Consider the following 60948-nt stretch of genomic DNA (forward strand, 5'->3'; position numbering starts at 1 on the left):
CCTAGTCGGTGTAGATACCAATAATTCAACATCTAATGACTGTGTTTCTGCCCCACATAATTTAACACATTTCGAAGACACGAACGAGTGTGTAGCTCCTGAATCAAATAATGCTATAACTTTAAAAGAAAGCATAATCACCATATCTATCACCACATCACCTGACGTCTCAGCCTCACCCGGCGTTAGAGTAAACACCTTGGCTGGAGCCATATTCCTCTGCTGGCCCCCACGTGACACCTGATAACCTCCCTGATATGGTCTAGGAGCTAGAACTGTATCTGGTGGTGTAGGGCAGTCTCGTACCATATGCCCCGGTTTACCATAGCGATAACACACTGGAACTGTATCTGGTGGGGTAAGACAATCTTGCACCACATGCCCTGATCTACCACAGCGGTAGCACACTATACCACTAGCTCGACACTCCCCCCAGTGCCTCCTCCCACAACTCTGACAGACTGGAGGACCCTGCCCTGTCTGCACCTCATGTCATCCCGTCTCCTGTCTCCGTCCTCTGCCATGATTTCCTCTCCTCCACTGGCCTAGTCTATGACCCTTCTGGTAGCCCGTAGATGCAGATCTCTTCCTCTGTCCCTACTCCTCTGCATCAAGATGCTCACCAATCTCTGCCAAAGCCGCCCTATCGACTAACTCAGTAAAGTCCTAGATCCGCAGCACCACCACCCACTTAAATATACTCCGCCTCAAGCCTCTCTCAAACTGTCTCGCCTTCCTCACCTCATCAGGAACAATATACGGGGCAAAACGAGAGAGCTCGATGAAATGTGCTGCGTACTTCCGGACGGATAGTTGTCCCTATTCCAGACTCAGGAACTCTTCTACCTTAACCTTCCTAACTATAGCTGGAAAATATCTGTCAAAGAACAACTCTTTAAATCGGTCTCATGTCATGGCTATCGGAGTCACTCTCTGCTGCTCCAGTAGTCTCACCGCAGTCCACCACCTCTCAGCCTCTCCTGTCAGTCTATAGGTGGCAAAGAGGACCCTTTATTCCTCACTACACTGTAGTACAACCAAGATCTTCTCAATCTCCTGCATCTAGTTCTCGGTAGCTACAGGATCAACTCCACCTCAGAACGAGAGAGGATTCATCTTCGTGAACTTCTCTATGGTGCACCCATGGCCTGTAGATGGACCACTTTGCTCCCTCGAACTCCTAGCGATCTCAGCCATAACCTGCTAATCCACATTACGTAATACTGCATCAGAGTCGGTCCCAGCTGTGCCTGATGGTCCTACTCCATCACTGCCACTGGCATGGGCACTATTTCCTTCCGATCCATCCTGAAAACAATAAACGCAACTCAAAAATCCTATCCTTACAATTTACCCACCTATCCTCACCACTTATCTCAACACTTCCTTTCTAATTTCCAGTCCTAGATTCTAGGAACACAACCCAACAATAGCTTACTATGGTTTTCCTGAAATCGTCACCTCACGAAAAGCACAGAAACTACCACGGAAGTCCTACTTCCCTTAAATCCTTTCCTAAACTCTGGTATTATTTCTGCTGCACTCTAAAGTCTATAGAACCTAACAACCTAGGCTCTGATACCAAGCTGTCACGACCTGCTCATTTTCCACATACATTTTTTTTTTATAATAATATCATCATAAAATTAATACCACACATCTCACATTCCAACTCAGCAGGTCACAATCCACCTGGACCCGCAGGTAGCAGGGATACATCAAAACATACAGCAGAAGCCTACACAGCAGAGAATGTACAATCATTTACATACCATCATATCATATATCACAATGTACCAGAGTTACTACAATCATTGTACTTCCATATATGCATCCCAAAAATGAAATCTTGGGACAAATCCCACAAAACCTAACTATCCCTACCAAAAACTTACCCTTCGCAGAGGGCAGATAAACAACACTAATTTTGCAGGGCTTTTCCGGCTTTCGTATCTGGGGCTCCTGAAAAGTTAATAAGATTTAGGGGTAAGACACCTCTCAGTAAGGGAAATAAACTAATACCAGTGTGTGGCAACATGAGTATTCTGTGCTCTACATATACCATACATAACATATTTAATATTGTTCATTAAATCTGGGAAAAACATATGTACATCAAAACATGACAGAACATACTGCATTTTCATAAACACTTCTCATCTCATATCATAATAATAATAATAACATAAAACAATCCTGGTAGGTTAGCTGACTGTTGTCATGTATTACCCCCACATGACTGGGTTGTGTGGCCCGAAGGTGGGACCTGACAATGGTTGGCCGACCACTGTCAAGTCAATAGTCTAGTCCGTAGGTCCAATGGGTCTACCCAGACTGGTCCGTACACCAGGGGCGATAATAGCACACTTCTTGAAAATAACCACATCGACCATCCAATCTCACACCACTCCGTACAGCGGCGTTAACACAGATATCATGATCACGAAAATTATGGACACATAGCAACAGTACCGTGCAAGTGCTAGCCCAAACCAAGCCAACCGGGTTCTGATATCATATACATATACTAAAATCATGATACATAAATATCTCATATCATTTATTTTCACATCAATCATGTCATTTTGCATATATATTCGTGTATCATAAAATCATCGGCCCGTACGCTGGTATTACACCTTTTATCATAGCTCAGCCCGCACGCCGGCAAATCACATAGCACAGCTCGTACACTGGAAAATCACATAGCTCAGCCCGTATGCTGGCAAATCACGTAGCACAGCTCGTACGTTGGCAAGTCACATAACTCGGCCCATACACCGACAAATCACATAGCACAGCCCATACGCTGGTAAATCAAATCCATATAGCACGACTTATACGTCGGCAAATCATGTATATATAAAAATATCTCGGCCCGTACGCCGATTTTTCCATTATAAAACCCATGTCATAATCACATTCCCAAAAAACAGTTTCTCATACATTTTATACTCATGACACACTAGCGGATTTTCCCATATTCAACATATGATCATTTTCGCAGTATTTTCCCAAATATGAAACATATATATAAATATAATTACTTCTCTTAAAATCAGATGTTATATATATATACATGCATTTTCTCAAAACGAAACTAGCTTAGTTTATGCCCTTACCTGATTTCTAGAAAGCCCCTAATAAAACTGCCCCGCACTCGCAGGGTTCCTAACTCAACACCCTAAAAATGAAAAATCGCAGAATTAAAGTTCAGTATTTTTAAGCATACAATACTTTCCTCAACTGTCAAAAACCTCTAATATTGAGTAGAAAGTTTTTACCCAAAAGCATTCAAGTTTAACACCTGAGGGGTTTTTAACCAATACCCTGAAACTGAAAATCTCCAGTATTAAATTTCAGTATTTTCATGCTCACAACATTTCTTATAACTAGCACAAGACCAAATATGGCTTAAAAAGTCTTACCTCAACTCTGAGATGATTTCCAACTAGCTTTCTTTCACGATCCACTCCAACAGATTTGAAGAGACCTCCGCCAGGAGCGTCGTGGTGACTTTGGATTGTTGACCCGACGTATATCTGGCCCAAAAATGATGAGAGAGAGAGAGAGAGAGCCGAAGGGGAGAAAGAGAGAGAGAAGGGAGATGGCTTCCTTAATAAGATAAAAATTCGGATTTTTGTATATATAAAACAAGGGATTTCGTCAACGAGCCCGTTCTTCGTCGACGAGTCCTTCACAAATTTCATCGACAAGACCCTGTATTCGTCGACAAAATTCGGGCTGCCTCAGAACCCCTCTCGGTATTTTCTCGTTGGCGAAGCCCTGTGTTCGTCGACGAATTCTTTTAAGCCTTCGTCGACGAAATCGTGTGTTCATCGATGAAGTTTGGTAGCTTCCCTTCTTTCCCCACTTCCATTTCCCTTTTCTTTTATTGTTTAAAGACCATTTTTATTTGGGTCGTTACAAGTTTGATGTTATATTTGGCATGAATTGGCTAGCAGCTAATTTTGCCAGCATAGATTGCCAAGCACGAGAGGTGATATTCAGATCTCTGGGGGAAGTAGAATTCAAGTTCGTAGGGTCGCGAGTGCAATCCCCTCCTCAGCTAATTTAAGCTATTCAGGTCAGAAGACTATTGCTGAATGGTTATTAGGGGTTTGTGGCTGTTGTGAAGGAGATGTCAAAGAATGAATTAAAACTTGCTACAACGCCTGTAATAAAGGTGTAATAACCCTAAAAAGGGTTATAGAAGATTAGTAGAGTGATTCTCCAAAATAATAATAATAATAATAATAATTATTATTATTATTATTATTATAATTAATTAATTAATTAATCGAATTTATAAAAAAAAGAAAAAAATAATAAATAAAATTTATTTTTATTTTTATTAATAAAATATATTATTATTATTATTATTATTATTATTATATCATATCCTAAAGCTAGAAGCTTCAAGATATCTTTCCTTCTTCTTCTTCTTTTCTTTTCTTTTCTTTATTCTTCCTACAGCGCAGCTTCTGAACTCTCTCTCTCTCTCTCTCCTCTCATTCTCTCTCCCTCTCTCCTCGATTTCGTGGCGAATTTTCGTTCGATCGAAAATCCGAAGATACCACTGGACTCCATTCTTCGATGCTGTCATTTCTACCGGAACGGATCGATGGTAGGAGCGGCGTAGGCATATTCTCTGGGGTAAGCCATTTCCCAATTTTTCTTTAATTTCTTGCAAAATATAAGATCAATCGACGAACGGACACCACCACGAGAATCTATGGATGATTCTCTACAAGTCTAGCATGACGAAATTCTTATGGAGGTGTCGGGCCAAAACCCTAAATTTGGGGTACAGGGATTATTAAGGGGCTTATTTTTAATTAGTTAGAATTAATTTAGAAATGCTAAAATATTGAGCATCTGGGGCTGAAGTAGGATTTCTGGAATTTAGGGCCCAAGTGAGCACCGCGGGTATAATTTTGGGACCCACAGGCAAAATTCAGAAAATTAAGTGGGGATGTTAAATAATAGTTTAAATATTAATTTAAGGTATATGGAGCCTAGGGAAGGCTAGATGGGTATTATTTTGGAGAAATATATTAATTAATTTGGAAAAAATGCAAATTACAAGAGTTGAATTTCGGGCGCCAAGGGCATAGGATTTGGGATTCTAGCGAGGCTCTCAGTAAGTCAGGTAAGGGGAATAAATTATAACAGTTTTTTTTTTTTATAAAAATTATGGGTTGAGAAATATATAAAAATGGTGTATGTTATTTTACCTGAAATTTATTATGATATAAATATCAGATGAAATTTGTGTGGCATATGATTTATATTGAGAAATGTTTAAACTGAGTTAGATGATTTACCCTATGAAATATATGATACTGAAATGTGTTTTAAGATGAGAATTGAAATGTGGGAAAATGATGAAAGTGAAATGTGCAAAAAATGTATTCTTTGAGAAAATGAAGAAAGGTGAAATATGGAAATGTGTTTTGAGAAATACTGAGTAATTGTGAAATAAGATATGTATATGATAGTATGAGATGAGATGAATTATGAACTGAGAAAATATCATTTAAATGATGAAATGTGTTGAAAATACTGATGTTGAAATGTGAATATATGAAATGAAAATATCGTAATGTTAATTCTGCAATATGAAAATGAGAAATGTGGAAATACGTGAAATATGAATGATAAAATGCCAATACCGCATAATGATTGCTGGTATGTGGTGGTAAACCCTGTTGGATGGTTATGATACTGAGCACGGTACCATTGCAAGTGGTGTTAATGCAACCACACGGGCTTTTGGAACGTGTGGCGTGATAGTCGACTGTGCCATTTTGTAGGGTTGTTGGACCCCCTGAGTCTGGATCAGGGTTATAGGTCGGGCAGTCGTACTACAAACGCGATATGTGATTTGATCTAACTGGGTCGGCCAACCGTTGTTAGATCCAGCCTTCGGGCCGCACAACCTTGACCATGGAGGGAAGCATGGCGTGTATAGAAAGATTCTCAAGGTGGCCATGAGTTATAGACGCGATGTTGGTATTTGATACCGAGGATACTCATGAGCCGGAAAGAAAAATGGAAACCAAAAGTAAAAGAATGATAACATTGGCTAAAATGAGAAATGAAAGAAAGAATGTTAAATATGAGAAATGAACAGTGTGAGTTAATGACATATATAATTAAGGCGAAGTGAAACTCTCCGCCTGAGGGCTTACTGAGTAAGGTGAGTGCCCTGATAGGTATCAAATGTGTCCATACTCGGCTGTATAACGTGTTAGAGCAGAGGGAAACTACTTGTATGGGCGGGTAATCTTCCTTATTCTCAGGAACTTCGCGGATAATTATGTATTGGATATCATTGAATTGATAAATGGTTTTAAAGCTTATAAAAGCTTGTGTTGTATATCTATATGATTATGAGGATGTGTTTATCAGTGTATTTTCTCAGATAAAACGATGATTTGAAAAGTAAAGTGTATTATAATTGAACTCATATGGCCACACACTGTAAATAATTTATTCCTTTTTACTGAGATGTGTCTCACCCAATTTATTTAAATTTTTCAAGGAACGGAGACTAACCGGGTGATAGAGCTCTGTGATAGTAGGGAGCTGGAACCCTGGTATACAGGGTGAGTTTGGACTAGGGAGGTGTGATTCCCTAGGGTTGTATTGTTTTTGGGTATGAGATAGTATTGTGTATATGTGTATATGGATACTCTGGGTATTGTATTCCGACTAATATGTGTATATTGTCTTTCGCTGTTAGGTTGTATAATAAAATAACTTTTTACCAGATACCTAATGCGGGTCGGGTCGTATGAATGATAGTAGGATTGTTGACGTGGCCAATTTATGGATTTATGATGTGATTATTTATTTATTATTGATATTGAGAAAAAAAAAATTTGTATGAAAAATCGAGCGTCACAAAAGGAGTTTACAGATGTTTTTCCAAACGAGTTACTAGACTTGCCACCTGATTGTGAGGTAGATTTCCTTATTGATCTACCTTCCAGTACAACACCGATTTCTAAAGTACCTTATCGGATGGCGCAAAGAAAATTGAAGAATTAGTTGCAAGATCTGCTTGATAAGGGTTTTATACGACCCAGTGTATCTCTGTAGGGAACTCCAGTTTTATTTGTGAAGAAGAAAAAGGGACTATGAGGATGTGTATAGACTATAAGGAGATTAATAAAGTGACAATCAAGAACAAGTATCCTCTACCCTGTATCGACGATTTGTTTGACCAGCTCCAGGGTACACGGGTGTATTCGAAGATTGACCTCAGATCCGGCTACCATTAGGTAAAAGTGAAAGCAGAAGACGTCTTGAAGACGGCTTTCAGGATCAAGTACAGGCATTATGAGTTCCTCGTTATGTCATTTGGTCTGACGAATGCTCCTACGGTATTTATGGACTTGATGAACAGAGTCTTCCACCAATACCTAGACTAGTTTGTTGTTGTTTTTATTGATGATGTACTGGTCTATTCGAGGAGCTATGAGGAGCATAAAACGCACTTAAGGCAGGTTTTGCAGACACTTCGGGAAAAGAAGTTGTACGCCAAGTTCAATAAATGTGAATTCTGGCTTGAGAAGGTCGTGTTCTTGGGGCATGTTGTATCTGAAGGCGGTATTTATGTAGATCCTAGCAAGATTGAGATGGTAGTGAATTAGGCTAGACCGAAAAATGTCCAGGAGATCAAGAGTTTCTTGGGGCTGGATGGCTATTACCGCCGTTTTGTTGAGGGATTCTCAGCTTTGTCAGGACTTTTGACACGACTGACGAGGAAGAATGACATATTTGAGTGGGACGACAACTGTGAGCAAAGTTTTCAAAAACTAAATCAAAGATTAGTCACAACACTAGTATTGGTTATCCCATCAGGGGGTGAGGGGTATGTCATTTACAGTGATGCGTCCTTGAAGGGACTTGGCTGTGTATTGATGCAGCATGGCAGGGTAGTGGCGTATAAGTCTAGGCAATTGAAAGAATATGAAAAGAACTACCCTACACATGATCTTGAATTGGTTACAGTGGTACATGCATTGAAAATTTGGAGGCATTACCTGTACGGCGAGCAGTGTGAGATTTTCTCCGACCACAAGAATTTAAAGTATTTCTTCACGTAGAAAAAACTGAATATGAGGCAGAGAAGGTGGTTGGAGCTGATTAAAGATTTTGATTGTACCATTAGTTATCACCTAGAGAAAGCAAACGTGGTAGCTGATGTATTGAGCAGGAAATCCAGGGAACCAGTGTTGGCGGCTATGGAGATCCAATATTCGATCATGATGGATCTGGAGAGACTCAACATAGTATTGGTAGAGGGTGATCCTTCAGTGTGTATTGCCAGCCTAGTAGTACAGCCTACTCTGCAAGAAAGAATTAAAGCCGCTCAAAAGTAAGACTCAGAATTAGCAGAGGTGATGGATAGAGTGCAAAATGGTCAGGGGGAGGAATTCAGTATTGCAAATGACGGAGTTTTGCTGTTCTGTTCTAGATTATGCGTTCCTGCCGATACTGAGATCAGGAAGACTATTTTAGAGGAGGCTGACATATCTTTATATACAGTTCATCCCAGTAGTACGGAGATGTACAGGGATCTGCGAAAGTCGTACTGGTGGAGTGGTATGAAGAGAGAGATCATCGAGTATGTAGCCCAGTGTTTGATGTGCCAGCAGGTAAAGGCTGAGCACCAGAGGCCAGCAGGGCAATTGCAACCGTTATTTATCCTAGAGTGCAAGTGGGATCATATATCTATGGACTTCGTGTCAGGACTGCCGACCGCATTACATGGCCAGAATGCCATATGGGTGATTGTTGGCCGTTTGACTAAGACCGCCCACTTTATACCTATTAAGATCAGCTATCCCTTCAGTCGTTTAGCGGAGATTTACATTCAGGAGATAGTTCGTTCTCATGGGGTGCCAGTATCGATTGTGTCAGATCGAAACCCGCGTTTTACGTCTCATTTTTGGAGAAGCTTGCAGGAAGCTCTAGGGTCTCAATTCTCGTTTAGCACAGCATTCCATCTGCAGTCAGATGGGCAGACTGAGAGGACGATACAGACATTAGAAGATATGCTCCGAGCGTGTTTTAGACTTTGGGGGTAGTTGAACTCAGTTCATGCTACTGGTAGAGTTCGCGTATAATAATAGTTACCAATCTAGTATTGGCATGACACCGTTTGAGGCTTTGTACGGTAGGAGATGTCAATCTCCTTTGTTCTGGGATGAAGTAGGTAAGCGGCGAGTAGTGGGGTCAGAGCTTATGCAGCAAGCGTGTGATAAGGTTCGGCTTATTAGGGACAGGATTAGTACAGCTCAGAGCCGACATAAAAGTTATGCTGATAACCGCCGCAGGAATCTGAAATTTGAGGTGGGTAATCATGTTTTTTGAAGATAGCTCCGATGAAAGGGGTTATGCGATTTGGGAAGAAGGGTAAACTTTGTCCTAGGTTTATCGGTCCATTTGAGATTCTAGATAAAGTGGGACTGGTAGCTTATAGGCTAGCTTTGCCACCTGTGTTGTCCAGGATCCACGATGTATTCCATATTACTATGTTGAGGAAATACGTTTCAGATCCTTCTCATATCATCAGTTATGATGAATTAGAGCTTAGTGATTCACTGGTGTATGAGGAGGTACCAATACAGATTCTGGATAGGAAAGTACAGGAGTTACATAACAAGAATATTCCTCAAGTAAAATTTTTGTGGAGGAATCATGCAATTGAAAAGGCTTCTTGGGAATCTGAGGAGCAGATGAGGCAGAGGTATCCACATTTATTCCAAGAAGTTTGATTGGGTAAAATGTAAGTAGTTAGGTAGTATTTCTTTTGCAGGTACATGTAATGGTTTAATTAGTGTAGCATTTTAGTTTTGGGAGAAGTTTTCTTTTGTATATGTAATCTCCCAGGACTCGGAATGTAACCACGGTATTCCTCCGCCATAAGTGAAGGTAAGTAATAAAATAAGTAGACCCTTTTCTTGTTAAGGGATGACGAGTTACGTGAACAGTAAATTTTGAGGACAAAATTTTATAAGGAGGGGAGAATGTAACAACCCGAAGAATAATGATATTTAAATAATAAAAGAAAGGGAAATGGAAACCGGAAACAGAAGAAGGCATTCGACTTCAGCGTTTGTCGACGACATTGCATTTTAGAAAGGATAAATCCCGAGGATATAACAGGAGCTCGTCGATGAGGATGGGATTAGTTGACGAAAATATAATTGGGCTCGTCGACGAGGTGACATAGCTCATCGACGAGGAAATATCGAGAGGATGATTTTGGGGTTTCTGAATTTCATCGACAAATGGGAGAGTTGGTCGACGAGTTTTGTATTGACCTCGTCGACGAGGTAACGTGGCTTGTCGATGAAGGTCACAGTTTAAATAGGCCTAAAGTTCATTTTCAATTGAAACTTTTGGCGATCCTTTCTCTCTCCTATCCTTCGGTCCCTCCTCCTTCTCTTTTCGATTTTGGGCCGATTTTCTCCGGTTCGACGATCTGAAGCCACCACGATGCTCCTGGGAAAGTTTTCTGTAAGTCTGCTAGAGCGGATCGTCGGTGGGCTAAAGTGGAAACCATCTCAAATCCAGGGTAAGACTTTCTACTCAATATTTGGATTTTTGACAGTTGTAGAAAGTGTTATACATGTAGAAATACTGAACTTTAGTTCTGAGGAATGTTGTTTCCAGGGTGTTGAGTTGGGAATCCTGCAGGTGTGAGACAAAATTTCTTAGGGGCTTTTCAGGAATCAGGTAAGGGGATAAACTAAGTTAGTTCTTTTTAAGAAATGTATGTATATATAGCATTTGATTTCAGGAAAGTAAACATGTTTATATATATGATTTACATTTGAGAAAACACTGTTGAAAATTATGTTATGTTGAATATATGAAAAATTTGTTAGTATGACATGAGTATAAAATGTTATGAAATACTGTTTTCTAGAAATGTGATTATGATACAGATTTTTATAATGGAAAACCGACGTACAGGCTGAGTTATGTGTATGATTTGCCAGCGTACAGGCTGAGCTATGGATATATTTTGCCGACGTACGGGTCGTGCTATGGATGTGATTTGCCAGCATATGGGCTGTGCTATGATATGATTTGCAGGCGTACGGGCCGAGCTATGATAAAATGTGTAATACTGGCGTATGGGCCGATGATTTTTCATGATATACGTATATATGCAAAATGATATGATTGATATGATAATTAATGATATGAAATATCCATGTATCACAGTTTCAGTATATGTTATATGGTATCAGAATCTGGTTGGTTTGGTTTAGGCTAGCACTTGCATGGTACCATTGCTATGTGTCCATGGTCTTCGTGATCATGATATTTGTGTTAACGCCGCTGTACGGAGTGGTGTGAGATTGGATGGTCAATGTGATTTTTAAGAAGTGTGTGAGCACCCCTGGTGTACGAACCAGGTTTGGCAGACCCATCAGACTTGCAGACTGTACTTGTGACTTGACAATGGTCAGCCAACCATTGTCAGGTCCCACCTTTGAGCCACACAATTCAGTCATGTGGGGGTAATACATGACAACAGCCAGCTAACCTACCAAGAATGTTTTTGTGTTATTATTATTATCATATGAGATGAAATATGTTTATGAAAATGCAGTATGTTCTGCCATGTTTTGATGATATATATGTTTTCTCAGATTTGACAAAACAGTTGTTGAATATGTTCTATATGGTATATGTATAATATAGAATACTCATGTTGTCACACACTGGTATTAGTTTATTTCATTTACTGAGAGGTGTCTCACCCCAAATTTTATAAACTTTTCAGGAGCCCCTAATAGGAGAGCGGGTAAAGTCCCACTAATCTAGTACGGTAGATCTGCCCTTCCAGAAGGGTGAGTATTTTGATAGGGTCAGATGTACTTTGTGGAAATGGCCCTAAGACTTCTTTTTGGGTTGAGTGATGTGTATATATTTATACAATGATAGTAACTCTTGTATTATGATGTATGGTATAATGAGGTATTTATGATTTACGTTTCTTGCTGCATAGGCTTTCGTGATGTGTTTCTGATGTATTCCTAGCACCCACGGGTCCAGGTGAATTATGATCTGTTGAGATTTGTGATATTGATTTTTATTGTATTATATAAATAAAAATAAAAATTAAGTAGGTCGTCACAAACTTGGTTTTTGAGGGGTAGCTTGATCTTTAGGAGCAAACTTGGTTCTTTGGTTGTGACCTTTAGAATGTTATTTTTTAGCCGAAGTCATACAAATCTAAATCCAAATACTGAATTTCATACTCCCAAACTTAAGATCAAGGAATTCTAAAATTTGTGCCTAGCACCTTTTTCCATGTTTGAGTGCATTGAATTTGACTTTTAAGATTTGAAATTGAGTGGAATTTAATAAAATATGTATAAATTCTATTGACTTCTATTCAAATATACAAAAATTCAAATCTAACTTGAAATCAATGCTTGCAACTACTTTTAAAAATTGAGAACATGGATTTTGGGTTTTAATTTAATTATTCATACCTGAATTTGGATAAATGTTGATTTCAAATTGTATTTTGTTTCATTCTAATTTATATGAATGATTGCTTGAAATCAATGCTCTTAAATATAACTTTTGTCAATTTCTCTTGGTTAGTGTGCTTATCTTTTGGTACCTTTTACAGTTTTCAAACTATCTTATGCTTTGTAACTATAAGTTTAAGTTAAAATCCAAAACCAAAAGAAAAATTTTAATTATCTTATGTTTGGATAGCTTTAGAATTTTGATTTGAATTGGATTTTGATAAAAGGTAATACAAAACTGTATTGAAACTTGTTCAAATATACTTAAATCCAAATCTAAGATTCGAAATCCATGTACCTAAATGCAACCTTACTCTATGTTTGGAGAAGTCTTAAATTTGGATTTGTTTTAGATTTGAATAATACGTAAAACAAAATTGTATTATAATTTGTCCAAACCATTCAAATCCAAATCTAAGATCCGAAATCCATACTCTCAAATGCAACACTAGTTTATTTATATTCACAACTTTCAAATTTAAAAGATATTTATTTGAAGTATAATGGAGGCCTTGAATATAGCTACCTAAATAATTAAAATTTAAACTTAATTAACTTTGAATTAATTTTAATTCTCATATTTCAAACCATTTGTTAAAAGTTAGACACATAACCTTTCATCAAAGTTTCAAAGTTCAAACAAGCACTAAAAACTCTATATTTGGGACGGTCTTGAATTTGGATTATATTGAATTTAAATAAAATGTAATATAATATTTTATTAAAATTTGTCTAAATCTACTCAAATCCAATTCTAAGGTCTAAAATCTATGATCTCAAATACAACATCAAAGTATATAATTTAAGATTAAATTTAGCGAACTACTTTCAAATTTCTCATTTCAACATGTCGTCTAATGCTCCATTTGGAATTCATAAAATACTAGGGAAAGGAAAATGAAAATATCAAAGAATCCACGTTTTTATGTTTGGTGTGTCAAGGAAAATAAGAGAGAAAATGAAAAATATACCAAATTTATGAACAAAATTTTAATTTTACACATTATTAATATTTAATTTTTTTTAATTTTTAGTCATATACAATAAACTTTCATTTTAATAGAATTTACTATAGAAGAAAAATATAATAGAAAATAAGTTTCCTTCTTATTTTCCATTCACTCCCTTTCATTTTCTCAGATAAAATCATTGATCCAAGCAGACCATAAAAAAAAAAAAAGCAAACACTTAAACAAATTCTTAAACAATGTGAAAATAGTTATTAAGTGAAAAATATACGTTTAAAAATTTTATTTATACTTTATTAGAAAATTTAGGACCTATGTGGTTGCAAAAATAAAATTTTTTTTTATTTTCAAAGATTTGTAAAAATTGCTATTTATTTTTTCTATTTTTCAAGATTTGTACAAAAAATATAGAAAATAAAATGTTCATTTAGTTACCAAAAATATATTTTAATTAAATAATCTCAAACAATTCAACTTATTTTCAATTTTAAAAAAAATCTTTATATATCTATACTATAAATTAAAATTAAACCTTGATGGGACACATGCGGCCTCTAAGTTTTTTCACCTGATTTTGCTTTATTTTTTTTTTCTTTTGATTTTTTCTTTTCCTTTTCCTTTTCCTTCTTTCTCTTTTCTCTCTCTTAATTTTTAAATATTGAAAGTCAACCCAACACTAACACGCGGCACTAATTAACTTCTTTTTTGGGTTCTGTCTTTTACCGTAGAGGGGACCCCACTTTTTAAAAAATTATTTTTTTTCTAAACCTAGCATCGACACATGGCGCTAGATTTTTTTTTTTTCCTCACTTGTGTCATTGTAGTAGAGGGGACCCAAATAGGTCCCACTATTTTTTAAAAAACCTTTTTCTCGTAGATGCAAGGCCCACATGGGTCCCATAATTTTTTTAATCTTCTTATTTCTTCTCCTTACATTTCTCCATATAGGCCGCACTAATTTTTTAATAGTTTTTAAATTTAGTTTTTAAACTTTTCTCTCTTCTTTGATCCACCCCACTAAATTCTTCTCTTTATATTGATTTCATTAATTTTTTTAAAAAAGTATTTTCAAAAATGTTTTTACTTTTTATAAACAAAATTTAAAAATTTTAACATTAATGAATTTCACAGTATATATATATATATATATATATATTAAAAAATAATTCAAACTCAATAACTTTCCATCACTTTCTTTTTCAATACTTTTACATTATAAAATTTATTCAAATTATTAGTTTCTACTTTTTTTATTTCTTTATATTTACATCTACTAAAAGAATAAAATTAATTTTAATTATTCCATGTTTCAACATAATGTTTAGATTCCATGCTAAAATGATATATTGTTGTGATTTAATATTTTCCAAGTTCTCTGTTGACCGAGAAAGTTAGGTTGATATGTTTCTATTATGATTTAATTGACAATTAATCTCACTAAAAATATACAAAAAATAATACTTAAAGATTTTTTTGTTATATATGTTTTAAAGGTACTATTTAACGAAATTATTTATTCTAAATATTCTTTTCCTATACAATTTTACTAATAGTAAGATTATATTTATATTTAAGCTCCCAGCTATAATTATATATTGTTGCAATTTTGTGTTATTAACATTATTCTTAATATTTAGATTTATTTTTTAAACTTATTTCATATGTATTTTTTTCTTTTATATCATCTCGCCGCAAAAATTTATGTATTGCTAACGTTGGTCTTAATATTTAGATTTATCTTTTAACTTATTTCATATATATATATATATATTCTTTTATATTATCTCGTTACGAAACACCGACAGTTTTTTAGCATATATGATTTTTGGATCTCAATGATCAATTTAGCGATGACATGTAGCATGAAGTTCTTTTTTTTTTGCTTGTCTTTTAAAATTGAGGAGGCTCATGTAGGCCCCACTTTTTTTAAAAATAATTATTTTTGGCAAGCACAGGGCCATGCGGGCAAATATATATATGTTTTAACATCCTTATTTCGTTTCTCATTATTTCTCTTTGAGCAAGCGCCCAAACCCACTTAACTTTTAAATAGTTATTTCATTTATTTATTTTTTAATTTTCCCCCTTTTCTTTGATCACATGGGCCCCACCAAATCCCACTCTATATTAATTTCATTATTTTTTTTTAAATTACTTTTAAAAATAATTTTTTTCTTGGACAAAATTTAAAAATTTCAACATTAATAAATTTCACTAAATAATTTATTAAAACATAATCTAAACTCAACAACTTTCCATCACTTCCCTTTTCAATACTTTTATATTATAAAATTGTTTGAAATTATTAGATTCTACATTCTTTATTATTTATATTTATATCTATTAAAAGTATACAATATTTAATTTATTGTTCAAAATATAAGAGTATATATGCTTTCTGTTTACATATATTATAAACGCCAAATTAGCGTAAATGATTGGAAATATTTTTAGAATATTCAAAATAATATGTACAGTGCAATATAATTTTTCTCTATTAATTTTATAAAATTAATTTTAATTAATATTATTCATATATATATATATGTCGTATTATATTTCTGTTTACGTATATTATATACATTAAAATTAGAAAGAGTGATTGTTTTCTTTCTTTAAGTTCTACAAAAAAGTTATAATATTAAAAAATTACAATTATATATAAATATATATATATATATATATATATATATATAAATGCATAAACACATGTAATTTAATAAGTATTTAACTTTCCATATATTATAAAATAAAATATTTAAAATTTACTCAAATTTTACTTTTTAAATCCTCATTCAATATTATTAAGATTTACATCTGTATTTTATTTTTCTCAATTAATTTTACATTTAAACTGAATTTATATGTATATATATGTTCATAATATTTTTAAAGTGTTACATATTACATACAATTTTTATAAATATTATATGATTCATATGAATTTATCAATATTTATCAATTATGTTGAACAAATAATATAAAATATATGTTAAATTATGATATTTTTGTCAAAATTAATTATTAAAATACATATATATGACAATTAATCTCATTAAAAATACACAAAAAAGTTATATCTAAATATTATTTATATTATGTGTTTTAAAGATAATGTTTAATAATTAATAAGAAAATGGTATTCTTAAGCTTTTATCATAGTACAAGGAAAGTTTAAACGATTGACAAGCAAAAGGACATAAGCATCATAAATAGTATGATGAAATTGAAAGCAGTTCTTCTCAGATTTCAAGGATGACTAACGAGTTCTTGTGAACCTGCTATTACTTTGGAATCAGACACGAATATCCGACCCAAAAACCTTGGAGCAATCTTGAGAATATGAGTAATTTTAAAGCAGCAGTTTTTCTGATGCACAAGATCGGTCAAGGCCGCAAGTGCAGAGCATACTTATTTGAATGAAAGTAAAATGATTGAATAAATATCACAAATTTTATTAATTTTTGTTAAGAAGGACTTACAGAAAGGAGAGGGATGGGAGAAGAGAGAAGTTGAGTGGAGCTCGAAGACTCAGGCTTTCTCTAAGAGAAATTAAACCCTCAACTTGGTGCGAGGAACAACCTAGACTGAACCCCTTATTTATAGAAAGACAGGCTCGGACTTCACACAATTTGGAATCCGGGGAAATGAGTGCGGGTGCTCATTGGGCCCCATCGACCACTCAAAAATCACGCGGAAACCTTACAGACTGTCGAGCCGACACAAGACGACGAAAATTTTAAATAAAGGTGATAGCACATGGACGGCTGCATTTGTGTGGGAGACCCACCACCTTTAAATAAAATATCGTAAAATAATTACAACGCTGGCCGAAAGGTGGACAGGTGTAAAAACACTCCTCACTCATAATTTACAATAGTAAAATGGCAGACTGTTCTGCCACGCATGCCAAGATGATAACTGATTTGATAAGCATCTCAAGAAGGGTGACAGGATGGCCTGTCCTTCAAAAATCTTGATAATTATTTGGAACAGTCTTCATCTGGATCGTTCATGAACTTGTACCAAGATTCAATGTCGGATCCAAGCAAATTGAAGTTTGGAGCCTGAGGTGAGTCGGGTTCGGATCCGGACTCGTCAGATGCAAGCTGGGCTATAATCTTGAGTAACTTTGCTTTTGCTGAAGACTTTGACTTTCTTGAAGAAAGTGATACTGTTGACATAGTATCGTCTTCTTCATCAATGATAATCTTCTTTTTCTGACTTTGAGTAACTGGTTCTGGGCTTGAAGATTTTGAAAGCCAGGCGCGAACCTTTCCTTCTGGCATAATAAATTTGTCCCACCAACGAATTTTAAAAATTCTTCGTAAAGTTCTTGAATGCCCGAATGAACTATCTTCTGGAGAGACAATAACATAGTCCCAGCAAAAGATCCAAGTGATCATGAATAATGAGCAGAAGAACATGAGGCTGGCAGCTTCTTCACAGCGACCCTTTGAATAGTCAAGAGGAAGCTTAAAATTTTTTCTGAATAAATCAAAATCATTTTTAATTTCTTTTGGGAAAATACCAGCTTCGGCACCAAAATAAGAGAACCAGGTTAAAAACCATTTTGGGAAGGTTTTGATAATTTTTTGGTCAAAATGCACAAACCAAGAGTGAGTAAAATTTCTAATATAAAAAACATAGTACCAGGCATTTTGATAATCTCGATAGTCATAAGTTTGAGGAATAAAGACTCCTTTAAATTCTTTTGACGCTCGAGGATATTGTCCCCAAACTCCTGGAGTAATGACCTTCAAAATTTTGATTTTTGAAAAATTTATTTTTTGAGGTTCTTGAAGATCATAAGTATGATCAATGATAACAGAGTTGGTTTCAATAAGGATTAATTCATAAAATCTTCTGTCTTTGATAATATCAGGAGTGTCAAAATGACATCATCTGAAGAAACATTTTTTGATAACTTCAAAAGGTTGAATGGCATCCCACTCAGGTTCAACCGGAAATAAATCTTCATAAATATTTTTGGTAAAATATCCTTTTGGAGGACCTTTTGATGAAGTGGATGATCGGGAAGTAGCTTTTCCCTCAATAACATCTTTGAAGCTTGGGTTTGAAGGTTTTGGGAGACTCTCCAGTGGGGAGAATCTATTTGTTAAAGCAATGTCTGAGGCTTTTGAAGAAGAGGTTTTTGAATAAAAGTCACTAGCAACTTGCCTTCTTGCCATAATTACCCTGTAAAAATTCTCTTGTTAAAAAATCTGGAATTGAATTTGAAGTTCCTTTAATAAAATCAATTTTAAAGTCAAAGACTGAGAGGATAGCTTGCCATCTTGCAAAAATTTGTTTTGAAACAAGATTTTTAACATCTTTTTCAATAATATTTTTTGCACTAGCACAATCAATTCGTAGTAAAAATTCTTTATTGATAAGATCATCTTGAAACTTTTGAATGCATAAAACAATTGAAAGCATTTCCTTTTTAATTGTGGAGTAATTGACTTGAGGACCTGACCAGGCTCCTGAATGGAATCTAACTAAAGTTTCTTTTGAATTAATTCTTTGCTTAAGTATACCTCCAAATCCTTCGTTAGAGGCGTCTGTTTCAATGATCATAAATGCTTCTGGGTTTGGTAGACTAAGACATGGTAAGTTTTTGACAAGGGTTTTGACTTTTATAATAATTTGAGTACATTCTTCATTCCAACTTGGGGGGTTTTTCTTAAGTCTCTTAAATAAAGGTTTAATTAGAATTCTAAGATTTGGAATAAAGTCTGAGACGTAATTGAGACATCCTAAAAATCTTTGTAATTGATTCTTATTAGTAATTTCATTTGGAAATCTTTCAGCAAATTCCAATGATCTTTGAATAGGAGTAATTTTATTTTGGTAAATTTGATGTCCAAGAAACCTAATATTGGTTTGGAATAATTTAATCTTTGGTTTAGAGACAACTAAACCATTTTTCTTAACAATATTATAAAATATATTAAGATGTTTGAAGTGTTGACTAATTGACTCTGAGTATACAAGGACGTCGTCAATGTATACAATAGTAAAATTTGTATATTTGTTAAAAATTTCATTCATAATATTTTGGAATTCTGAAGGAGCATTTTTAAGACCGAATGGCATTACATTCCATTCGTAGTGTCCGAATGGTACTGTGAATGCAGTCTTATACTTGTCTTCTTCAACAATTTGTATTTGCCAAAATCCCGATTTCATGTCAAACTTTGAATAAATAACAGCAGTATTAAGTCTGTTGAGTAAATCTCTTTTATTAGGTATAGGATACCTAATCCATTGTAAGGCTTTGTTTAAGGGCTTGTAATTGATGACAAGTCTTGGAGCACCTCTTTCTATTTCAGCTTGATTCTGAACATAGAAGGCTGCGCAACTCCAGGGAGATTTACTTTTTCTAATAAGTTTTTTGTTAAGTAATTCTTGTATTTCTTTCTTACAATACTCAAGTAATTCTTTATTCATTTGAATTGGTCTAGCTTTTGTAGGTATTTTTTCGTCATTAAAATCTTTTGTATAAGGTAATTTGACAGAATGATTTTTTCTGTTCCAAAAGGCATTTGGTAAATCTGAACAAACTTCTTTTTCAAGTTTTTCTTGTAATAAACTTATTTGCCTTTTGACTTCTGGAGTTTGGATTTGTTCTTCAATCTTTTTATGATAAATTTCTCTGGATAATGATTTAATATGTTTTTGTTTATTTTGAATAAGATTAATTTTACTTGTTCCTAAGTCTTTGAGAGTATTGATTTCTTTTTCATGCATTTTATCAATAAATTCAAACGTAATTTCTTGATTACAGATGGAAGTAAAAATTCCTTTTTCATTAACCGTAAAAGGATAGATCATTGTAAAAAAGGGTGTTCCAAGAATAATTTCTTGTTGCATGTTTTTGACAAGTACAAAAGTGGTTTTGAGACAAATGTTATCTTTACAAATATGAGCATTAGAAATTTTGTATTGTATTTTGAGTGTGGAGTTTGTTGCGCTGAATAACTGTACTTTTGTTTTTTCAAAATAACAAGTAGGAATAAGGCCTTCTTGAATGCAGTTAAGGTCTGCACCTGTATCGAGAAGGGCACAACCTTTAAGAATAAAGTCCTTGTTAATTACAATTTTAACATCAGAATACCATTTGTGAATGTTAACCTTTGATAAATAATTAAGAAATCCTTGGTTAATTTGAAAATCATCTTCATCTTCTGAAGAGATCTTTTCTTTTCCCTTATTGTTAATTTTTTCAAGTTTTGAATTTAAAATAAACATTTCTTGTTTAAATTCTTCACCTTGTTCCTTTAACATTTTAATTTCTTCTTTAGTTTGATTTACCTCTCTTTGTAAATCTTGTATGGTTAAATTTTCTTTTGGTAATTCTTTAGTTTTAAATTTGTTAATTATTTCTTCAAGATTATAACCTTCACTAATTTTGGGAAGTTTATCTTTTTCTAAATTTCTTTTTAATTTTTGTAAGTATTTATTCTTAATTTCTGGTTCTTGAATATGTTCGATCATTTCTAGAATAATTTCATTTGTTTTTGAAATAACATTAACAGATTTTGAGCATTTGTTACATGAACAAAAGCCTAAATCTTCTTGACAAGATTCTTCTGAAGAAGTGCTAGATGATAATTCTGAACTTGAATTTATTTCATTAATAAATTCTTTTTCAGATGAGCTTGAATAAGTGGTTTCTGAAATCTTCTAAATCACTATTGATAATTAGATTCAGCATTTTTCTTTTTAATTTCTTTCCTATGTTAAGTTCTTTTATTTCTTGCTTAACTCTGCAGTCTCTTGCATAATGTCCCTTTTTACCACATTTGAAGCATGTTTTTTGATTCTTAAAATTTTGAGTTTTATCCTTCTTTTGAACTTTTGCAGTTTCTTCAGTTCTTTTCTTTCTCTTTTTATAGTATTTTCTGTCGTAATTTTTGTAATATTTTTTGGAAGGTTTATAATTTTTATAATTCTTTTTTAAATGTTTTCTTGAAGGTGCTTGAATCTTTTCGTACCCATACTGAGCACAAAAGTCTCCTAATTCACCTTTGTTTCTTTTAAATTCAGATTTCATCTGAGATTGTATCTTAAGTTCATTACATAACTTAAGACCTTCATGATTAATAGTGCAAACAATTTGGCCATAAGTGATTGATTCATAATTTGTACCTAATGTTTCTTTAACACGATCCCTAACTCTTTGAGCAAAAAGCTTTGGTAATCCACTTATGAATTTTTCTTTCCAAAAACCAGATCTCCCATCTGGTCTCCCCATTACTTTAGCAATAAATGTATCTTTGTACCATTGAAAGTCTGATAATTTTGGACAAGTAAGGTTAAGAAGAATAACACTATTCTTCTCATGTTGACTACTTTGTTCTCCTATGAATTGTCTAAAGATTGACCAAATTAAAGCTGCAACGGCATCACTTTCTTGTGTAGCGATTCCGTTTTCTTCTTTAACTTTCTTTGATTCATAAATTTGTCTTTTTTCAAAAGGAGTAAGATAGTGATCCCACCATTCTTTAAGTGTTCCAGTGAATCCATGAGTAAGAAGAGAAACAATCTGTTCCTCTGAAGCTTTATGTGAATGTAGTTTGTAGGCAGTTGCTGCCATGGCCATTTGATGTAAAAAGGAATGAAGTTGATGTTCAGTAAGACCATCAATTCTCCATTCATGAATTTCATTTCCTTGAAAATTTCTTTGAGGAAGTAAGTCATTTGATTCTTCTAATAAAAGACTTGGTGGTGTAGGTTTTTTGTAATAAGTTCTTTGACTTTGACTTTTCCAATCTTTGATTTTGTTTAAGTCAAAGGTTTCTTCCGTAAAATTTGATTCTAAAGCATTAATGGCATCTTCTTTGGTTATTGTATTAATTTTTAGGTTTGAAGTTTGGTAACTAATTCGTCAATTCTTTTAATAAGCAATTCGTTTTGTTTGTCAAAGTTGAAATTCTTAAGATTATGATCAAGTATGTTAAATTCAATTGGTTCTTCTATTTTTTCTTTTGATTTACTTGATTCTCCTTTTTCGTAAGTGCTGCAAGTTTTTATCTCAGTAAGGTTCTCTAACTGTTCTTCAATTCTTGTTGATTGAGAAGCTATTGACCTAAGCATTTGATTTGTATAATTATTTTGACTAATTATTTGATCCATTTCTCCTTTACCTTTTGATTCTTTGTAAGGTGAGGCTAAGATTTCATTTCCTTTATAATTGAATTTGATTGAGTTTTCTGGTGGATGAATAGCTTTGACAAAGTAATTATCAGTAGTTTTCCAATTTTTCATTGGATTTTGAATAACATTAACTGTCTGTCTTTCTTTGACAAATTTGAAGAAAGGGATTTCTTCTTTTATTTGTTTCATCCTTTTAAACCATTCTTCCCTAATTTGTTCTCTTTCTTTTTTATTATATTTTTTAAGGAATAATTTTCTATTTTTTGCATTAAGTTCATGATTATAATCTTTCTCAATTTTTTCCATATTCGGAATAAATTCTTCTTTATTAATAACCATAACATTTTTTCTTTCTTCGTAAAGATTTTCTCTTTGCTCTTCTGTTAAGATTTGTGATTCTGTAGGAGAATTTGACTCAGGAATTTCTTGATAATAACCTTGAGGTATTTCTGGTCCAAAGTCAACACCTTTGAGTTTAAAGTTTGTTTGACTTGGTTCTTCGTAAGTATAAAGACTTGAAATACTTTTTCTTCCTAAATCAATTGGTTGTCTAGAAGTTTGTCCTAGACTCTGACTTCTTGTGAGTAAGGGTTGAAAGTTAATTTTTACATTACCTTCATTGTCTTGAATAATTTTTGTGACAACTGTTTTTTGTATTTCAGGGGTAATTTGGTAATCAGTTTCGTTTAAATTTGTAAATTTCCACTCTCCCCCAGCCTGAATCTCATTCCATAGAAGTTTCTTGGGATGAGAGGCAAAGGATTTTCTATTATAATTGGCTTGTAACATAAGAGTTTCTCCTTTTTCACTTGTTTGAAGTGAATTTGGTAATATTGTTGAAGTTGTTGCTTTGTAATAAATTTGATAAATAAGTTCAAGATTTGAACTTCTTGAATCCATATTATATCCTTTAGTTTGAATGTCTAATGTTAATAATTTGTATAATGATTCATCATTAAGATTTGCCCTAATATTTGGATAACATTCAAAATAAATTGGACCTTCTACAATATTTGATTCTAACATCCCTAAAAGGGAGTCATTGAATTCATGATGCCTAGCATCACGAAGGACTACACAAACTGGTTTGTTAAGCCCTGCTCTGGTTAATGGAAATAGTCCTACTTGGACCATTCCAATATGAAGTCTATCATATTTTGACCTAAGAGATTCTAAATCTTCAAGACTGAAAAGTCTCTTTTGTTGTCTTGCTTCACAAGTTGTTAATGAAATGGATTTGTTAATTATTTTAACAAAATATTCTTCTTCTTTCTCAAGAGATCCTTTATGTTTGATAATTTGACTTTCATGTTTAGTCATTTTCCAAATTTTATTTGAATCTTGACTTGGTAAGCTTTTACCATTCCAATTTGATAAACGTCTTTCTATTTTGCCAATTGATATTTGTAGTTCTTTTTTATCAGTTCTTTTGCTTGTTTCTATTCGTTCATTCTTATCTTCTTTTAAGAATTTTCCTTTGTTCATGATACTTTGAACTAGTTTATCCATCTTCTTTTCTAGGTTTTCAAAGCTTGAATGTTTTAAATTTTCCTAATCGGGAACGGCACCGGGACCACCCAAAACGCACTCCTGGCAACAACGGGCTGACCAACGGATTTTCACTGCCTTACCAACGCTTAGCGAAAATCAAAACATACAAGTTAAGAAAACTTTTGAAAAGATCAATGAATAAAACTTGGCTCTACAAAAAAGTTATAATATTAAAAAATTACAATTATATATGAATATATATATATATATATATAAATGCATAAACACATGTAATTTAATAAGTATTTAACTTTCCATATATTATAAAATAAAATATTTAAAATTTACTCAAATTTTACTTTTTAAATCCTCATTCAATATTATTAAGATTTACATCTGTATTTTATTTTTCTCAATTAATTTTACATTTAAACTGAATTTATATGTATATATATGTTCATAATATTTTTAAAGTGTTACATATTACATACAATTTTTATAAATATTATATGATTCATATGAATTTATCAATATTTATCAATTATGTTGAACAAATAATATAAAATATATGTTAAATTATGATATTTTTGTCAAAATTAATTATTAAAATACATATATATGACAATTAATCTCATTAAAAATACACAAAAAAGTTATATCTAAATATTATTTATATTATGTGTTTTAAAGATAATGTTTAATAATTAATAAGAAAAATAGAGTAAAGAAATAGGAAAAATAACATGAAGATGAGAATGAGGCCGGCGAGGCCCAGTAAGTTACTTCCCGCACCAGCCAAACTGACTGATGGGCCTGTTGCATCTGTTGTTTTGCTTGTTTTTGTTTTCGTTTTATTAATTCCACCTCTCACTCCTCTGTTCCTCGTCCTCTCGTCTTCCGATTGATTGTGTCGGAAAAGCCCTGCCACTGCCAGCATGCTTTCACTCGCCAAGTACTTCTCTGGGTTTTTGTTTCTTTAATTCTTAAGCTGCTTCTGTGCTTCAACTATGTTTTAGTTCTATTTATTGGGTTTCTGTACCTAGAAATTCATCTCACTGTTTTTTTAGGAATTTGTAATATATTTCATACTTTGGAACTGTTCTGTTTCCTTCTTGTTATCTAAGTGATTGGTGTGTCATGGTTCCCTCCCCTTTAATTTTTTCCACTTATGGTTTCCCTCATTTTGAATTATAGAAAACTGAATATGTGCTTGTGTGTAGTGCTTTTGATTGCATCTGGTTCGAGTTTGCTGCGGAAAAGATTTTGGGGTTAATGCTTAGAGACGGGTATTCTTGAATTTAGGGATGAGGCAGTGTTGCATATAAGTAAAGTAATGTGATTTAGAGAGAGCTCAGAGAGGAGAACCCAATAATCTTAGGAGTCTTAAGTGTTTGGATGTACAATGCTCTTGGGGAGTACAAGTGCTAGGTGATGCATTGGGAGAGAATGTTTAGGTTACAGGGAGGGATTTTAAATGAAAGGGATGGCAAAAGTTTCCAAAGGAGTGGATAAAATGTGTGAGCAGTGAGATTGTCTTCCAATGGGAGAAGTCCATGTAATGGTCACCGATGGGAGAGGTGTGCTTCTCCATCTGATTGGTGCGATAACATATGATTTCTTAATTTGGGAAAGAAAGAAAGGACAGTGCATTCGTGGATACCATGTGGCCAGTGGAGCTTGTGAAACAAAGGTTAAGGAGCCCAGTCTTCCCTTCACTGACCCCAAATCGAGCCCACCAAGTCAAATCTCTTTATGTCATCCCAAAATCCAAGATTAAATAGGAACCCTTCTACATCTCCATGATTATTCCTGTGTGCGATAGGGCCAGTTACCCACTGCGGCACACAATCCTTGGTTTCCTTGAACAAGGAATTTATAAAATGGGGATAACTAATAAGTCTAGCCTGCTACTAGAAAGATGGCTCAGTGAATTTATTATCAGTAATGCACATGCATACCCCTACAATAATTATCAGATTGGGATTTGTTGATGTGCAGCGATTTTAATCTTCCGATCAATAAAATAAATAGCACAAAGAACATTCACAGAAAAAAATGTTGACGAGAGATTTTACGTGATTCGGCAAGATTGCCTACGTCCACGAAGCGTGCACTTGGAGAAAAATCCACTATAAAACGATGACAGCATAAGATCTAATCATACTCTCCCCGATCCCAGATCTCCTGTACACCCCTTCACCTGTCAAACCAGTGAAGAAAAAATCTTCTTAGAGAGAAAGCCCCCTCTAGCTCTCCTCACACAAAATGACAAGCAATACACATTTTTTCCCATGGCTTACAAACATATATATGACACCACACAACCGTTGGATTTAGAGATGATCCAACGGCTATGATAAAAGCCACAATAAATAAATAAATAAAAACATATTTTTTAACAATCCCCACCTTGGCTTTTAATCACAGCCAAGTACAACATTCCATCCCCACGCTTTGGGATGCTCTGTCAACAATCAACAAGAGACTACATTAACTAAGTCCAGACAGCGGTTGAACTTAGCTAATGTAACAGACTTTGTGAGCATATCTACAACATTTCCATCTGTGTGGATCTTCAATAACTGGAACTTACCACTTTCAACCCAACCTCTAACTGCATGGTACTGCACGTCAATATGCTTCATGCGAGAGTGGTAGACCTGATTCTTTGCCAAGTGGATCGCACTCTAACTATCACAGAATACGTGTAACCTATCCTGCATAACACCAAGTTCCTGAATCAATCCAGTTAACCATAAAGCCTCCTTACCTGCCTCTGCCAAAGCTATGTGTTCAGCTTCTGTAGTAGATAAAGCTGTAATAGGTTGCAACATAGCCTTCCAACTAATGGAACCACTGGCTATGGTAAAAATGAAGTCAGAAGTAGACCTCCTCTTATCCAAATCACCTGCATAATTGGAGTCCACATAATCCTGAGCATTACAATCATCATTACTTTCAAACAAGATACCATAATCATAAGTGTCACGCAAATATCTGAAAATCCATTTCACCGCATTCCAATGCATTCTACCTGGATTAGCTATATATTTGCTTACCAAACTAGCTGCATATGACAAGTCTGGTTCACTACATACCATAGTATATACATCAGACTCCCTACTGCACTAGCATAAGGCACACTAGCCATATCCAACTTATCCTCATTAGTGGAAAGACATAGTTTAGCAGACAACTGAAAATGAGCAGTTAGAGGTGTACTTACTGGTTTAGCCTTATCCATATTAAACCTTTCCAACACCTTCTCAATATACTTACCCTGTGACAACCATAGCTTCTTCTGTTGTTTGTCCCTCCTAATTTCCATGCCAAGGATCTTTTTAGCTGCACCAAGATCCTTCATCTCAAACTCATCCTGTAACCTGACTTTCAACACATTCAACTCATCAATACTGTTAGAGGCAATCAACATGTCATCCACATATAGCATAAGGATCATATATACACCACTGTTAAGCAATCTGAAGTAAACACAACTGTCATAACTGCTTCTAACATACCCAATTCTCAACATATAAGAATCAAACCTTTTATACCATTGCCTAGGGGATTGCTTTAAATCATAAAGAGACCTATTCAACTTACATACCAGGTGCTCTTGACCTTGTTCCACAAACCCCTCCGGTTGCTCCATAAAGATATCTTCCTGCAACTCACCATGAAGGAAAAATCTCTTTACATCCATCTGTTCTAGATTTAAATTATGCATGACAACCAATGCTAACAAGGATCTAATAGAAGCATGCTTAACAACAGGAGAAAAGATTTCATTATAATCTATACCTTTTTCTTGTTTGTATCATTTTGCTACTAACCTGACCTTATATTTTATCCCTTCTGATTCTGAAGTAGGTTCTTTCTTTCTGAAAACCCACTTACAAGTTACAACCAATCAGCTTCCTGTCCTTAGGCTTCTAAATCAACCCCTAAGTGTTATTCTTTTGAAGAGACTCCATCACCTCAACCATGGCTCAAAGCCAACTATTTCGTTCAGAACTCTGAACTGCTTCCTGAAAATCAGAAGGATCTCCACTACTAATAATCAGAGCAAATGCAACTAAGTCCTCAAACCCATACCTGACTAGAGGCTTAAAATTCCTCCTTTCTCTGTCGGTGGTTAGCCTTGTAGGCTCATGTCTATCACCTGTCTGAGAAATTTCCTGAGGAATTGTAGCCTGTCTCATTGTATCCAGTGCAATAGAATCAACAACAATAGTCTAAGTATTACCCATACCTGAATTTTGAATACTATCCAGCTCCACCTGAATAGGTGCTCCCACTGAATCAGACTCCACCTTCTTAGCAACATTCTCCTTCAACATGGCTTCCTTATCGAAGACCACATCCTTGCTAATGACCACCTTCCATGCCATAGGGTCCCACAACTGGTATTCCTTCACTCCTTGGAAACCAAGAAATACGCATGGTTTGGACTTGGAGTCCAACTTTGATCTTTCCTGTTCCTGTACAAGCACATACGATGGACAACCAAATATTCTACACACAGAGTAATCTATTGGCTTACCTGTCCATACCTTCTCAGGAATCTTTGTGTCAGTAACTGCAGAAGGAGACTTGTTTACCAGGTAGCATACTATACTCACTGCTTTTGCACAGAATGACTTAGGCAGATTAGCCTGAATCCTTATACATCTTGCCCTCTCTAGTAATGTTATATTCATCCTTTCAGCTATCCCATTCTGCTATGGCCCATGTGGAACTGTATAGTGCCTAGTGATCCCCTCTTCCTTACAGAAGTCAATTAAGTGGCTGTTTTTGTACTCCAGTCCGTTGTCAGATCTCAGAAATTTCACCTGTTTCCCTGTTTGTTTCTCTACCTGAGTTTTCCATTCCCTAAACTTATTGAATACCTCACTCTCGTGCTTCAGAAAATACACCCAGACTTTCTTGGAAAAGTCATCAATAAATGAGACAAAATAAATAGCACCACTGTGAGACTGTACCTGTACTGGACCCCATACATCTGAATGAATGTACTCCAGCACCTCCTTGCTCATATGCTTTCTTGTCCTGAAACTCACCTTGCGCTGTTTACCAAACAAAAAGTATTTACAGAACTTAAGCTTACAACAAGAATAACCTCCCAGTAAGTTCCGCCTGTGCAGCTCCTGCAAACCACGCTCACTCATGTGACCCAGTCTCATATGCCATAGAGTAGTATTATCTGTATTTGTATCCAAAGAGGTACTAGCTGTAGCTCCACTTGTCACTGTGCTACTCACTAGAGTGTACAAATTGTTCCTTAGATGACCCTTCATTACTACTAGTGAACCTCTAGCCACTTTCAGCACACAATCCCTAACTGAAAAAGAGAAACCATTACTGTCCAAAGAGCCCAAGGAAATCAGATTCTTTTTCAGATCTGGAACATGCCTCACATCTTTGATGGTTCTAACCACATCATCAAACATCCTGATTTTGAACATTCCAATACCAAGAATACCATGGGAAGCATCATTACTCATCAACACCGTCCCTCTAGAGATTGGTTCATAGGAGTCAAACCAGTCCCTATATGGACATATATGATATGAGCACGCCGAATCCAAAGTCCAGGTATCGGCTAAGTAACTGGAACCTGTAGTAACAACCAAAAGATCCCTATCAAAAACTAATGAATTGCTCTCCACTACAGTAGCCTGCTCAGTCTTCTTCCTGTTATTTTCCTTTAAATCTCTTTTCCTCCTTAGACAGTCCTTCTTCATATGCCCTTCTTTCCCACAATAAAAACAACCACTCCTCCAGTTCCCATTCTTACCACTGGACTTGGATCGAGATTTTCCTCGATTCCAATTACCCCTGTTAGAACTCCTGCCCCGCTATTGGCTAGACTCACCCTTAGCCACCAACCCTTCTCCATGTCCTGGATAATCTGGTTTGTGAAAATTCTCACTCTCCAGAATTGCAGTAGTCACCTCATCAACTGTAAGAGTCTCCTTGCCTAACACTAGTGTGATTTTCAAAGTATCAAGTGAACTGGGAAGCGAATACAACAAAATCAGTGCTTTATCTTCCTCCTTAATTTTTACCTCAATACTCAGCAACTGCGTGATTATCTTATTGAAATAATTGAGGTGGTCTCTGACTTCTGTGCCCTCAGTCATCCTCAACTGATACAACTATTTCTTCAAATACAGTCTATAACTAAGGACTTGGACATATAAATATTCTCCAATTTTTTCCAAAGTTCAGCTGGTGATGTTTCATTCAACACTATATTTAATTTCTGGAGCTAAACTTAAGCGAATGGTACTTACCACTTTCATTTCCAGCTCCTCCCACTGATCATCTGACATGGTCTTTGGTTTCTTGTCTTTCTCATACAGTGCCTTAATTAGTCCCTGTTGGACCAACACATCCTTCACAGTGCTCTGCCACAAACAAAAATTATTTTTTTCCATCAACGGCTCCACCTCGAACTTGGTTGTCGAAGTACTCGCCATTAAATTTTTTTTTTCTCTTTTTTTTTTTTTTTCTCTCCTCCGACGTTAACACCTGTCAGGATGTTGTCAATGTGACGTCAGCACTCCGCGGGGAGGATCCGCGTCTCGACCCAGTTGTTGGGTCTGACCCGTTCCGCTCGACCCAAATCCCTGATCCACTGCACGTGTGACCCGCACGTGTTCTACCTGATCCGAATGCTGACCCGTGCCTTGACCCGGCGGGTTCTGCTTGGATCCGACTTGCAACCCAACCTCTTAACCCACGTGTCAACCCGTTGCGTTCTGTACCCGACCCGATTCTGAATCTGGGTTTGTCATCCAATTCTGATACTATTCATCATATTCTTCATTTGCGAAATTTTTTTTTCTTTCGAATTATTATTATTTTCACACCTTCAATTCAAAAATGATTCTCCTTCAATTGAAAAAATTTTGGAATAATTTTCCGGCACCTGATCTGAATCCGCGTACCTCAATTCGATTTTTCAATTGAAAAATTTTGAAATAATTTTCCGGCACCTGATCTGAATCTGCGTACCTCAATCCAATATGAACGAACCACTCTAATCTTGAGCACTCCCGCAGAAAAACTATAGATCCAAAAAATTTCTTTCGATCTGATCTGATCTATTAGATCTGCACCCAATCGAAACCGTGCTCTGATACCATTTGTTGACGCGCAACGATTTTAATCTTCCGATCAACAAAATAAATAGCACAAAGAACATTCATAGGAAAAATGTAGACGAGAGATTTTACATGGTTCGGCAAGATTGCCTACGTCTACGGAGCGTGCACCTGGAGAAAAATCCACTATGAAACGATGGTAGTACAAGATCTGATCAGACTCTCCCCAATCCCAGATCCACTATACACCCCTTCACCTATCAAATCAGTGAAGAAAAAATTTTCCGAGAGAGAAAGCCCCCTTTAGCTCTCCTTGCACAAAATGACAAGCAATACACACTTTTTCCCATGACTTACAAACATATATATGACACTACACAACCGTTGGATTTAGGGACGATCCAACGGCTATGATAAAAAGCCACAATAGATAAATAAATAAATAAATAAATAAAACATATTTTTTTTAACAGGATTGTCAAGAAGCGACTAATTATTATTTGATAGCAAGCAAAAACAAGATCAGTTTATAATTAAATTAAAATTTCTTTCCTTGTTTTGCTTTTTGCCAAAAGTATTATTTTTTCTTGACTTGGCTTCCCGGCCTATACACAAAATTGCAACATTTGATGGTCAGATGGTTTAATTACTCATTTTTTTTGGGCTCCAACTTCCAACTCTTTCATATGGTTTTGAGTGATGCTGTCAAAAGGACTCATAAGGAGCTTAGGTGTGCCTAGGTGAGGCTATGTTGATTGGGCGCCACCTAGGCTCTTGCGAGTGCCTGGGTTAAGAAAAAAAGTTTGTTCAAGTCTTTGTTTATTTATTTTTCTGAAAAAATGAATTTATTATTTATTGATTTTTTACACTTTATTTTCTGCTTTAAGGCTCTAACAATGATATGGGTGCATAACATGAAGTACAATAGATGAATTTTCATGGCAAAGAGTAGGTGGCCAATGGAAGTAAGCAGACTAATGATTGTTGTGATTTTTGTTCCAATTTCAAAGGAGTTTTGATCTTATGAACTTTTGAGCATCACAAGATTTTTTGCTTATTGCATCTTTGATTTTTATTTTCTTATTGAACTTTGAAGACTCTGAAGATTTATCGATTATATTTTCAATGAGCCTTTATTTTATCATACATGAAGCATATATTTTGAAGGATAGTCTTTACTCGATGACGATTTTTATTGATTTCTATATTAGTTAACTTTTGAGTAAATATTTATTTATAGTGCTTCCTTTTATTTGGGTAAGTGCCTAGCTTTGCACCTAGTGCCTTAGGTGATTGGAGACCTTGGCGCCCTAAGGACATTGTGTTGGGCTTTTGTGGAGCCTAGTTGTGTTTTAATTTGGATGACGACCCGACCTCTATTTAATTAGAGATTTTTATCCTAAGGCTTAGTCCATGAGCACTATGGCTTGGGCCGTGTATTGCACTCGTGGGGGTCCCGGGAAATTTTTTGGAGCCAATTCGGAACGGAACCCTAGGCGCAACATATAAAAAGGATTGCTTTCGGGTGATTAGGGTTGGCGTGGTTGTACCTGCGAGAGAGAGTGAGAGGGAGAGCATTGTATCGTTGCACTCTCTATGTTTTTCTTCCTGATAATATTGAAATCCCTGCAACTCCGTGGACGTAGGCAAAATTGCCAAACCACGTAAATATTGTCTTGTGTGTATGATTGATTTTTCTTTGGCATTATTTTTTTTTTCTTCTATTTTGTTTCTCACAGGTTTCGGGAATTTGTTCTTTATTCCCAACACATTGGGCTTTTGATTACCCTGGTTTAGAGGTACTTCGAATTTGGCTTGTCAAATCAGAGCACTAACCATTCATAGTACAATGTTGTATATGGAAAGGAATAAATTTATCAATTTCCCCTTTCTGCAATATCCAACTACACTGGGCTAAAAGCACATTTCTTGTGCCATAAGCCAAGTTACATAGTTACATTTTGAAATGCAGGGGAACTACCTGGCAGCTGTATTGGCTGATAAAAGCAGCTGGTATAATAAGAATTTCCTCGCATTGGAATTTAATTGTGAAACAATGCCACAAAGTAACTACTGCAGCCTATGCGATTATCATCTCTCTCTTAACAGTGTTCTGTGTCTGTTTATCAACTTCCAGAACAAAATATATCGTCCCTATAAACGGTTGTGAGCATGTGATTTGCTTCTAACAGATGCAATGAAGCTGTCTGTCTTTGTATATATGTTGCTTAAAGTATGGGAGTTATGTGTTTGTGCAACTAGACATAGCTAGACCCCTTCTTCAACATACACACACACACATGTCCAAAAAAAAAAGAAAAGAAAGAAAAGAAAAAAAAGAGTTTTGGCTCCTTGTTCTGCTTTTGCAGCAGCTGAGTAATTGAGTATTGAACAATCTGTGTTTCTCATCATTCATAGTTACATTTTTTTCAAAATAAAAAAAGCTCTCAAATTTGAAATTGCTTCCAACTATGAGGTTTACATTGCTCCTGAAGCTTTACTTTTTGTATTGAAAGAAACTTGGCTACCCGGTCATGTGGAAGACTACTAAGGTCTTACATTGTTTTTAATTCCTTGAAATTTGCAACTGAATGATATTTTGTTTTGGAACTTTGGCTGTGCATTAGGAGTTCTGAGCTGCTATGATTTTGTATGATTAGGAGAACACAATGCCGTTGATAATTTTTTTTATTTTGGTGTATCATCTTGGTTATTGTTTATAGGTTCATTGTTTTAGCCTAATATCGCTGACAGTTAGACTAATATCACTGACAGTATTATCTGACTATTAAGGGTGCAATTGGGTGTCTTTTGAATTTGAGTAGCTTCGCTGTATTTCATACAGTATTTGAAGTTAAAAAATCAACAATTATGAATGTGACAGCTAGACAAATGGAAGCCCTCATGACAATGTTGACATAGCATAAATTTTATGTTTTCACTGTCGTAATGTCATTTATATGGCTAATCTTACCATTATATTCAATGGCCCCTGTCACCATGTTGATTTTTATGCTCAAAGGATACTTGATTTCGAATGGAACTTTGATGGGGTCTTTCTTTCTATTGATGAAATTTGAGAAACAATGGTTTATCTCCGCTTTAGCTAGGCTGATGCTTATCTCCTTTTCATAAAGGTCAATTATTGCTTTATTGGAATTTTTATATCTTTTTATAGAATTAATCTTAAGATTTATCCTACAGTGTTAAATTTGATTGAAAGATCTCCACAAAGTTTGTGATACTGCTGTTGTTTCAAAGCTTCATCTTTATTGCTGCTGACCTATTGTTGTAATTTGGATGGTTGTTGTCAATAATAAATCATCCAAACAGTAGCTTAGATACTTGTTCCTCTTGATGAGAAAATGTTTAAGAGATCTAAGGAAAATCTATAATTTTTCTGTCATGCAATCTTTGGTATGCTGGAAGCCTGGAATGGAATGGATTAGGAGTGGAATGGAATAAAAAATTGCACGACAAACATGTATAAATAGAATTAGCAAATCCGTTCCATTCTTATGTACCAAACATTGTGTTAGGGGGGTTCATTTGTTACAAGACTGGTTGTTTGATATCTTCGATGGAATTTTATGGTTTCATCCTTTGCTTGTATTTGTTATAGTTTGTATAAACAAGGACAAAGCTAAGATTTCATCTTGGACAAATCTAAAATTTTGACTTACTAATGGTGAAAAGTCGCATGGAACACTCAAGAGACAAGTGGGAAATAACTTAACAAATTACTTCTAGTTCATTCTCATTTATGTGAGCTGAGAGCCATGAAGCGAAAAACAAAGATTCAAAACAACAATTTTCATATACCTCTTCTTTTTTTCCAAAATCTCTGCAACTTTTACCTTGCTTATACTATAAACTTTACTAAAATGACAACCATAAGTTCTTCTTAAACATGAGCAGTGCAGACAGCTGTGGGGGACTACTTAATGGTTTAACCCACAAGAGAAGCAACAGGCAAACATCAGACAGTCGGTGGACTCTCGCTGACTGATGTGCCTGTAGAGTTCATTCTTCTACCTCTTTCACTCCTGCTGTTTGCAGCAAATTTTAAACTTGCCTCGTGCAAACCTTTCTCCTTTTCACCTGAATTCCATTCCGAAAGGTAATAATCCTCTTCTGTGGCATTTTCTTTAGATGATGGATGACAAAACATCCCTCCCCATTGTGGGAAGTGTAGTAAACATATTGGAAGGGTGCAGCATATTATCATGATGCCCATGAGAGTTATTCCTCTTTCTTTGGAGTATCTGGATCCCTTGAAGAAAATTAGCTGAGTCAGAACAGCACCTATATTTCCACCACCTCCTGTCATACCAGATATTATCCCCAGTGACCTGAAGACCATGGATTGAAAGAACATGAAATCTTGTAGGGTGACTAGGTGAGCATCTCAAAGGGACAATGTAGCCACATAAAATAGACAGTATAAAATACTTCATCAGCACTTTAATAGTATAACAAAACCAGATGATATGACTTAAATATTCTAGCAATAAACATGATGAGCTTACAACTATGGAAGTTAATTTGGATGTTGTTTGGCTCCTTGTGGAAGCTGTCAACTGCCTATTCTTGCCTATTTACCTCGAATTAATTCCAATCATCAAGTGATGGATGATTTCTTAACTACCCATGGCTAAAGCACATGAAATGTTTGATATTATTATTTGAGAGACTAGATCGGTTCGTTCACCGATCATCTGTTTCATTAAGATTTCACCAATGTTTGTTTAAATGTCCTGATGGTACACTATCATTTCAAGTCTGAACATAACTTGCACTGTTTAGTCTTGCTCCTGACCAGTTGGTGACCCATCAACAGTGTTAATCTTTGTATGTATACAAAGAAAATAAAAGGAAAGCAAGGAGTTTACTTAAGAGCTGTACAATTTATATGCCTCCCTATTTCTGTTCTCTATTTATGCATATTGCATATGATTTTATACCATTACCGGGGGGAAATGATGTTTGGATGTATACTAGAAAATTAGATGAATATAAACTTCTATGTTATCTCTTGACATTAGATTGCCCTTCACTGTGAAACTTTTATACCTGTAAATTATGACATTCCTTGATTTTTGAGAGTACATGTGAGCATTTTCTAGGTGATCTCACCATTGAAAAACGCGGAATTGATTCAAGGTTTAACAATCTATTGTGATTTAGTCAAGCTGTGTTGGAGGAACAATATGTCTTTGTTACACGTACTGAAATTTGCATATGTTAAGAGTCCAACCTTTCAGAAATATATTACTAACACTTTATACAAACTTACAAAGCAAGAGTTTAATTTTGGTTCAATAAGGTAAAGCTGATGCTTTCTAGCCATTGAACTTCCAAACTAGTAGTTTATGTTCTGTGAAAAAAAATGATCATTGTAGCAATAACTCGAATAAAAACTAGAACATAGGTAGATGACATATACATCTGTACTCGCCATATTCTGTCTATCCATGCTAATTTGTCTACTGGTCTAATAATACTAGGCATGCGAATAAATCAAGCTGTTCATGAACAGCTTGGAACTCTGCTCAATGAGAGCTCATCCATGTTCCAATACACTAAAAAAACGAGTTTAAAAATAACTTTGTATGCTTATATGGTAAACCAGCCAAACTTGAAAATGATACAGCTTGGTTCAGCTGAGCTCATGAGAAGGGATGTGAACATGTTTGTGACAAGCTCATTTAGTGTTTGGTCCTATGCTTATTTAGAGCTTGTTTGTAGAGATATAATATTTAATTTAGCTTATGATGCAACTGTATTTTAATACAATTGACTAGATTCACTGAAATAGTATGCAATATATTAAATTATTTTAGAAAAGTTCAAAAACAATTAAGAGAAAATTTTCTAATATGCTTAAAATAATTTTGTTAGGTTTCGCCTTCCATGTTTTATAAGATGATAACATATATTCTTTAAAATTATTTGTATATGATAATTTCATGTACTAAAGAAATTGTTTATATATGCTTGATTTCAGTAAATTTCTCAAATTAGGTTATTTGTTTTGTAAATTGTACTAAGCTTCCATTCTGTGGTGTGCTCAAGCTCAGCCTAACTCAATTAGTACCTTAATAGACAAGCTTAAACAAAGATATTCAAGCTCAGCTTAGGATCAAGGACGCCTAATATTTAACCAAAGAGCTTGAACACAGTGAAGTTCAGTCTCGGCTTGTTTTCAGCCCAAAACTACTGAATTTATATAGATATCAAAGGGCTAGATGGTCACAGGTGTCCAAGTGATGTAGAACAAGAAGCAAGACCTTGGGAAGGTTCATGTTGGAGACTACTTAAGAAAAATTGGATTGATAATTGTTAGGTTTAATTAGTAGTTTACCATGTATTTAGTATTAATTAGAATAGTATTTTGTGTATTTGGGGGTTGTTTGTAATATTTATGTAAGGTAGGGGTATGTAATGTAATGTAGTTTTAGCTGTTTATGTGTAATTTCATGTAAAGAGGCTTTGTTATAAATAGTGTGTGAAAGTCATGTTGTAGGCAGTTATTGATGAATTTGAACTGGAATTGGACATGAGTTCCCCACTGGTATCTCCTCTCTCCTCCCTTGCCCTTCCTCTCTTCTAATTTCTCTATGGCTGCAGAACCTTGATGCTGCCCCTGCATCACCAAGGAAACAACCTCTCTTCATGAAAAGCAGTGGTAAGGTTGCGTACACTGTGACTGTACTCCTGGCTTCCCCTACCTTTGCAAAGCAGGGAGCCGTGTAGCCTGCTGACTTCCTATCAAAAGGTTGGATGATTTGTGTGTAGGGGAAATTGAAAATGAGAACATAATGCAAGCAGATTGTAGAAACCTCACCGTCTAGAAACAAAGGGAACCACCCCAAATGTAAGACCGCAGGCAGCTTGGACGAAGAAAGAAAAAGCAATCATCACCGCGATGGATGCACCAAGAGATCCGAGCTGCCCCAGAATGACACAGAACACACCGCCCAGGGTCTGCACCACCCACAAACTCCACAACCTACCTCTCATCCCAAACCTCTTTCCTACTGCATCTGAGATTATTCCTCCTGCAGGCCGAGAAACCAGATTTGCCAATCCAAAACTCGCAGCAATAATTCCTGCAGTGTGGAGTTTCAGATTGAACTTGTCATAAAAATACTCTGCAATTATGTTGTCAATTGTCAGCTCTATCCCGAAACAGTACCCGTAAGTCAATGCCAAAATCCACCCTCTGTAATTCGTGACTCCGTGAAAGAAAACCTGTGAAAATTTATCTTTTGGTTTGTCCCTAGATTTTTGCAGCCTCTTGAAGTTCCCATCTGGCATGTCCTGGCCAAAGATCAACACAGCAAATGCTGATAAGGTTTGAAACAGGGCAGGAACGAAGAATGCTATTCGCCATGCTGTGAATTTGGTTGCACTGATGTCACAGATGAGGGAAAACACAAGGGGCATTAAAAGCTGCGTTGCTCCGCCCCCAAGGTTGCCCCAGCCTGCTGCGATGCCATTGGCAGCTCCAACTACTGGAGCAGAAAACATGGAGCTCATCCAGAATTGAGTTGATACAAAAGTTGCCAGGGAAAAACCTGTGAAAAACCGTACAAGAAGGAAGGAACGAGCAGATGAAGCAACGGCGGTGAAGCAGACTGCGGGTGCAGTGAGGAGGATGAGAGAGGCGGAGGCAAGACGGGGTCCAAACAGATCACATGCAGTCCCCATGGCAATTCGGGCAAAGACTGCACCGGAGACCGATGCAATTCCTGCATTGCTAATGTCAGTGGCTGTGAGGTTGAGGTTGTCGCGTATCACCGGCAGAAGGGGTGGGGCTGCAAAGGTTGACACAAAACATGCAAAGAACGATATCCAGGACAGATGGAATGCCCGCATGTGGGGTGCTGCAGCCGAGAGTAGTCGCAACTCAGTTGCCTTGTGTTCAGAGTCAACTGGCTGTGCAAATTTCTTATGCTCATTTTCTGTGGCAGAATTGGCTCTTTCCATATTTGTACTGCTGGACTGGGGTGTATGGAGCAACAAATTGTGTTTCTGACTATGGGAGATACCGAGATGGTAAGCTCTAGCTACAAACTCTTTTTGAGTGTGTGGGCACGCGCTCAACCAACTAATGCTTCCTCTATTTTGCAGGAAAGGGGATGGAAGTTAGCTAGATAGCTGGTGTCCTTACATAGCAAAGTCCTTTTTGTTTTCAAATGTTACAACCTCTGAATTAAGATTTCTCGTGCCTTTCTACTGTTGATTGGTCTCGGATCTTTTCTGATGACTTGAGAGAGCAGGACAGCCGAAGATAGCTTACCAAATATAGAAACTGGCTATCCAGTGCCCCTCGCTTTTGACGGCTGGCAGATTCTGAGACTCCAAAATGTTTTGCCGTGAAATTCCGTATGGAAGGGGGTTGGGGGAGGGCGGGCATAGGAAGCTGAGGGAATCTCAGAACTCTGCAATTCACATTCTGATTCTTTTGACTCTGGATTCAGGAGTGAAAATGTGAAAGGGTGTGGATGAAAAAATGGAAGGAAGGGTTGGGAAGTGGGTGCTTTGTGAAGTTTGATTTTTAATGGCCAACTGTATGAGTGCTTTTCTGAAGTTCTCATTTTCAATGGTTGGTGGGATGAACTGGGTTTGCGCCAGAAGGAGGGGCGTGTGGCGGCGCATTGACCTTTGAATCTGGAGCCATCTGACGGAATCCTGTGAATCTGCATTTATTGACTTTGTATTAAATTCTCTTTCAACCTTAGAAAGTTAGAATAAAATGACAAATATGTCTCAATTTTATTTGACTGGTTAGGTAGATAAATTTGGATTTTTGAATCTGCAGTTCTGCATAGATTAATGCCATGCTACAGATGCTTTGATGGTCTGAAAGTTGTAGATTTGTACTGTCACATTACAATTCTTTGTAATGTTTAATGATAAGTGTCATGTCTTGTTACATAATTAGATAATTAATACAATGTGGGTTGTGGGCATAGATGGCTCAAGTACAGATGGAAATTGTTTGCTTTGTAAAATATTGACACGTGGGCTCAATGACCTAATCTTTTTGTCATCTATTGCTCTCATCACAGTTCTTTCTACTTCGGATTCTAAAAGTGCGAGGGCGAAAGTTGGAGCAAATTAAAACGAATAGTTTAAGGGCTTTTAACTGAAGTTGGTCATATTTTGGAGTCTCAGTAGGACATTCTTATTGCCCCCATAGAATTAAGGTTTAGGTTTTTCAATTATTCAAACACTTTTTTCAATTAAATAATCCCTTAATATTCACACACACACACACAAACGCACACTTCCATCATGAGCTTGTTGAGTGCAGAGCAAGAGTAGGAGGGTGGGACTTGCCGACTTGGGAGCTTTCATTGAAGCACAGTGCCGTAGGCGAAAAGATTTTCTGTATTGGATGAAGCCTGTGTTGGGTTTGAGCATCCCTTCTATGTGGAAAAATTCATTTAATCTTTTAGTCTATTTTTTTTCTGGACTCTTTATTGGGCATTTTTAGAGGTCGTTTTACACCTCATTTAAGTAGAGAAAATTACGGTTGACAATGGAAAATTCCATCATAAAAAGTGAGAGAGCGTGCGGCAAAAGAGGGAGAATCATATTGAGAAAATATGAATTTTTGCTAGTGCATAGTTTTGATAAAATGACAATCAGAGTATCATTCGTGGTCTGATCGAGCTGATTTTTTTGTCAGTAGATATAGGACTCATAGACGCTGATTTTGAACGGTTGGATTGGTCATCCCAACACTGTAGTGCCAGATAACGCCTTTTGAACAGTAACCACATTGAGAAAATATGAGTTTTTGCGATAGAGTGTAGTTTTGATCAATTGACGATTGGAGGAACACCCGTAGTCCGATCGAGTTGATTTTTTGTCAGTAGATAGAGGACTCATAGACGCTGATTTTGAACGGTCGGATTGGTGGTCCAAGCACTGTAGCGTCAGATATGAGGTTTGAAAAGTAACCATGTTTTTGGTAAAATTCTCAACTTTTTCTCTTTGATTTTTAAGATCTCTTGCTTGCTGTTAACTAAAAATAGAGTTATGTACTCATTGTGATAGTTGAAAATTTATATCTTGTACCAAAACTTTTATCATAGTAAAGTTTTTGAATGGACTGTTAAGTCTCGTAGTTTTTACCCTTTAATTTGAAGAGGGTTTTTTCACATAAAATCATGTGTCGAGATGTAATTGATATTTGTGATTATTTTTTGGCTAATTTTGTGTTGTTGAAAATATATACTTTTGTGTTGTCATATCATAAGAATTAATTTTATTAATTGGGAGAAAAAGAACTTCCAATTATACTTTCGCAATTTTTCAACAAGTCTTGTTTTTTCCTACAGGTCTGGCCATGGATTGGTAAGTTAATCCTATGCTTCTTATCATATGCACTGGACTATCAACCCATACCACTGATTGTGGAGACAGAAAAGTGACTAGGCCCAATAACGTCGCTCAATCAAAATTCTAATATTTGTCTATGATTATAATCTCATGAATTATGCTGCACCTAACCTTCTTCCCATTTGTTTCATCCTTGGTGTGTTTCATATCACTCTTTATTTGTGCCAGTTGGATGAATCTGGCTCCTCGTAGGAAGTGGAAATTTTTTTAAAAGCATAGTGCTTGGGAGTTTTTGACTTGACACTTTAAAGTTTGGATTTGACTAAAGTAGAGTTTTGTGAATTTAAAAGAAATTGAAGATAATTTTATATCAATGTTTTGTTTAAATATACACATATCCCAATTTAAGGTCTAAATTTGCTCCGCCAATATGCACAACTTTATATTTGGAAATATGAAATTTAAAAAATAAATTTAACTTTGTGTGAATTTGATTAAAATATAATACAAAATTATGACGAATTTCATTCTAGCCCATATAAATTCGAATACAAAATCTTAGTATCATACTCGCAATCACAATTTAAGTTTCGGAAATATTTTCTTAATAAAACTAAGGGAGTATCGGGAAGAATGTTTATTTAAATTGTCATTAATTTTGATCCTTTAAAAATTGTTGCTGCCTATTTGTTGAGGTCGTCTTTAGTTTGGGATTATTAGTTATTATTTTACGGTTCGTTTGATTCGATGGAAGAGTTATTCCTTGGAATAAGATGGAATATAATTTAAATGAAAGGAACAATTATTTCTTATATATTTTTAATTATTTCATTCAACATGTAATAAATGATGAAATATAGGAATAGTTACTCCTTATCTATTTTTTATTATGGACTCACAACATGTTTGATAATTTCTTATACAACTCATTGTATGTATAAAACATATTAAAATTAATCTATTTTTGAAAATAAGGATTATGTGGAGCAAACATAATCTTAGTTCTTCTACAACATATTTAGTTTGCATAATGGAATCCAACACGAGAAGAATAAAATGAATTTTGAAGTGATAAATTTGATTATGTTTGTTATGAATTCATTCCATTTCTCTCCGAGCATGCAACTCATGAAATAAGAAATAAAAGAAAGTTGAGGATAGTGTGGCCAAACATGGTCATATATAATGTGGGCACTGCCTATCCGTTGAGCATAATATGAAAACTTTCAATTAAATTAAAAATTTTAAGTGGGAATATTTAAGTATAAAAATGAGTGTGGAAGAAAGAGTTGCACACATGTATGGATAATGGATTTAAAAAAAAAAAAGAGTGCAACGAAGACTTTCTAGGAGGTCACCAATCTTAGTACTACTCTCACCTAAACACACTTAACTGCAGAATTTTGATGGGATCCGGTGTATTAGTGCTGGTATATATGATCGCACCCAATATGAGAAGTTATGGGTTGGGTTACATTTGGATGCATATTATTTTTCTATATTTCATTAATATTAGTTGGAACACACACACATATATATTGGGGGTATTTCAGCATATTTCTTAAATCAAAATATGATTTTTTTAAAAGTCGCCGGATTGACTAAAATGGTATGTACGACTTGTGACTTTGGTGACCCCAAGATCACGGGTTTGGTTTCTCCTTGAGAGTTTATCCAGGTGAATGCTAGGGGTGCGCCAATGGGCGGGAGGCTTTTACCACTTGGGTTTGGTGCCGCATCATAGTGTTCAAAGTGGCGCGATGATGGTTAGAGTTCCCAGATTATATATATGACTTTTAGAAATTGTGTGGCAAATTGTCCTTCATTTATTCTAAAAGTCAAGTCAAGGGAACAAGATACTAGTTTTAAGATCTCTTTACTTTACTTTTGTTTGCCAAAATCATAATTCAGTATTCTGTCATTATTTTTTTATTTTTTGAGCTTGGATTGAATTGTTCAAAAAAGAAAGATGTAAGTTTCAAAAATAAATAAAGATTTCGAATGAGGCATTTCTTTACTATGAAAATTTATTATATACATATTCATTATAAGTACTCCTTATTTAATAATGGCAAAAAATAATTTTTTTCATAATAATAAATTGATTAATTATAAAATTGTGACTAGAGTTAAAGTAACCTAGGATTTTTATTTTTATTTTTTTTAAAGATGTGGTCTTCTTGTGTAATATCTGCTTATTCTACATCTTAGATTGTGCTTCGCACGCAGTCTTCTTCTTGGGTTAAGTTTAGAATAGGGACAAGCAAAATGCCCTGCACAAGATTATAGACTCCTAAGGGATTACATTAAAATTCGATTCTTTAATTAAGCAGCAAACTCTTAGGAGATGGTTAATCTTGTTTATCCACTGGGCTAGCTTAGGTTATGTTTGGCAAAATTCTTAGATGTATTACTTTTAAAATTTTTTAAGATTATATTTTTGAAAATGTGGGTTCCAAGTTTTAGATTTAAATTATTTTGACAAATTCAATACAATTTTACATTACATTTTATTCGAATTCATATCGATTTTAATTTAAAATAAAAATGAAGTCAATCTTCATTTTAGGAAATTTATGACAACTTGATACGTAGTTAGTCTTAAACTACTTTTCTGAGTTTTAGATTTTGAAATTTTCTCTATTTAACCATGTCAATAAAAATTGAACTTCAACTCCCGATGCCCCCATGAGTAAGAAAAGAAAAACAAACTCAACGAAGTCTTAAACTACCTTTCCCTTTCATTGTTTCATCATGTCTGGTTTCACCTCTCTTGAATTTTCTTTTCATGACTTTTGAATTTTAAAATAAATATAGGGACACATAATCCGTCATTATGCACTTCTCAAAAACGAAAAACAAAAGAAAATACAAGCAATGTGTTGAGACTTAATTTAAACAAGAAGCAATAAATAAATTGCGAATAAGATAGTTTATATAAGAATTTTTTTAGGCTTTTTCGCCGTGCTAGACGCAGCATTAATTTAATAAATCAAATGGAATAAAATTCAATTTGTTACTTGAGATTTATGCATTATTTGTTCCTTTTTTTTTTTTTTTCCCCTAACATTTCACTTTGAACTCATTTCATGCATATGTCACACAAAAAGTCATCTCTTTTATTAACCCAAAAAGCACGCGTTCATGGCAAGGGCCAATGCAACTAGAGAAAAGAGTTAGAGCGAGCTAAACCACTAAACAAATTGTCAATTAGTACAAAATAAGGGTTCTATTGGTTGTTTGCAACCATTCTCATTCTAGTCCTTTCGATATATATACTCTCTTTGCTAGATACTAAAAATCAGACGCAGATTCACTTTGCACGAGACTCAATAGAGGAAAATTAGAAGTATCCAAAGAAAGGTCATCTCTGACCGAGACGGGAATGGTTGGGAACAATGTTAGGCATTTTCCTTCACACAAAGAGCAATGCTAAAATCAAGGCCAACCTCGAGCAACAACCTATATTTGAAACCTGCCACAACCATAGTACCAGAAATCTAAATTACCCCCACTGTCCTTATTTATATAACCCACAAAATCCCCCTCCTCCAACTCCCCCTCGCACGCAGAGGGACCCTGAGCGGAGAAGAAGAGAACGCCCTAACCAAAATCCCTTAGAGAAGAAAAAAAAAAAAAAAAAAAAACTACCCAAAAAAAAACATTAACAGAGCTAGCTAGCCACGCCCAGAAAATGGCTTTGAAACTCCACGCCTCTTTCTCTCCGGTCTTTCTGGTGGCCGCCACCGCCCTCCTCCTCTTCGTCCTCCCCTCGGCCTCTGCCATCCGCGGTGCGGGCGCCCACAGCGGCAACACCAATCTCTGCGCCCACGCCGACTACCAGGCCCTCTGCAAGGCAGTGGTGAAGAAGGAAGTGCACCCCGCGGCCGCCACTGAGAAGGCGATCCAGGCCGCCCTCAAGCAGGCCAACAGCGCCAAGTCGCTGGCCGCCAAGCTCGAGGCGGCCAAGAAAGGGGCAGCCCGGGGCGCATTCGACACTTGCAATGACAACTTCGACGACGCCATCAGCAGCCTGCAGACCTCCCTGACCAGCCTCAAGGCCAAGGACAAGGGCACCCTCAGCACCAACCTCTCGGCCGTGATCTCCGACACGGTGACCTGCGGCGACGGGCTGAGTGAGGGGCCCGCCGGGTTCGGGGCGGACCTCGTCAAGGCTAACCAGCTCCTGCGCCAGCACGCCAGCAACTGCTTGGCGTTGGCAGAGCAGGTTCACTGATGAATATTGATTGATTGAGAAGATACGTTGCATGCATGGGCGGGGGTTATGTATCTTGTGGTGAATGTCTGATTTTGGGTTGTTTGGTTATTGCGTTTAATATGTATATGTGAAGGGGAAGAAGGTGGGGAGGGGGAGGAGGCGTTGTTAACTTGCAAGGAGGCGTGGCTTAAACCTTAAAGCCATTGTTGTTCTTGTGCCATTAAGATGCATGAGAAAAAAAAAAAGACAAAAGCTCTGGTTCTCTCTCCCTAATATTATATTATGATATTATCCCATTATTACTAAACTTTATTTATTAATCCTTAGGTTAATTGGGTGCTGAATGATTTTATTTGTGGAGTTATATATATATAGGCACATTAATTAATAAGTTCTGTGTTTTGTTTTATTTGTATATTTTCTATATCTTTTTGTCACGAGAGAGGGAGGGAATTGAAATAGCAGTTGGTAGACACATAAATTTGTTCCAAAGGGATCAAAATCTAAGTTGAATTATTGAAAAGATGAAATTTGATATTTTAATAGCTTTAAAAATTGTAGTTCTGTTTTTCTTTTTAAATTTTTGAATGGTAAGGGAAATTTTTTATCAAAAAATAAAAAAAATAAAACCTCAAATTAAATAAGAGCAACCTTTTTACCAAGAGAAATTATTATGTCAAACTATTTAACTACATCACATTTTGAACGTTCAATCATATTTTTAAATTTTTTTATTTTTGTGATCTTGAATTCCTTCTTCTCCTTCACCTACCTCCTCTTTTTATCGGTCACGTAGTAATCAAGAGTCTAACCTATTTATAGGGCCTAGGATGAGGTAGTTGCTCACGGTGAGCACCTCGGTCATAGGTTTCACGTGGAGATAGTTGCTCAAGGTGAGCACCTTGGTTATGGAGCCCATATGGAGGTAGTTACTTGAGGTGAGTACCTTGGTCATGGGGCCCATATGGAGGTAGTTGCTCAAGATGAGCACCTCAGTTGTGGGGTCCATGTGGAGGTAGTTGCTTAAGGTGAGCACTTCGATCGTAGGAGCCATGTGAACTTAAGGTGAGCACCTTGATCGTGGGACCCATGTTGAGGTCATTGCTCAAGGTGAGTACCTCGATTGTGGGGCCCACATAGAGGTAGTTGCTTAAAGTGAGCACCTTAAGCATGGGGCATATTTGGAGGTTATTGCTCGGATGAGCACTTGATCATAAGTGACTTTTAGTGACAAATTTAATCCATCACTAATACCCCAGAATCGTCGCCAATATTTTCTCGAAATAATTTCCGTGCAAAAAATTGTTTCTTGTGCGATTTTTAGTGACGAAAGTATTAGTGATAGTTTTAAAACCGTCACTAATAGTGTTGTATTAGTGACGACTGCTAAAACTATCACTAATGCTTACATCACTAGTGATGGTTCTTAAAAATCGTTACTAATACCAACTTTTAGTGAAGAAATACTTTCGTCACTAAAAACCATTTTTTTGTAGTGAGAAATTGCATTATATGATTTAAGAACCTTGATGGACCATAGCTAAGCACGGTACCGTAACTTTGCAGATACCAGTGTAGCCACACTTAGAGTGTTGGTGTTATACAATTGATTATACCATTGAAGTGTAGAGTTACCCCCTGAAGTCTAGACTGGTACAGTTGACTTAGTCTAGTTAGGCCAACCATGGCTAGGTCCCGCCTTCGAGCTATACAACCCGGATCATGCGGAGTTAATTCATGACGTTGTTTGTTTATCCATTTAGGGCAGTTCTTCTATGCATATATGCACATTTACTTATACAGAGTATGATGAGAAAGGAAAGTATGTATTTTGAAATATATTTGTATATACGTTTAACGACCTGCTTATCTTATCATATAATAAAACATATTTAATAATATAGTCAACCCAAACCCGTGGGTAACGGGGACACATCTGACATTCACAGTGGAAACTTAAGCAGTAGTAAATATAAATTGACATTCATACAACCATAAAATATATAATACTAGAGTCAACTACATTCCCAAGTACTGTGTTTATATACAATCTCCAAAAATACAAACTTAACTCTAGGATCCCATATCAAAATCTCCTGATCCTAGTTCAAACTTACCCTCCTAGCGGGGTAGTACAACTAACTCAATGGCGGCCTCGATCCACCGGTCTTTCTAGGTTTCTTGAAAATTATTTAATGGTCGGGGGTGAGACACTTCTCAGTAAGGGAAAATAAATTAAATACAGTTGTGTGACAACACGAATATTTAGTGCTATAATACATATACAGTACATTTCATATGCTGGAAAACATACATCATAACATACTGAATAATCATATACTTTCATAATTTCTAATAATTCATACTGATCATAAAATATCTGTATATCTGATAATATTGAAAATTTACTTAGGATATATAGTTAGCTGATGTCATGTATTACCTCCCATGACGGGTTGGGCAACCCAAAGGCGGGACCCGATAATGGCTGGCCGACCACTGCCGAGTCTGTAAGTACAATGGGTCTGCCACACCCTAGTCTAGACTGCCAGGTGGACGTCTACAACTCTACACTAAAAGCCACATCGACTATCCATCTCTCACCCTTGTGGGGCGGTTAGCACAAGTCTGAACATAGTAATCTGATATGTATAGCTACAGTAGCGTGCTCCTGTAACTGAACTGAGCTATCATCCGGGTTTTGATAATATATAATACATGATAATATATTTGTCTAACATAAATAGATTGATAACATTTTTTGAAATAACATACATACATATGGCCCTGCGCCAATTTCTTTCATATCTGCCACCCTACGCCGAACATTCATAAATACGGCCTTGTGCTAAATATTTCATACATATCATTCTGAATATATAATTCATTTATCATGTATTTCAAAAACCATAATGTACTGCATTATTTCATAATCTCTAAAAACATGCTTTATTCATAAAATTGTCATAACATAACACTTTTCATGTAAAATAATATTCATGCCACACGATGCTGAATAAACCATACATTATATTCTAAAATCATAATTTCTGACATTTCATACATATATATACATTTCAACATAATAGTAGTATTTTCCCAAATATGCATTTTCTCCATAATATACAAATATAATACATGCTTTCCTGAAAATTAATTTTCTAATAAATAATAATAATTTTGCATGAAAAATAACTGTTTTAGTTTATTCTCTTACTTGATTACTTGAAAAGAAACTCCCCTAAAATATCAGTCCTGCACTCGCAGGGCTCCTCGTTCAATACCTTGAAAATGGAAACTCTTATAACTAAACTTCAGTATTTTTCCCTGAATAACATTTCCTATAACTATGGAAAGACCAAATTTTGCATAAAAAAGTCTTGCCTTAACCTAGGGATGAATTTTAATTCGGTCCCACCAACGATCCGCTCCAGTAGATTTGGAGAGAACTTCCTCAGGAGAGTTGTGGTGGCCTCAGATCGTCGATCCGGTGAACTTTGGAGCCAAAATCGAAGAGAGAAGAGAGAGAAACTGTAATAACCCGAGGAATTAATTAGGGTCTTGTCGACGAAGACAGGGGATTTGTCGACGAGGATACATCAAGATCTCGTCGACGAAGACCTGTTTTGTCGACGAGAAGATACCGAAAGAGGGTTTAAGGCAAACTGAAACTCATCGACGAGGGTGCAGGTTTGTCGAAGAACTTTCTACAAGACTCGTCGACGAGGTGACGTGTCCCGTCAACGAATCCGGCTCTATAAATAGCTGAAACCCGGATTTTTAACTCAATTTTCAACACAGAAAATTCCTCTCTCTCTCTAAAATGCACCCCTCCTCTCTTCAATCTTGGCTCCATTTCTCCTCGGATTGAAGGTCTGAGGTCACCACAACGCTCCTAGCGAAGTTCTCTGTAAGTCTGCCGGAGCTTATCTTTGTTGGAGATAGTTTGAAATTCATCCCAGTTTCAAGGTAAGGCAATTTATTTAGGATTAACTTTCCCTACAGTTATAAGAAATGTTGTATGCAGAAAAATACTGCTATTTTGTTCTAGGGGATGATGTTTCAGGATGTTGAACAGGAAACCATGCGGGTATAGGGCCAGAGTACAATAGGGGTTTTTTCAGAGTTTAGGTAAGGGAAATATGCTATGCTAGAAATTTTGTTATATATTTCAGAAGATTTTGAATGTGTATTTATAAGCATGCAGATCAGATTATTTCTCCAGAATAGCGTGAATATTATTTTTACAACAGAATTATAGAAATTGAGCATGAGATTTTGATTTCTCAAATGTGTGGCATGAGTTTATTACAGTATAGTATGTAGATTTTACAATATTACAGATATTCAGTTATACAGATTATAGCAATGAATGAGACTTAGAATATTTCTTAGAATAACATGATTTATAAACCATAACACTCAAACAAAAATTACAGACAGATATTACAAATATTTCAGACAGATATTATAGAAATTACAAACAGATATTATAGATAGATATCATAGTTATTATAGACATATATTTCAGATATTTTAATAGATATTACAGATAATTCATATAGATATTTCAGATATACAGCTCATATTTATAGTGTTGTGGTTGTTTTGAAATCATGTTAAAAGCAGCAAGAAGATTATATATTTATATATGTATACAATATTACACAGTTTCAGACCCCTGTGGATATTACAGATAGAGATATACAATAGAGCACGGTACCGTTGCTATTTCAAACACGTGCAACCATATGACTTAGATAGTATGTGGATTCCGTCTAACAGTGCGAGGAGAGATTGCAGTCTCCCCAGCATGCTGGGCTGAGGTAGCTGGTTTGTCACGACCTGCTCATTTTTCTACATTTTTTTTTATAATAATATCATCATAAAATCAATACCACACATCTCACATTCTAACTCAACAGGTCACAATTCACCTGGACCCGTGGGTACCAGGGATACATCAGAACATACAGTAGAAGCCCTAGCAGTAGAAAACATACAATCTCATGCATACAATCTCATGCATCTCATCATTTCATATATCACAATATACCAGAGTTACTACAATCGCTGTACTTCTATATATACATCCCAAAAATGAAATCTAGGGGCAAATCCCACAAAACCTAACTATCCCTACCAAAAACTTACCCTTCAAAAAGGGCAGATATCCAGCACTAGGTTAGCGGGGCTTTTCCCGCTCTCCTATCAGGGGCTCCTGAAAAGTTTATAAGATTAAGGGGTGAGACACCTCTCAGTAAGGGAAATAAACTAATACCAGTGTGTGGCAACATGAGTATTCCGTGTTCTACATATATCATACATAACATATTCAGTAACTGTTTATCAAATCTGGGAAAACATACATATATCATCAAAACATGGCAGAACATACTGCATTTTCATAATCATATTTTATCTCATATAATAATAATAACATAAAAACATCTCTGGTAGGTTAGCTTACTGTTGTCATGTATTACCCCCACATGATTGGGTTGTGTGGCTCGAAGGCGAGACCTGACAATGGTTGGCGGACCACTGCCAAGTCAATAGTCCAGTCTGTAAGTCCGATGGGTCTGCCAGACCTGGTCCGTACACCAGGGGCGATAACAGCACACTTCTTTAATAACCACATTGACCATCCAATCTCACACCACTCCGTACAGCGGTGTTAACACAAATATCATGATCACGAAAACCATGGACACATAGCAACGGCATTGTACAAGTGCTAGCCTAGACCAAGCCAACCAAGTTCTAATATCATATACATATACTAAAACGGTGATACATAGATATCTCATATCATTTATTCTCACATCAACCACATCATTTTGCATATATACGTGTATCATAAAAATCATCGGCCCGTACGCCAGTATTACACATTTTATCATAGCCCGATCCGTAAGCTGGCAAATCACATAGCACAGCCCGTACGCTGGCAAATCACATAACTCAGCCCGTACGCCAGCAAATCACATAGCACAGCCCGTACGCTGGCAAATCACATAACTCGGCCCGTAAGCTGACAAATCACATAGCACAACCCATATGTTGGTAAATCTCATCCACATAGCACAGCCTGTACGCCGGCAAATCATAGCACATCCTATAAGCTGGAAAATCATAGTCACATATAAAAATCTCGGCTCATATGCCGGTTTTCCATCATAAAAATCCACATCATCCATATTCCCAGAAAACAGTATTTCACAACAGTTTTATACTCATGCCACACAAACGGATTTTCACATATTCAATCATACGATCATTTTCATAGTATTTTGCAAATATAAAATATATATATATATACATTTTCTCAAAACAAAACTAGCTTAGTTTATCCCCTTACCTAATTCCTGAAAAGCCCCTAAGAAAATCTTCTCCGCACCCGCAGGGTTCCCAACTCAACACCTTGAAAATGAAAACCCCTAGCATTAAAGTTCAGTATTTTTGTATGTAAAACATTTTCTATAACTGCCACAAAGTCAAATTTGGCTGTCTTACCTCAACTCTGGGATGATTTCCAACTAGCTTTCACCAAAAATCCACTCCAGCAGATTTGGAGAGAACTTCCCTAGGAGCGTCGTGGTGACTTCGGATTGTCGATCCGGCAAAGATCTGGCCCGAAATCGACAAAAAAAAGAGGGAGAACCGAAGGGGAGAGAGAGAGAGGAAAGAGTTAGCTTCTTAAAGAAGCTTAAAATTTGGATTTCCATATTTATAGAACAAGGGATTTCGTCAATGAGCCACGTCATTCGTCGACGAGTCCTTCACAATTTTCGTCAACGAGACCCTATATTCGTCGACGAAATTCAGGCTGCCTCAGAACCCCTCTCGGTATTTTCTCATCGACGAGCCCCCTGTGTTCGTCGATGAATTCTCTTAAGCCTTCGTCGACGAATCCCTTGTATTCGTCGACGAAGTCTTGCTGACCCCCTTTTTCCATTTTCCCCCCCAAAGTTCAATGTAGTCAACGGCCTCCTTCTGTTTCCGATCTCCATTTCCCTCTCTTTATTATTTAAATACCATTCTAAATTCGTGTCGTTACACGGTTAGACGAGGATAGAGGTTAGAGATGGCCCGGAGTGATTGCAGTGGGCTAGATTTACACAGATTGGCAGATGTTAGAGATTCAAATTGACTTGCCTAGTAGGCTAACCAGAGTAAGTCCAACCTACGGGCCGCATAACCCTATCATGAGGGGATATATCATGATATATAGATCCCAGGGTATATCAGAAGTTCCTATGTACAGATATATCACACAACAGCAGTTTATACTATTTTATTAGCAGTACCTTCAGATAGTAAACTCCGATACATAACTATGTTTTAAATTATATTCTATATATATTCTGCACAGTTTCTCAGCTTATTCAAATTACAGTATCAGTATTAATCAGTATTTGAAATGTATAACTCAGCCGCCACACACTACTAATAGCATATTTCCACTTATTGAGTGTCTCATCCCAGTGACTTAATGTTTTTCGGGAGATCCAGCTAGGCGAGCAGATCGGGCTTGCGGGTAGAGATTGTCTTGAGCTAACCTTGTGGGAAAGGGTAGGTATATTTGAGATACCAGTGTTTTGGGATAGTTTTCAGATTATAGTGACGTCACTGGGTATTTTGTATTGTAAACATATTTCAGAGTATTATAGTTTTCTAGTATTGTGTATAAGACAGTGTACAGTTTTTCAGTTACTGCTGGTTAGTTACATATGATATACAGAATTATTCTTAACACTCCTTAGATCCTGAGTTTATTAGACAGATGACATTTATTGCATTCAGATAGAGAGAGAAAAAATGTTAAATAAATAACAGGTCGTTACAGAAATTGTAGAGAGGAGAGAGAATAAGAAAATTTTATATTTTATGCGTAAAAAATCTGAGATTTGGGCTATTTATACTATGGGTCCATCGACGAGTCATGTCACCTCGCCGACGAGGTCAAGAGGAAATTCGTCGACGAACTCTCCCCCTTGTCGATGAAATTCAGAGTTACCCAAAACATCCTCTCGATATCTTCTCGTTGACGAAGCATACCCTCGTCAACGAGCCCACAATGCAACGTCGTCGATGAATGGTTCCTGCCTCGTTCTATTACTGTTTACATTTCCCTCTCTCTTTATTATTCAAATACCATTATTCTTTGGGTCATTACAATACGTGTATATAGTTTTACATGATTTCATAGTGAAAGGAAAGGTAAATAATGGTTGTATATTTGTAACACTAAAGCTCATATTGTTACACACTGATAATAGTCTATTTCGTCTTACTAAAAGGTGTCTCACCCCTCTAATTTCTATTATTTTCAAGAAACCTAGGTAACCAAGCTTAGAGCTCTTCAGAGCCGAGTTTAAAAGTATTGTTTAGGGTAAGTAGTGGTGAGACACCATAGTGTATAAGAAAGTAATTGTGTATCTTCGGGATGGATTATGGATAATTATTTTTGGGGTTTATGTAAAACTATGATGATGATGATTAGAACTCTGGTATTGTAGTTGGATGTATATATATATATAGATGCTTCCGCTGAGTATTATGATATGTTGAGGACTGTTGTATTTGGTACCACTTTGGGTATCCCAGGATACTATAGTGTATTTTACACAGAGATTATGTATAGTATAATACACAGGATGATACAGGTTGGTATGAGAGTAGATTTATTATATATATATATATATATATATATATAAATAATAGCAGAATTTTTGGGTCGTTACATGAACCGTCACTAATAGTGTTAAATAAATTATTTTCATATTTTTTAAATAAAAAAAACTATTAGTGACGGTTCACAAAACTGTCACTGATAATTGACTATTAGTGACAAATCATATGAACCATCACTAATAGTGTTAAATAAATTATTTTCATATTTTTTAAAATAAAAAGACTATTAGTGATGGTTTCAAAAACTGTCACTAATAACTGGCCATTAGTGACGAATCCTCTTAACCGTCACTAATAGTGATAAATAAATTATTTTCATATTTTTTAAATTAAAAAACTATTAGTGACAGTTTACAAAACCATGACTAATAATTAGCTATTAGTTGTAAGAACTCAAACCGTGATATATGGGTTTAAATAATTAAGAGAGGGGTAAAATTGGAATTTGAGCTTGTATTTCTCATTGACGAAGTTTAGAGGCTCGTCGATGAGCTATCTATATGACCTCGTCGACGAGGACACCATTTCGTCGACAAAGGCAGTCGAGTCAAGGGCTATAAATATCAATTTCTATTACTTCTCAGCTAAGAAATCTAAATATCCTCTCTCTATCTCTCTAGAAACTCTCCATACACTTCCTCTCTCTAGATTTCTTCGCCATTTATTGTCAGATTTGACGATCCGAGGTTACCACGAGGATCGTGGAAGGATTCTCTAAAATTTTTGCAGATTGGGAACTTGTTTCGGAGATTTTTGGGTTTCGGCATAAAATCGAGGTAAGACTCGATTTTCATTTTTGATTTGGTAGTTTTGTAGAGAACGAAGTCCTAAGTATTTTCTATACTGTTGGTTGTAGGTTTTGGAACTCGGTTCGTTGTTTAAGGGCCTTAGAGTTCGGGATTTGCCATTTGGGGAAAAGGTAAGGGGAATCTGTTTATGTCGGTTATTTTTGAAATCAGACTTGGTAGAATTGTGGTTCATGGTCCTATGTGTGTTTTGGCTACTCATTTGGGGGAATCTAACGGGAAAAACTATGGGTTTTTCATGATTACGGTTTTGGGAAAAAGGGGGTGACGGGCTGCATCCTTGGTTTTGTTGAAAACCGAATGTATATGATGATTTATACTATGTTATAGGGATGACCGTGTCTTGACTTGTTTAAATTGTATATGTTTGGAAAGCCATGATTTAAATTACCAAATGGGTGTGGTTTGTTTGGTTATATGAGCATGTATGTGTGTATGATTGGTTGAAATGCGAGTAGGAACGTGTTTCTGAATTTGTTCTAGGTACTTAGAGTGTCCGTGTAACATCCTCAAAATTCTCACTATTATATATATATATCTATATATATATATATATATATATATATATATTAATTGATTCGATACCCTCTACTATGAAACTCGAGCCTCGGAAGGCACTGGGGTAAATTTGAATATAAAATCATACCTATGCAGCGGAAACGTAATCCATACATCCATACACATCACACAATACCAGAAATCTATATATCTAAACCATAACTATATAATACATCTCCCTCTAGAAATATCTATCCCAAAACACATAACCCTGCACAAACTTACCCTCTAATCCAGTGTAATCAAATAAACTCTCTATCTGCGAGCCTGATTTGCTCGCCCAGCTGGCTCACCTGAAAAATGTTAAAGTCATGGGGTGAGTCGACGCTCAGTAAGTGGAAATATGCTATTACTAGTGTGTGGCGACTAAGTTGCATACTATTAAAATATCATTAGAACTGTAATAAAATAGTAAATCTGTAAAGCATGTTCTTCATTTTCACAATTTATAATATAATTGTGTCATCTATATTTTCTACTTTTCATACTACTAATATTATACTATGCTCATCAAATACTATAAAACTGTATACATATACATAACTGTGCTTTATCCCTGGAACTCTATATGTAATGATTTGACCCTTTATAACAGGGTTGTGCGGCCCGTAGGCGGGACTTAAACTGGTCGGCCCTCCAGATAAATCAATATACTTTACACTACCTTAGCCTGGCCAAACTGCATACTCTTCTAGGCGCGGGACTGGCTTCTACCTCGTCAAACTGGCCCCCTCAACCTAGCGAACTGGGGAGCTGCATCCTCTCCAAGCACAGTTTGACGGTACCCATACACTATCTGAGATATGTGGTTGCACTCTATCTGTATATAGCAATGGTACCATGCCCTTTATTCTTTATCTGTATCTGTCTGTAATCATTCCTCAGGGATCTAATACTATATATATACTCTTTTACTATCTTCATCATGTTTCCAAAATTACCATAATGCTATCATTCTGTACTGTAAATACTGTAATCTCTGTATCATATATTTGTAGCATCTTGATGCTATCTCTGTATATCTGTCTGTATAATATGTCTATATACTCTGTCTGTATATTCTGAAAGTTATGGTAATAGGAAACATGGCATACTGTAAGTGCTGAATATACTGTTCTTAATAAAGCTGTAATATACTGATATGAGTAAAACTGTAATATACTATTCTGAATAAATATTTGTAATATACTGATTTGTATAAAACTATAACATACTGATCTGAGTAAAACTGTAATATACTTTTCTGAATAAATATATGTAATATACTGTCTATATCTGTGTATTCTGTATAGTATGATACTGTAAAAACTATATAAGTTTTTCATCACATAAATATCTACTCAGGCTACACAAGCATTTAAGACTCATATTCTGTAAAACTGGGTAATAAGCCGGTATATACATATGTGTAAAATCTCTATTAACATTATAAAAATTCAAAGTAGCATATTTCCCTTACCTAGTTTCTGAAAAGCCCTCACTGAACTCTGACCCTACACCCGCAGGGTCCTCCACTCAACACCCTAAAAACAACATCTCCTAGAACAAAATATCAGTATTTCTTTAACTACAACATTTCTTATAATTGCAAGAAAGGCATAATCTGAATAAAATACCTTACCCTGAATTTGGGATGAATTCCAACCCAACTTCTCCCACGATCAGCTCCGGCAGACATGCAGAGAACTTTGCCAGGAGCGTCATGGTAGCCTCAGATGTTCAATCCGACGAGAAATAGAGCCAAGATCGAAGAGAGAAAGAGAGGGGTGCATTTTAGAGAGAGAAAGGAAAGATTTGCATTGAATTTCTATCAAAAATCCGAGTTTTCACTATTTATAGAGCCAGATTCGTTGATGAGACACGTCACCTCGTCAACGAGTCCTTTAATAATTTCGCCGATGAACTTCCTCCCTTGTCGACGAATTTCAGATTATCCAAAAACCCTTCTCGGTATCTTCTCATCGATGAGGCTTGGCTTCGTCAACGAGGTCCCCTTACGCGCTCGTCGACGAACTCCCTGTGTTTGTCGATGAGGCCCTGTGTATTACTCCCTGGTTATTACATCCAAAGTGCAATGTCGTCGACGAAGCCTGCTATCTTCTTCCCTTTCCGTTTCCATTTCTCTCTCTCTTAATTATTTAAATACCATTATTCTTCGGGTCATTACAGTTCGGCTCTATATTCGAGGGCGTATAAAATCGCTGGCCATGTTTGGCAAGAGTTTCCAGTTCTATATCCGAGGGCGTGAGCCTTACCGGCCAATCACCGAAGGGTGTGGAAGTAACGACCCGAAAAATAATGGTATTTAAATAATAAAGATGGAGGAAAATGGAAATAGGAACAAAAGGAGGCAGCGGGAAGCGTTCGTTGATGACATTGCACTTTGGATGGAATAACCTGGAAGTAACAAACAGGGTCTCGTCGACGAACACAGGGATTTCATTAACGAGCGCATAAGAGGACCTCGTCGACAAAGCCATGCCTTGTCGACGAGAAGATACCGAGAAGGGTTTTTAGGACAGTCTGAAATTCGTCAATGAGGGAGGAAGTTCATTGACGAAATTATTAAAAGACTTATCGACAAGGTGACGTGTCTCGTCGACGAATCCAGTACTATAAATAGTGAAAACCCGGATTAAATTGTAGATTTTGGCACAGCAATCACTCTTTCTCTCTCTAAAACGTATCTCCCTCCTTCTCTCTTCAATTCCAGGTCCGTTGCGCATTGGATCAATGATCTGAAGCCACCACGATGCTCTCGGCAAAGTTCTCTGCAAGTCTGTTGGAGCTGATCGTTGGTGGAGTTGGTTTGGATTTCGTCCCAATCTCAGGGTAAGGCATTTTATTCGGTATTTGTCTTTCCCTCAGTTATAAGAAATACAATACACGAAGAAATACTGATATTTTGTTCTGGGGGATGTGGTTTTCAGCGTGTTGAGTGGAGAACCCTGCGGGTATAGGGTTAGAGTACAGTAGGAACTTTTCAAAGATAAGGTAAGGGAAATATGCTATGCTAGAAATTTTTATAATGTTATCATAGATTTTACATATATGAATATACCAACTTATTACCCAGTTTTACAGAATATGAGTTTTAAATGCTTGTGTGGCCTGAGTAGATATTTGTGTGATGAAAAACTTGTATAGTTTTTACAGTATATCATACTATACTGATTACACAGATATAGACAGTATATTACAGATATTTATGCAGAACAGTATATTACAGTTTTACTCAGATCAGTATGTTATAGTTTATATACAGATCAGTATATCACAGATATTTATGCAGAACAGTATGTTACAGTTTTACTTAGATCAGTATACAACAACTTTATTCGGAATAGTATATACAATAAATATAGTTTGCCATGTTTCCTATTATTATAACATACAGAGTATATAGATAGAGTATACAGACAAATATACAGAGATAACATCAAGATGCTATTGATACAGAATATAAAGATTACAGAGTTTACAGTATAGAAAGATAGCGTTATGGTAATTTTGGAAACATGATGAAAACAGTAAAAGAGTATATATGTATATATAAATAGTATCAGATCCCTGAGGAAAGATTACAGACAGATACAGATAAAGAATATAGAGCACGATACTGTTGTTATATACAGATAGAGTGTAACCACATATCTTAGATAGTGTGTGGGTACTGTCAACCGTGCTCGGAGAGTATGCAGCTCCCCAAGTCGCTGGGTGGAGGGGGCCGATTTAACGAGGTAGTAGCCAGTCCCGAGCCTAGGAGTGGATGCAGTTTGGCCTGGCTGAGGTAGTGTAGAGTATATTGACTTGTCTGGAGGGCCAACCAGATTAAGTCCTGCCTACAAGCCGCACAACCCTGTCATAAGGGGTCAAATCATGACATACAGTGTAGTGACTCAAAGAATAATAGTATTTTAATAATAAAGATGGAGGAAAATGGAAACAGGAACAAAAGGAGGCAGTAGACTTCGTCGATGAACGCAGAGCGTTCGTCGACGACATCGCACTTTGGAGGTAATAATAATTTCAAGAAATTTCCAGGCCTCGTTGACGAATACAGGGGTTGCATCGACAAGGCTTCTTCAGGACCTCGTTGACGAGGTTCTGTCTCATCGACGAGAAGATACCAAGAGAAAAATTTGGGCTACTCTGAATTTCATCTACGAAGGGTAAGGTTCGTCGACGCAATAACTTAAGGACTCGTCAACGAGATGACGTGGCTTGTCGACGAAGCCCGCAGTATAAATAGCCCTAAACTAATTTTAATTGCAGAAATTTGCCGCAGTCTCTCTCTCTCTCTCTACCCCTACGGATCCTCGCTCTTCTTCCGTCAGTCGTCGGATTGACGATCTGAGGCCACCACGACGCTCCTGGCGGAGTTCTCTGCAATTCTGCCAGAGCGGATCGTCAGTGGGATGAAGTTGGAATTCATCCCAAATCCAGGGTAAGGTCTTTTATTCAGTTTTTGGCCTTCTAGCAGTTATAAGAAATGATTTAGGTCAAGAAATATTGATATTTTGTTCTGGCAAATGTGATTTTCAGGGTGTTGAGTGGAGAACCCTGCGGGTGTAAAACCCGTCTAAGTAGGGGATTTTAGCAGAAATTAGGTAAGGAAAATATGCTATGCTGGACAATTTTACTATGTTTTAGTATAAACTATACGTTTTTATCAGATGATTATTCACGATAGAAATTTATGCAGTTTATCATTTATATATAATATGTTTAAAATTTCTGTAACGACCTGCTCTTTTTTTTCACATATTTTTTTTTTATATATAAATAAATTATCATCACATCATACATCCCAACTCAGCAGGTCACAATCCACCTGGGCCCGTGGGCACCAGGGATATAACAAAACATACAGCAGAAGCCTACACAGCACAAAGTATAAAATCATATACATCTCATCATAATGTGCATAACACATACCAGAGTCACTACAATTACTATCTCACAGTATATACATCTCAAAAATGAAATCTAGGGACAATCCCCCAC

At 36.0% G+C, this 60948-nt stretch overlaps 2 protein-coding genes and 1 long non-coding RNA gene across 3 annotated transcripts; 2 read left to right on the top strand and 1 right to left on the bottom strand.

The window, feature by feature from the left end:
* The first annotated feature begins 25020 nt into the window (after nt 1-25020).
* LOC131145124 (uncharacterized) lies at nt 25021-40283 on the top strand. The gene is made up of 3 exons (XR_009133995.1): nt 25021-25145; nt 37936-39366; nt 39442-40283. It is a non-coding gene; the product is annotated as an uncharacterized LOC131145124 (long non-coding RNA).
* LOC131145123 (high affinity nitrate transporter 2.5) lies at nt 35037-39897 on the bottom strand. The gene is made up of 2 exons (XM_058094214.1): nt 38153-39897; nt 35037-35657 (listed from the first exon to the last, which is right to left on the bottom strand). Exons 1-2 carry the CDS (start codon nt 39295-39297, stop codon nt 35285-35287), a joined length of 1518 nt encoding a protein of 505 aa, XP_057950197.1. The 5' UTR covers nt 39298-39897; the 3' UTR covers nt 35037-35284.
* A 5072-nt stretch (nt 40284-45355) lies between the features above and the next one.
* On the top strand, nt 45356-45898 carry LOC131144019 (pectinesterase inhibitor-like). The gene has a single exon (XM_058092362.1). It carries the CDS (start codon nt 45356-45358, stop codon nt 45896-45898), a length of 543 nt encoding a protein of 180 aa, XP_057948345.1.
* The last annotated feature ends 15050 nt before the right edge of the window (nt 45899-60948 follow it).

Source organism: Malania oleifera, chromosome 12 (assembly GCF_029873635.1).
Source record: "Malania oleifera isolate guangnan ecotype guangnan chromosome 12, ASM2987363v1, whole genome shotgun sequence".
NCBI lineage: Eukaryota > Viridiplantae > Streptophyta > Magnoliopsida > Santalales > Ximeniaceae > Malania > Malania oleifera.

Bases quoted from the DNA above. Each gene is read 5' to 3' on its own strand.
- LOC131145123 (XM_058094214.1), bottom strand. From the start codon at position 39,297: ATGGAAAGAGCCAATTCTGCCACAGAAAATGAGCATAAGAAATTTGCA. The intron at 35,658-38,152 runs GTGAGGTTTCTA...CATGGTCTTCAG, and splicing joins GTTCCCTTTGTTTCTAGACG to GTCACTGGGGATAATATCTG.
- LOC131144019 (XM_058092362.1), top strand. From the start codon at position 45,356: ATGGCTTTGAAACTCCACGCCTCTTTCTCTCCGGTCTTTCTGGTGGCC.